Source organism: Phyllobates terribilis, unplaced genomic scaffold (genome assembly GCF_046119375.1).
Source record: "Phyllobates terribilis strain yellow unplaced genomic scaffold, ASM4611937v1 Scaffold_5__5_contigs__length_657084704, whole genome shotgun sequence".
Classification (NCBI taxonomy): Eukaryota; Metazoa; Chordata; class Amphibia; order Anura; family Dendrobatidae; genus Phyllobates; species Phyllobates terribilis.
The window spans coordinates 212,217,831-212,288,568 of NW_027362765.1; the positions used below are offsets into that span (position 1 = coordinate 212,217,831).

The 70,738-nt window shown below is 46.4% G+C and overlaps 2 protein-coding genes and 1 non-coding gene across 4 annotated transcripts; 2 read left to right on the forward strand and 1 right to left on the reverse strand.

Moving 5' to 3' along the window:
- The first annotated feature begins 9,119 nt into the window (after nt 1–9,119).
- DYNLRB1 (dynein light chain roadblock-type 1) lies at nt 9,120–16,648 on the forward strand. Of its 2 annotated transcripts, none has more exons than XM_073683770.1 (4): nt 9,120–9,245; nt 11,640–11,715; nt 12,212–12,379; nt 16,166–16,648. In XM_073683770.1, the coding sequence occupies exons 1-4, from the start codon at nt 9,243–9,245 to the stop codon at nt 16,207–16,209; spliced, it is 291 nt and encodes a 96-aa protein (XP_073539871.1). In that variant the 5' UTR covers nt 9,120–9,242; the 3' UTR covers nt 16,210–16,648. The 2 variants fall into 2 exon arrangements, with proteins under 2 accessions (XP_073539871.1, XP_073539870.1); XM_073683769.1 differs by lacking the exon at nt 9,120–9,245 and adding an exon at nt 9,261–9,398.
- A 22,041-nt stretch (nt 16,649–38,689) lies between these two features.
- Nucleotides 38,690–38,762, reverse strand: TRNAM-CAU (transfer RNA methionine (anticodon CAU)). The gene has a single exon. It is a non-coding gene; the product is annotated as a tRNA-Met (tRNA).
- Nucleotides 38,763–39,001: 239 nt separating this feature from the next.
- MAP1LC3A (microtubule associated protein 1 light chain 3 alpha) lies at nt 39,002–49,261 on the forward strand. Its single transcript, XM_073683771.1, has 4 exons — nt 39,002–39,248; nt 44,515–44,570; nt 46,919–47,025; nt 47,669–49,261. Exons 1-4 carry the CDS (start codon nt 39,209–39,211, stop codon nt 47,826–47,828), a joined length of 363 nt encoding a protein of 120 aa, XP_073539872.1. The 5' UTR covers nt 39,002–39,208; the 3' UTR covers nt 47,829–49,261.
- The last annotated feature ends 21,477 nt before the right edge of the window (nt 49,262–70,738 follow it).

Below are 70,738 nucleotides of genomic sequence, written 5' to 3' on the forward strand. Positions count from 1 at the left end.
CTGTGGGACCCTTCAGGCCCAGCAGCAGATACCGCAGCGCAGGAGATTGCAGGTCCCCTGGCCCCCATCAGACGCCCGGAGGGTCAGCAGCACAGACGGACCAGCACCGCCACGAGGGAGCGAAGCATCCACAAGGCCCGAGCTGCCAGCCATACGGGTGAGCACAGCACGTTACACTCAGGGACGTGGGCTACAACGCAGCTACAAGCAGGGAAGCCAAAGAGTATAGTAAGAACGACAGGCCTACAACTCCACCTGGCAGGGAGGACTCTATGTTTGCTTCCAGGCTGACCGGACTCTTACTTCTAGCCAGTACTCCAGTCCAGGCCTGTCTAAAGTGTCATCAGTAAAGACCCTGGGACTGCATCACACTGACTCCATGTTTATTATTGACTTCCTGCACAATAACCACCATCATCCACACACACTGCCCTGAAGCTACACTCTTCCTGTGGGGAGTTATACCACCCTTGCTGCCAAACCATCAGCTTCAGAGGACTGTTCCGCAGCGGCGGCCTAATTAGCCGCACTCCACAGGTGGCGTAGTCGGACATTATATCACCTATATATATATATTACCCCTGGATTGACCGCCCTGGGTCACGGACCGGGTCACCGCCACAGTGACTACAACCCCCAGTATCTACCGGCCCGGCACCGGGTACCCCACGGCCCAGGGGGCGCGTCAACTTTGGCGTAGTCGGCAGGATTTCATGCCCGTTACCACCGGGTACTGTGCGCCTTCATGAACTGTGTCACATACCGTGATGAAGTTTTCTCGCCAATTACCGCTGTTTCCCGCCATTGTCCGCCATTTCTGGGTCGCCGCGCGGGAAGAAGAGGGGAGTAACCGCTGGAAGCGCGCGAAGCCCAAGCCCCTCCTCACGCACTGACACAGCACCAGGTCCTGGAGGGAGCCCCAGCGAGCGCTGACGTCAGACGCGTGCGACGCCAGGTCCTGAAAGGAGACCATCGCCTGCGGAACTGCGGCCTACGGAAGCAAAGTGAAAGAAGGTAGGCCACGGTTCACTAGGGGGAGGAAGACGCCCAATACGGAGGGAACTTCAGCCGCAGGCGCGGCCGCTGCCGCGGTAATGCCATTCTCCATGCCATATATACCGGGGGCGGCGTGGTTGCCACAGTACTCAGGAGAGTCACACACCCTGAGTGACTTTAAAGAAAGACTGAGCAGCTTGTTTAAAGTATACCCCCTGTCCGAGGAGCAGAAAGTGAGCATCCTCATAGGCCAGTTAATTGGAGCAGCCCAGAGAGAAGTGAAGTCCTGGTCAGCCAGAGACAAAGGCACTGTGAAAGAGATACTGGCCCGCCTAAAGGACACCTTTGACACCCGTACCACAGCTGAGATAAAAATGAAGTTTTATGGGTGCAAACAACGGGCGCAGGACAGTGTACGGGACTATGCTTTAAACCTGCAGGAGGCGCTGAGGGCCATCAAACAGGTAGACCCCGACAGTGTGCGAGATGAGAACAGACTGTTAACTGAGCAGTTTATTGAGGGTCTACTGTCCAGCGCTCACCGGACACAGCTGCGCATAATGGCTCTGCAAAACCCTGATCTGGACTTTGCACAATTTAAAGACAGAGCCATCCGGGTGCTACGAGAAGCAACACCAGGTGGCGCCACATCCCACCGGCGCCCAGCTATCACCTACCACCAGGAGGTGGCATACTTTTCCCCAGAACCTGTAGGGGCTGATGCACAGACTCTGGACGATGCCCCGTCTACAGACCTGCACCTTCAGGTCCAAGAGCTGACTAAAAGTGTAGCTGCACTGGCCAAAACGGTGCAGTCCATGCAAGTGTCCCCCCAGGAAAAGATCGAGCTGGCTTCCAGTCCAGATGACATCCCGTGGCGACGACAGAAAAGAATTCCACCGATCAGAGGGAGGAACAGCGACCGCTACGACCTGGACGGCCAACCTATCTGCCGCCGCTGTCACAAGGCAGGGCACAATGCAACATACTGCAATAATTTAAACAAGCAAAACCTGGGGCAGAGGGCCAACCCCCAGGAGTAAGACCACCAGGCCCACAAAGCTGGCGAGATAAGTAAGTGGGAGGACGGCCGGTCCTACCTATCGTGGTTGACGGCTTTCCGATGAGCTCGTTGCTGGACACTGGATCCCAGGTGACCACTATGCCATATGTTCTTTATAAACGATACTGGACAGACTCAGACATTACGCGCCGTCCAGATGACCATCTTAGCATCTATGCCAGCAATGGTCAACCCTTACCTCAGGTGGGGTATAAAGAAGTGACCATAAAAATTGGCAGAGAAGAGTTGCCATCACAAGGAATGATAATTGTTGACATTGATCGCCAAGAAAGTCATCCCATGATAACCTTAGGCACTAATGTCATTGAAAATTGTCTTTCAGAAATTATTGTCTTGTTACAGCAGGTTGCGGAGACCGCCAGTTTCAGTCAGCAATGGGTTCTGCAGAGAGAGATCAGAGCCCTGATGAGAAGACAACAGGTAGAACTGTCTGGTGGTGAAATTGGCAGTGTCAGGATGAGTGACACGTTTCCCATTGCCATGCCCCCTAGAAGTGAAATGTTGATATGGTGTCGGGCAGCAATCGGTCTCAGGGGTCAAGATTACCAGGCCCTGGTAGAGCCCGTATACTCTGACAGTAGGCCCACCATCTTGACAGCCGTGGGGGGTAGATGATGTCCGCCATGGGAGAGTGCCAGTCCGCATCCTGAATTGTGGGGAGAAAGAGGTTCATTTGCCCCGATATGCTACCCTTGCCAAATTATTCACCGTCAGCAACAATTCTATAAAAACAGTGGAACCCTTACCTCCATCCAAACCGGCGGAGGATAATGGCTCCAAGGGACAGATGGAGGACTGGTGTCAGAAGCTACCCGTGGGCACTGACTTCACCCCTCAGCACCAAAAACATGGAGTATACCGGGTGGTCCAGGAGTATGAAATGGTCTTCAGCAAACACCCGCTCGACTTCAGGCAGGTGAAAGGGGTTCAACACCATATCCCCACAGGAGACCAAACACCCATTAAAGAAAGGCACCGGCCTGTACCACTAGCACACTACCAAAATGCCAAAGGGATGTTACGAGAGATGAAGGAGGCTGGGGTGATAAGAGATAGTTGTAGCCCCTGGGCAGCTCCATTAGTTCTCGTAAGGAAAAAAGATGGCACGATGAGAATGTGTGTAGACTACAGGCAAATTAACCGCATTACACATAAAGATGTATACCTATTACCCAGGATTGAGGAGTCACTAGCTGCATTAAGATCTGCTAATTATTTCTCTACTTTGGATCTCACTAGTGGGTATTGGCAGGTTCCTGTAGCAGAGGCGGATAAAGAAAAGACCGCATTCACAACGCCGATGGGCCTCAGCGAGTTCAACTGCATGCCATTCGGGCTCTGCAACGCCCCAGGAACCTTCCAGCGGTTGATGGAGTGCTGTCTCGGACATAAGAACTTCGAGACAGTCCTGCTATACCTGGATGACGTCATAGTATACTCCAAGTCCTATGAAGATCACCTGAAGCACCTGGCAGAGGTGTTTGAAGCCCTAGCTGGTTTTGGCCTGAAGGTGAAGCCGTCAAAATGCAACCTGTTGAAGCCCAAGGTACAGTACCTAGGTCATGTGGTAAGCGCTGAACGTGTAGCACCAGACCCTGACAAGGTCACAGTAATCAAGGACTGGCCAAGACCCTCCACTATCAAGGAAGTGCGGCAGTTCCTCGGGTTGGTGGGCTACTACCGAAGATTTATCCAAGGCTTCACCAAGATGGCGGCACCCATGCAGGACCTCCTAGTAGGCCAGTCCAGGAAGGCTAAAAACCCGAGGCCTCCATTCAAATGGGATAAGCCGGAAGACGAATCCTTCAGCAGGCTGAACATGGCTCTCACAGGAGACGAGATCCTGGCCTACCCTGACTATGGCCAACCCTTCATACTCCATACAGACGCAAGTAACGTGGGGCTAGGAGCGGTGCTGTCCCAGATACAGCAAGGCAGAGAAAGAGTGATTGCCTATGCCAGCAATAGCCAGAAGCGCCGACCCACAGAAAGGAACCCCGAAAATTACAGTTCCTTCAAGTTGGAGTTCCTCGCCGTAGTCTGGGCTGTGACAGAGCGCTTCAAGCATTATCTCGCCTCCTCCAAATTCACCGTCTTCACGGATAATAACCCGCTGACGCACCTGGACACTGTGAAACTTGGTGCCCTGGAACAAAGATGGATGGCCTGACTGTCTAATTATGAGTTCACCATCAAGTACTGGGCTGGGCGCAAGAATGCAAATGCCGATGTGCTGTCCAGGATGCCTAACTTGCCAGTTGGGGGAGAAGACCCGGAAGAGCTGGAGGAGATAGAGATCCCCGCTTTCCACCGCCATGGGGTAACCCAGTGCTCCCATTGTGTAAAGAACAGGTGTTCCGCCAACAGAGAGGCCACGTTCAATCCATTGCCCCACCATGGATGGGCAGAGACGCAAGATAGTGACCCGGCTGTCCGCCTAGTCAAGGAGTTGCTGACACGAGCTGACTCGCACCCTGATCCAGATGCTCCAGAGGAGACCAAACAGTTGTGGAAGGAGAAGGGCAAGCTGTTCATCTACGAAGGGAAGCTGTGTCGAAGAAGTATCAACTCCCGGACACATGAACTGGTCTGGCAGGTGGTAGTCCCGAGGCGAGATGCGTCAATGGTCTTAGAAGCGTACCACAATGGAGCGGGACACTTCGGATGGAAGAAGTTGGAAGTCCTGCTACGTGAGCGGTTCTAGTGGGCTGGCATGAGGAAAGCAATCGAGAGATGGTGTCGAGAGTGCGGACCATGCAACCTGAGACGAAAAGACCGCGACAGCCAGAGGGCTCCCCTGCAGCCCATCATCACCAAACAGCCACTCGAACTGGTAGCCTTGGACCACATGAAGCTAGCCCCAAGCAGGTCAGGCTATGGCTACGCCCTCACCATCGTAGACCACTACTCCCGGTTCCTGGTAGTAGTGCCAGTGAAAGACCAGATGGCTCAGACGGCAGCCAAAGCTTTCCAACAGCACTTCTGTCGCCCGAACGGTTACCCTGACCGTGTGCTTACTGACCAAGGTCCAGCCTTCGAGGCGGAGGTGTTCCAAGAATTCTGTAACCTGTACGGCTGCAAGAAAATCAGGACAACGCCGTATCACCCCCAAACCAACGGGTTGTGTGAGAAGATGAACCAGGTGGTGATAGACCTATTGAAGACGTTGCCCCTGGAAGAACGCAGCCTGTGGCCAGAAAAGTTGCCAGGTCTGGTGGACCACTACAACCGTATCCCAGTGAACTCTACCAACTGCACACCTGCTTACCTGATGAGAGCAAGACCTGGTAAGCTGCCCATCGACCTGGACATGGGAGTCCTAACACCAGAGACAACCTCACCAGATATGGATTGGGATACCGAGCGGCAGCAACAATACCGCAAAGTGCAAGAGAGTGTTGAAAGAAGTTTGTCCCAGGCAAGACAAAAGCAAGAGAAAAATATAATCAACACGCACCTGCTATTCCCTTATCACCTGGAGAACAAGTCCTTAAAAGAAAGAGACGACTCCACAAACTAGATGACCAGTGGGAGGTAGAGCCGTACACCATCCTACCCTTGAGTTATGATAACACCAAAGTGTGCCTCATCAGCAAAGATGGAGGAGAAACATCAGCGGCAGTTTCCAGAGATCACTTGAAGAAATGTCCCGAGCAATTGCAACACACTGAGGAAGGCCAAGATAGCCCTCAACCCACAGAGGAAGTGGAGGAAGTGGTCCAAACAGTACTCGGAGAATTTCCCCGGTCGTGGACACAAGTGAACAATGCAATTGTCGTGCCAGTCCTTACCTTTCTCCAACCAGCCCCTCAGGAAGCTATAGAAGTCCCAGAAGAGTTGGAAGAACAGTTGGCCCCAGAGGCAGAAGTTTCATCGACAGCAGACCAAGAGAATCAACCCTCTGCTAATAGTGAACCTGTCGTACCCACAGTGAGCCAAAGAGTTCGTAGGAAACTGCCCAACCTACCAGTACTACCTCATACTACCTGTAGTGCAGTTCACACTGAACCCACCACACCAGGGGTAGACACGAGGGACCAGGGTAGAGCAGTGACAGATAGTGTACTCCGTAGATCCACCAGAAGTACAAGAGGTCAGCCCCCTGCCCGTTGGAGAATTTAAAAATGTAGAGTTTAAAGTATAAGAGTATTAAAAAGTATGCTGTATATAGTTACCGGTAAGGGTATGCCAGAGATATTGCAAATTTGAAATGTTTAATATGTGTTTATCCAGTTACCCGAAAAGGGTGCAAAGACTTTTAGGTTATGGACGGTGAATAACCAAAGAACTTTCCCTTGTAAATAGTTGCACTTGTTAAAGTGCCACTTATTGAAAGACCACTGAACAAAAACTCGTTGGAGGTGGCCGAAGACGTGGTCCAACACCTGGATCATCTATGCCCTGCAGCCACCCCAGGGCCTCCGTGGAGGGTTTTTGACGGGTCCCTCAAATTACATTTTGCACAGTGGAATGGACACCTGGTTGCAGATTATACTGTAACCTATCAAGGACTGTAATGTTTGTAAATATTCTAATGTGCCTGTTATTGTTAATGCTATTGTTACTTTTGAAAAATATGTTCAGTCCCGGAGTACTGAAATTAACTAGGGGGGAATGTGGCACCCCAAGGGTCTGGTTGCCACAGTGGCATTGCTTCCCTCAAAAGAGGTAATGCCATACCTGGAAGCAAGCAGGAGTTCTTTTAGTCAGGTACACAATACATGCAACACTTCCTGGCTCTAGACCAGCAAGGGGAGGACCCTCCCCTTGGCAACTGGATCTGGAGGCGGGGTTAGTTTAGTTTAGTGCAAGGAGTTGAGTTTAGGACATTGAAGAGAGAGGAGCTAGGGACTGGAGCTGGAGATAGCTCGTCCTAGCTGGACTACACAAAGAACCGGAGTCCGAGGCTGTGGGACCCTTCAGGCCCAGCAGCAGATACCGCAGGGCAGGAGATTGCAGGTCTCCTGGCCCCCATCAGACGCCCAGAGGCTCAGCAGCACAGAGGGACCAGCACCGCCACGAGGGAGCGACGCATGCACAAAGCCCGAGCTGCCAGCCATACGGGTGAGCACAGCACGTTACACTCAGGGACGTGGGCTACAACGCAGCTACAAGCAGGGAAGCCAAAGAGTATAGTAAGAACGGCAGGCCTACAACTCCACCTGGCAGGGAGGACTCTATGTTTGCTTCCAGGCTGACCGGACTCTTACTTCTAGCTAGTACTCCAGTCCAGGCCTGTCTAAAGTGTCATCAGTAAAGACCCTGGGACTGCATCACACTGACTCCGTGTTTATTATTGACTTCCTGCACAATAACCACCATCATCCACACACACTGCCCTGAAGCTACACTCTTCCTGTGGGGAATTATACCACCCTTGCTGCCAAACCATCAGCTTCAGAGGACTGTTCCGCAGCGGCGGCCTCATTAGCCGCACTCCACATGTGGCGTAGTCGGACATTATATCACATATATATATATATATATATATATATTACCCCTGGATTGACCGCCCTGGGTCACGGACCGGGTCACCGCCACAGTGACTACAACCCCCAGCATCTACCGGCCCGGCACCGGGTACCCCACGGCCCAGGGGGCGGCTCACATGCGCACACACAGTACCCAGACATGCGCACACACAATATGCAGACATGAGCACACATTACGCAGACATGCACGCAGACACGCAGTGTGCAGACACGCACACACACACACACAGTACGCAAACATGCGCACACACACACACTGCTTCCCCAGCAGCTCCGCAGGGAGGACCTCCGGCGGTGTTTTATTGCCGGCACTTCATCAGGGCCCCCCTCCTGCTCTACCGGCGCTACCTAATTGAAGGCACTTCATCAGGGTCCTCCTCGGGGCCTCCCTTTGTCAGGACCCCCCTCGGGGCCTTCCTTCATCAGTGCCCCCCTCGGGGCCTTCCTTCATCAGGCCCCCTTCTTCATTGGGGCCCCCCTCCTGCACCCCCCTGCTTGATAGCCGCCACTGCCCCCCGGCAGTTGTCAGGCATGGCCGCGCGCAGTGCGGCTGTGTCTGCTAGTAATGACGGCAGGGGCGACACAAGGACAATTAAAGGCGCAGTGTCACCCCTGCCGAGTCATTACTACAATACACAGCTGCACAGTGCACTGCGCGCGGCCATGCCTGAAGAGAGTGCCGGTGGGCGGCGGAGGCAATCAAGCAGCTGAGCGGGGAGTGCAGGAGGGGGGTGACTGCTATGGGGCCCCCCAGCTCACGGGCCCTATAGCAGTTGCGTGGCCTGCCGCCATTGGCAGTACGCCACTGATACCAGGATTGATGATGAGGGGGCCATGCATACCAGGTTTGGGATGAGGGGTGCCATGCATACCAGGATTGGGGATGAAGGGGCCACGCATACCAGGATTGAGGATGAGGGCCATCTGCTGAATGCCCCTTATTACCAGCGCCCCTCTGACAACTCCTCCTGTCAGGGGAGAAAAATGGTAAATGGGCGTGGATTGGGGTGTGGCCAGGGCATGGCCAAAATGATCTGTCCCTCTTTTTCAAAACAGGTTTCCATGGCAGCGCTGTTGGGAATTGCTGGTCTAAGGTTCCCAGATTTGCATCATATAACATGTGATATGGAGTGACACCCCCTAAAATACACCCTATTTACTGGGTCAGGGTTTTGTGAGGTCTGTGCCCTACTGCATGTTCCCAATAGGAAGCATCAGGCCATTTCTGTAATGACCCCAACCAAAGGATGAACCGAGTCCAGAGGCTGACGCATGCAAATAGCTGCAGAGTAACAGTGGAGCAGTAGCCTGTGGCAGCCAACCAGCACCCAGCTCTCATGTTTCCGAGGTCAGCTTCGAACCGGGAGTCACAGGGTAATTGGTCCCCACAGAACTCGTGTTATAATGCCTGCTCTATACAACAGGCTACCGCCCAGTCTACAGAAATAGGAATAAATACTGAGGTCATTTTCTCAATGTCCACTGCGGCTGCGCCCTGGCTTCAACAACATGGTTCCAACTGTCGGAGACTTCACGTTCTATTATCGCGACGTTTCCAACAGCTCCAGAGTCAGGGAGGAACAACGGAGGGTTTGGTCGCCTGGTGACGCCAGTCTCTGCGCATGCGCACTGTATTGTAGTGACTGCGAAACTGAGGGAAGGCGGCTGCTATGGTGAGTGGTTCCCGCGACCGGGTATCTTCTGTGCAGCAGCACGGGGTCTGTCACCGAGCACCGGGAGAAAGGTTATTGGGGTGACATCATCGCCACCACATGAGATCATTGGCTGTCAGTGTCTCATCTGCGCCATGTATTCTGCATCTGCTGGTATGACGTGCACATACTTCCCCGGTACAAGCGTCTCTGCAAGGTAGTGACCAGCTAAGTGCCCATCTCTGTGGCTTCATAATCCATCACTCCTGCAGTACAGGCCTGTGAAGGGAGAGTGCAGCTGGCAGGATAGATAGTGGCGGCAGGGCTGGCAGGATGGGTAGTGGCGGCAGCGCTGGTCTGGCAGGATGGATAGTGGCAGCAGTGCTGGCAGGATGGGTAGTGGCAGCAGTGCTGGCAGGATGGGTAGTGGCAGCAGTGCTGGCAGGATGGATAGTGGCAGCAGTGCTGGTCTGGCAGGATGGGTAGTGGCAGCAGTGCTGGCAGGATGGATAGTGGCGGCAGCGCTGGTCTGGCAGGATGGGTAGTGGCAGCAGTGCTGGCAGGATGGATAGTGGCGGCAGTGCTGGTCTGGCAGGATGGGTAGTGGCGGCAGTGCTGGTCTGGCAGGATGGGTAGTGGCGGCAGTGCTGGTCTGGCAGGATGGGTAGTGGCGGCAGTGCTGGTCTGGCAGAATGGGTAGTGGCGGCAGTGCTGGTCTGGCAGGATGGGTAGTGGCGGCAGTGCTGGTCTGGCAGAATGGGTAGTGGCGGCAGTGCTGGTCTGGCAGGATGGGTAGTGGCGGCAGTGCTGGTCTGGCAGGATGGGTAGTGGCGGCAGTGCTGGTCTGGCAGGATGGGTAGTGGCGGCAGTGCTGGCAGGATGGGTAGTGGCAGCAGTGCTTGTCTGGTTGGATGGGTAGTGGCGGCAGTGCTGGTCTGGCAGGATGGGTAGTGGCGGCAGTGCTGGTCTGGCAGGATGGGTAGTGGCGGCAGTGTTGGTCTGGCAGGATGGGTAGTGGCAGCAGGGCTGGCAGGATGGGTAGTGGCGGCAGTGCTGGTCTGGCAGGATGGGTAGTGGCGGCAGTGCTGGTCTGGCAGGATGGGTAGTGGCGGCAGTGCTGGTCTGGCAGGATGGGTAGTGGCGGCAGTGCTGGTCTGGCAGGATGGGTAGTGGCAGCAGGGCTGGTCTGGCAGGATGGGTAGTGGCGGCAGCGCTGGTCTGGCAGGATGGGTAGTGGCGGCAGCGTTGGTCTGGCAGGATGGGTAGTGGCGGCAGTGCTGGTCTGGCAGGATGGGTAGTGGCGGCAGTGCTGGTCTGGCAGGATGGGTAGTGGCGGCAGTGCTGGTCTGGCAGGATGGGTAGTGGCGGCAGGGCTGGCAGGATGGGCAGTGGCGGCAGTGCTGGTCTGGCAGGATGGGTAGTGGCGGCAGTGCTGGTCTGGCAGGATGGGTAGTGGTGGCAGCGCTGGTCTGGCAGGATGGGTAGTGGCGGCAGCGCTGGTCTGGCAGGATGGGTAGTGGCGGCAGCGCTGGTCTGGCAGGATGGGTAGTGCTTGGACCCTCTCAGACTTGCACCATGCATTCCTTCTTTAGCTTTATTAGATGCATCTCTGGAGCGGCGCACAGACCCCTTTCATTGTATCTCTGGGTAATATGACAATTTTATAAATATGTGATGTTGGGAATTCTGGCCATTCGTGTGATTGTGCCCACTGGTTACACTGACTTTGCAGAGCTCCCTGGTAGAATATACATCTACAGATTGTGATTTCACAGTAAGATCCTTCATAAATGGCAAGTAGTAAAAAGGGGTGCAGGGTGTCTGTCACGGCACACATACAGCGCCACCACCGTGTGTTCACCTGAGTGGGAGGGGTTAGTGTCTCCATTCCAAATCCAATGCTCCAAAATCCACTGCAGCTTGTCCAGTCCTCCAAATGCCTCCAGTTACTCTGCGGGAGGGGGAGGGGCGCTCGTGTTTACGATGATGAATCTTAGATATGGTGGGGGCTAATAATTTCCCCCTGCTGGTTCCCAGTAAGTGTCACCTATGGAGTCCCAGTCGTATACTGGGAGAGGCGTGATCCAGTCCAGGTCTGATTATTGGACTTAGAAGCTCCATGCGGCTCGGGTTTTTTCTAGAAGACAGTAAGGCTGTTACATTTTTCTGTGTTCTGATGAAGAAGAGAGACACTCCTTATGAAACGTCTTCTTTGTATTGTCCCTCTCTACAAAATGCCCCAGGATTCCATGTGATCCGAGGAGTGTCGCTGGCGTGGTAGGGTCCCTGGGACGCTGGCCCGAGCTGTGAGCTCACTGTGTATTACGGCTCTCCAGCTCCCCTGATTTTGCAGGAGAAATGATGTTCAGTGCCTGTAAATCTAGAAGACTTATTTCCTTTCTTGTGTTTTTACAGGCAGACGTTGAGGAAACATTAAAGAGGATCCAGAGCCAGAAGGGCGTACAGGGAATTATAATTGTGAATTCAGAAGGTGAGTGCAGACCTGTCATTAAAGGGGTGGCCACTTTATCTGTATTATGACACGTGTTTGGGACATAATTTTGTGGCTCTTGTGAATATATTGGTATTGCAGGTTCTCCGACTTCCTCCCAGTTAGGGGTAACTTACGGTTTTGGGAGTAACCCATAGGATAAAAATCAGCAAAACGTTCCAATTTTCAACCAGCTGACCATCTAATCTACATTGGGGGTGTCCCCGCTCTTTCCAGGCATGAATTGTAGAGGGAGATTGGGCATGTTGGAATCGTTTGTTCCCACATGGTAAGGCCATGGGTGTCTGGCAGTGGCCTAGTTCTCTCCCCATTGACATAAGCACATGTGGCAGGGGCTGAGTAGTGTGCACAGGGGTTCAGGAAGAATAGCTGTAAGCTTGACTACCATTTGCCATACATCTATATAAGCTGTATGGCCATCTTAAATTGTTTTGACTTTCTTACAATATTTGTGTTCTTCCTTTTCTTTTTTCAGGAATTCCCATAAAGAGCACAATGGATAATGCCACCACTGCACAATATGCCGGGCTAATGCATCAGCTAGTGATGAAGGCCAGAAGTTCAGTGCGGGATATTGACCCCCAGAATGATCTGACTTTCCTCAGGGTCCGATCCAAGAAGAATGAGATTATGATTGCTCCAGGTATTATTACATTATTATCAGATTCACCCAGTGTAATTCACTGGAGCTTGCTGCAGAGCTGGCAGCCATTGTGTGCCAGTCTAAAGGGGAACCTGTCAGGTGATTCATGCCCCAAACCAGGGGCAGCATAAATCGGACCCTGGCTGCACGATTGCAACCAGGAATGTCTTTCTCAGAAATACTGCAGTGTTTCAGATAAAAAGTAGTTGGTTAAAATGTGGAGAGATGTGACTAGTCCGGAGAACTCCTGTCGGCTTCTCCCCGCTTTGCTCTAGAGACCTGTCAGTGACAATGGGAGAGACCTGTCAGTGACCTGGAGTTAGGTGAGGAGAGATTGGTGTGTACAATATATTGCACTTTCTCATGAAAATGGTATATAAAAATCAAAACAAATAGTATAAGGGATGTTCTGGCAAATCCCCATTAAAGTGAACTTGTCAGGAGACCGACGCACTTTCGACATGGACATTACAAGAAATCAATGAAGGGTTAATCTATTGCTGCCATGCTCATATATAACCCTCCCCAAGCTGCAAGCTTGGTTCTCTGTATTATGGGGATCTGATCTATGTTCTTCAGGAAGCAACATTGCTGAGAGCTTAGATCCACAGAAGTACAGGGCTTCACTTCCAACATGACTGCCGAATTTGAGTGTATAGGAGAAGTGTAAACCCCCTGAACTTCGGCTCTAGGAGATGTATAGTAAGTGGGCATAGCTCACACTAGTGTAAAGTTGGCCATACAGATCGCATAATCATGGCCAACACTATTGCCCTCAACCCCCGATCACTTGCATAAATAGTTTCAAATGGCGAGAAGAGGGTAATCCGATGTCACTGAACTTCCTGCAGTGGCTTATGTCCAGTGGGAGCAAAGTGGACATTTTTATATCCAAGAGCCTCATACTTCTATCTTTTGACATCTGAGCTCATGGTAGAGTTGGGAGGTCTCCATACACATACGTTATATGGTCAGCTGGTTCCAACAAAATTGTCAGGTTCGGCCAACATTAATGTGTATTGCCACTTTAAAGGGGTTTTACCACTAAATATATTTATCATGATTCATCCTGAATGTATGATGTCGGAGAGTCCCACCAACTCCAAAAAAATGGAATGGCTCTTTTCATCAGTCCCATACAACTAGATAGAATGGTGGTCATGCATGTGCACTACTGCAACTTTTACACGGGAGACTTTGGTATCCCTGTTCTTCAGGACGGTAGAGGTTCCAGCAGTAGCCCTAAGTCTAGGCACCATACAATGTGTTTAGTGGAAAAAAAAAAGCGTTAAAGGGAATCTTTGAGCAGGTTTTTGCTATGTAGGCTGAAGACAGCATGAGGTAGGGGTAAAAACACAGATTTCAGTGATGGCTCTCTTATCAAGCTCTGTGGTTTTGTTTATTTGCAATGACTGTTTTAGCACCAAGAGTTTATCATTGCTGGGACACAGCAGACGTGCCTCCTGGTCCGACAACACCCATTCTGTGATAAACAGCTCACTGTCTATAGCCATTGTATATACATAGCCTGGTGTGGGCGGGGTTAGCTTTCTCAGCTCTGCTGCATTGCTAAATCTAAAAGCTTTGATTGTGTCATGACCGCTGCACCCAGTAATCTAAGTGATATATTGCTGGATTCAAGGTCTCTTTGCCTACATCAGGCTGCTCTCAGATAAGGTAGAACAAACCTGCAGACAGATTCCCTTTAAAGTTTTCAGAGATCATATAGATCTTTCTGTGTAAAGTAGGCCTATGAGAAGTACACTAGGAATGGCTCTTAAAGTAAAGCAATTACGAAACCAGATATATGAATCTGTTCCGATGTGACATTGCTGAAAGGCTCTGATGATAAGTTATCTGATTAGTGATTTGCATTAAGACCTTGCGTGGTTTCCGCAATATCTAATAATATTTAATAATAAAGAATTTTTGTAAAGCACACTTACAGGGAATCTGTCACCAGGTTATCTCAATATAAAAAAAATCCGCTACCATTAACTGCTCTATTATCACAGTACATCAACCTGTATATAAGCCCTTAACCTTCCCTGTATAGCCCAAAAAAATACGCTTATAAGTCTCCAGTGTCATATGCTAATCAGCGCGGTTAGGTCCAAGGGGTGTCAGTGATCTGGGATGTGCACCTCCTCTATCATCAGATTCACCGTCCTCCTGCCTTGATTGATGTGTATGACACATCCTACATCATCCATAGAGTCCTGCACCATTACTAGGCAGGGGCACTTTGCTCTGCCCTACTTTGCTTTGTCCTACCACCCTCATAACGCCGGCACTTGTTACGCAGAAGTGAAGCTGGCACATGCGCATTTCAGAGTTTAGTATGACAGAGCAAAGTGCGCAGGCGCAAATTTGCAAGGGCCTGTGGATAACTTGGCACACGTCAATCAAGGTAGGAGGATGGCAATTTTTCCGATAGAAGATGCGCAGACCACAGACGCCCATCGGACCTGACTGTGCTGATTAGCATACGGCCCAGGAGACTTCTAAAAGGTATTTTTTGAGATATGCAGGGAGAGTTGGGGGTTTATATACAGGTTGATGGACTGTGGTAATAGTCCAGTGAAAGGTGGTTGCTTCAGATTTTACTAATATAACCCAGTGACAGGATCCCTTTAAGGTTTTCTCCTAGTGCATCTGTTTGGTTTTTTTTTTTCCTGTCAAAAGCAAGAAGAATTTTGAAGACATCTGACAGTCTCTTTTGAAGATGGCGTGCTAGATTTTACATCTCTGCATCGATCATCCTACGTACCCACCAGCTTACCTCTATTAGGTCAGACAGAGCGATAACTGAGCTTCGCAACACTTAGGGCAAAGATTCATTACCTGCCCTCTAAATACCCTAGCTAAGTGCCCTTTCAGTCTATAACATGTCATCAATAAAGGGTTTGTTTTCTTCATTCATCTGCCTTACTGAATGTAAATACACCTATAGGTATGTAATCCACAATAGGAAGGCCACACTCCACGTTTTTCATGATTTGTGCAAATTGCCTCTTCAAGGAGGAAGAGGACTAGAACTCTAATGCCACCTATAGGAAGTAGCAATCCTAAAAGTCACTATCCAAGCTTTTGCATATTTAATTTCCCAGAGGAGCATTGCAGGCCTTAAAGGGGTTTTCCCACAAACAAAAGTTCATTTTAATCAATAGATCTTGGAATAATAATAAGTTCCACAATTGGATATTTGTAAATAAAATGTTCCTGTGCTGAGATAATCTTATAAATGTTCCCCTGCTGTGTACTGAGTAATGTCTGTGTCTGACTGTGCAGGAACATGGTCTGATCATACCACATCTCCTGGGTAGGAGAAGAATCAAAGGAAAGTATACAGATATTCTGCGCAGCTGATTCTTTCTTTGAAGTAAAACATTGTTTAAAAACAGACAGGGAAATGTTTTACCTCTCTGAAAGAATCAGCTGTGATACCATACTGTAATGTCTGTATACTCTTTTGCTTCCTCCCCTGCCCAGGAGCTGTGGTATGATCAGACCATGTTCTGTACACGGTCAGACATTACACGGGGGAACATTTATAAGATTATCTCAGCACAGGAACATTTTATTTAAACACATCCAATTGTGGAACTTATTATCATTCCAAGATCTACTGGTTAAAATGAAGTTTCGTTCGTGGGAAAACCCCTTTAAGTCTCCTTACCTTGGCATGCCAGGCTTGACATGTCACTTTCCGCAAGGAGAAACTTTACCCCTTTCTCTACTTGTATTACTTTATAATAATGCTTTCTTCATCTCTTTTATTTTCAGATAAAGACTACATATTAGTTGTCATCCAGCATCCTTCCGAGTGATTTCCCCCCCCCCCCCCTCCCACTACCAGATACCGACCTTCCTAAATATTCCTCCATGTTATTTTGGACTTGGTGTCATGCTGGAGTTGCAGAACGAAGATTTAGAAGTCCAGATCTTAGCCATTCTCTGCGTATCTATTGCCTGCCCTCCTGGATAACGCTGCAAAGAGAACCCTGATGCACTAAGCCCTGGGGTAACATTTTAGCCGGACCCTTATAGAAAGCTGCCCCCTAAGGATTATATTGTTTACTGACTTAAACCCTAATATAATTTAATAATTTCATATATTCTTCTGTCTCCTTCCATGTTTTTTCATTGCTATTATTGCATTGTAAATTGTTTTATTTGTACACCTTTTTGCTAAGTGATTACATTGATTTTTCACCCGTAACTGCAACCAGTGTAATATTTAATCTGCATAAAACTTTAATAACTGCACTTATTTGGTCCTTCGTGTTGCTTTATTGTCACAGTATTCATGTCATGTACACACTTACTACTAGGGCAAAAACATTTATACACAGGGAGATTGCTTATATGATCATTGACAGCTGTCAGACAGGTAACTATGGGTGCGGTTAAATCAGTACATACATGATTCACTTGTAATGTATGTAGAACTATAGGGATTAAGCCTGCATGTTCTTGCCTGCGTTCAGCAGCCGTGTCAGGGTTTACGTCACTTCAGACAGAATAATACATCATTGGGGTCCATAAGCTTGGTTCAGATATGTTGTATGACAGATTTTGCAGACAACTATGGCTTCTGGTATGAATTCACATCGGTGCCTAACTTCATTGCAGATACTGGAGTACAATATCCTTCCGAACACAAGGAGAAAATCCAGCAACAGTTGTTGTAAAATTTTGATAGGCTTTATTATGTAGCCATAAACGTACTTGGGACAAAGGTAAAAAAAAAAAAAGTACTAACGCAATTCGGATCGCAAATAATCCTTGATTCTAAGTATTTGCAACCTGAAATGCGTCAGAGGATGTATCTTTTTGTCTTTGCCATAAGTGCGTCTATGGCAGGGATGTCAAACTCAAACACAGAGGGCGAAAATTAAAAACTTGGACAAAGTTGCGTGCCAACCTTGATATTTATTAAAAAAAAAATTTAATATTCGGTGGTGTCACAGAGAATCATACCTCACAACATTGCGGTCCTTACAGAGTAATTTTCCTCCTATTGAGTTGCCTAGATTGCCCCTATGAAGTATGATGCCAACAAAACTCCCTCTAAACACAGTATGATACCCCCCACATTGAATTCCTTCACACGTATGGTATGATGTCCCTACTGTACCCTCCTTCCCTCCTCAACTCTCCTGGAAAAGTATGATGCCCCAACTGTGATTCCCCATGCAGCCCTCCACACAGTATAATGGGCCCCACATAGTCTTCCATTCAGAATAATGGCCCCACAAAGCCCTAATGGGCTCTTCATAGTCCTCCATATGGTGTCGCGGGCCAAATATAATCACCCTGAGGGCCAGATTTGACCCACGGGCCAGTATTTGACATGTGTGGTCTATGGCTATATAATGAAACCTATCAAGATTTTACAACTGTTCCTTTATCTTCTCCTGGATCCTTCTTTTCTTCCAATGCAGGATAAAATACTTAGGGATTTTCTTGTGTTGGGATAGGGACATAAAGGTCACCCTTTTTATGGTGGTTACCCCATTGATCGGTTTTAGCGATTCAAATACAAAATGAGAGGGCACACAAATTACATTTTTGGTATATTGCTCTACCAAGGAGTCCTGGTATATGGATACCTCTAAACCCCACTGGACAGGGACTAATGTAACACCAGGGATTCACGGCAGTGATCACACACGGGGCTTTCCCTGTATATTGCATTGAGAAGTCACAGGTAATATAAGTCTCAGATACAGTTATATGAAAAAGTTTGGGCACCCCTATTAATCTTAAGCTTAATGTTTTATAAAAATTGGTGTTTTTGCAACAGCTATTTCAGTTTGATATATGTAATAACTGTTGGACACAGTAATGTTTCTGCCTTGAAACCAGGGGAGGAGTCCTGAGGAGATAATTTGCATATTCCCACTGCATTTTGGGGTAAGTGAAGAGTCTCCGTGAGCTCAAAGAACACTGGATTTTGGCTGTTGGAGCTGAAAAGAGGACATCGGTAAGCATTTTGAAGCTTTTTTTTTAAGCTTTTTTCACTGTTTTCAGAACATTAACAGTAAGAACATGGAAGAGTCCAGGAGCCATTTGGTGAGCTGCATATCCTGCTACATGTTCACAGACTTGCCAGTGGAAAAGCCAAACTTCACATGCCAGAAATGCAAGCTTGTGTCCCTGTTGGAGGAAAAGTTGCAAAATCTAGAAGAGAGGTTAACTACCTTGAAAATCATTAAGGAAGGTGAAGAGTTCTTAGACAGAGCAGAATTATCTCTTCATGATTCAGAAAGAGAAGAAATTCGAACTGCACCTGAGGAAACAGAGGAATGGAAGCATGTGACCCAGAGAAGCAGGAGGATAGAGAGGCAGTCAGCACCCATACTGCTCAGGAACCAGTACCAGGCTCTCACGCAGGAGAACCATGAAGAAATACAGCAAAATAAGACTTTGCCAGCAATGAATAACCTTGTAAGCCCTTAGAATCCTCCTGGATGGAGAAAGAAGAATGTTGTGAAGAAAAAACGGAGAGTGGTGGTCATGGGGGATTCCCTGTTAAGAGGAACAGAGGCTGCTATCTGCAGACCAGACATAACCTCAAGAGAAATGTGCTGTCTTCCAGGAGCAAAAATTAAAGATGTGTCTGACAGGATATCAAGACTCTTCAGACCTACAGATCACTACCCATTCCTGCTAATACATGTGGGGACAAATGACACCGCAAGAAAGGACCTGGAAACCATCTGCAGTGACTTTGAAGACTTAGGCAAGAAAGTGAAAGAATTGGGAGCGCAGGTGGTCTTCTCATCCATCCTCCCAGTGGATGGCCATGGAACAATGAGGTGGAATAAGATTCTACAGGTGAACAACTGGCTACGTCGATGGTGCCGTCAACAAGGATTTGGATTTCTGGATCACGGGATGAATTACCTATATGATGGACTACTTGCTAGAGATGGGGTGCACCTTACGAAGACTGGAAAACATGTATTTGGAAATTGCCTTGCTGCACTCATCAGGAGAGCTTTAAACTAGAACAATGTGGGAAGGGAAGCAAAAGGCCAGAAAAAGCCATACAGCTGACAAATACTATTGAGATCTCTGCTACTGGAAGTGGAAAGGAAGAACAAAGACAAAACAATTTAAATAATAAAAATATGGGAGGAAGAGAAACCAATCACAAACTAAAATGTTTTTATACAAATGCACAAAGCATGGGCAACAAACAAGGAGAATTAGAACTACTAACGCAGGAAAAGAAATATGATGTCATTGGAATCACTGAAACTTGGTGGGACGATACACATGATTGGAATAAAAGGCTAAAAGGATACAACTTATTTGCAAGAAACAGACTTGATAAACGAGGAGGAGGTGTCGCATTGTATGTTAGAAAAGCGTATATCTGCACAGAGATTGAAGCTTCAGAGACTGGGAGTTCTGTGGAAACTGTTTGGGTAAGAATACAAGGAGAGAACAACGGAAAGGACACCATTGTAGGCATTTACTACAGGCCACCTGGGCAAGCTGAAGCTATGGATGAACTCTTTATGTATCAAATGACCAAGTTCTCAAAAAAATATGACGTAGTGGTCATGGGAGATTTCAACTATCCAGACATTTGTTGGGAATCTCTCTCAAGTAAAACTAACAGGTCAAGCAAATTCTTATCCTCTCTTGCTGACAACTTTATCTTCCAAAAGGTAGGGGAGAAAACAAGGGGATCTGCTACTTTGGATCTAATCCTTATAAACAAGGAGGAAATGGTTGAGGAGGTAAAAGTGGCTGGGACCCTAGGAGGCAGCGATCATGCTATTATAGAATTTTGGATAACTAGAGGAGGAAGACATGTGAAGACTCAAACTTCAAGGTTAGATTTTAGAAAGGCAGATTTTAAGAGACTCAGCAAGAGAATAGGAGGGATCCAATGGCTGGATGTCCTTAAGGACAAAAATGTCCAGGAAGGATGGGAAATTTTTAAAAATGAGATTTTCAAAGCACAATCGTTAACAATCCCGAAAAGTAGGAAGAATGGGAAGCATTTAAGGAAACCAGGATGGATGAACACAGAACTTAAACACATGCTAAAAAGAAAGAAAGAAATGTTTATTAAATGGAAAGAGGGAGGCATATCTAAAGAAGATTATAATGCAGTCTGCAGATCCTGCAGGGCATGTATCAGGTTAGCTAAAGCTGACAATGAATTAAGGCTTGCAAGAGATGTCAAAAGCAATAAAAAAGGATTTTGGGGGTATGTCAAAAGTAAAAGAAAAGTCAAAGATGCTATAGGATTTTTACAGGATGAAAATGGAGAAATGGTAAGAGAGGATGTTGAGAAGGCCAAACTTTTTAATTCCTATTTTGCATCTGTTTTCTCTCAGAAAGAAAATGTAGCATCAACTGATCTTCACTGTCCTTTTAAAGGAATAGAAGAATCCAAGTTATCTGTAAACAGAAAGATTGTGAGGGAATATTTAGCTAACATAAATGAGTTCAAGTCTCCAGGTCCAGATGAATTACACCCCAGAGTACTGAAGGAGATCGTAGAAGAAATTTTAGAACCACTCTCCATAATCTTTGAAAATTCTTGGAGAACAGGAGAAGTCCCAGAAGACTGGAGAAGAGCAAATGTTGTTCCTATCTTCAAAAAGGGGAAGAAGGTGGACCCAGGGAACTATAGGCCGGTGAGTCTGACTTCTATACCAGGAAAGATCTTTGAACAAATTATTAAACAACATGTATGTAAGTACCTGGATAAGAATGAAGTGATTAACCAGAGTCAGCATGGGTTTATAACTAACAAGTCATGTCAGACTAACTTAATTTCCTTCTATGACAGAATCACTGACTGGGTGGATCAGGGAAATGCTGTAGATATAGTATATCTTGACTTCAGCAAAGCATTTGACAAAGTATCTCACACCATCCTTATTGAAAAAATGACCAAGTATGCAATGGACCAGGCAACTGTTAGGTGGATTCATAACTGGCTTAGTGATCGGACTCAAAGGGTGATTGTAAATGGCTTCACATCCAGCTGGATGAATGTCTCAAGTGGGGTACCACAGGGCTCCGTCCTGGGACCTGTATTGTTCAACATCTTTATCAATGATTTAGATGAAGGAATTGAGGGTAAACTGATTAAATTTGCTGATGACACAAAGCTAGGAGGGATAGCTAATACTAGAGAAGAGAGAGAGAGGATTCAAAAAGACCTAAATAAACTGGAGCACTGGGCAGCAACCAACAGAATGGTTTTTAACAGGGAAAAATGCAAAGTACTACATCTGGGCAATAAAAATGAAAAAAGCATATACAGAATGGGAGGAATAGAGCTAAGCAACAGTACATGTGAAAAAGACTTAGGTATACTAATAGATCATAGACTGAACATGAGTCAACAGTGTGATGCAGCAGCAAAAAAGGCAAATACAATTCTGGGATGTATTAACAGAAGCATACAGTCTAGATCACGTGAAGTCATTATTGGTCTTTACTCCTCTTTGGTCAGACCTCATCTGGAATACTGTGTACAGTTTTGGGCACCACATTTTAAAAAAGACATAGACAAACTGGAGCAAGTTCAGAGAAGAGCGACCAGAATGGTGACTGGTCTGCAAACCATGTCCTATGAGGAACGGTTGCAGGATTTGGGAATGTTTAGCTTGCAAAAAAGAAGACTGAGAGGAGACTTAATAGCTGTCTACAAATATGTCAAGGGCTGTCACATTGTAGAAGGATCATCTTTATTCTCATTTGCACAAGGAAAGACTAGAAGCAATGGGATGAAACTAAATGGGAGGAGACACAGATTAGATATTAGAAAAAACTTTTTGACAGTTAGGGTGATTAATGAGTGGAACAGGCTGCCACGAGAGGTGGTGAGTTCCCCTTCAATGGACGTCTTCAAACAGAGGCTGGACAGACATCTGTCTGAGATGATCTAGTGAATCCTGCTTTGAGCAGGGGGTTGGACCAGATGACCCAGGAGGTCCCTTCCAACTCTACCATTCTATGATTCTATGAAATGAGGTTTATTGTACTAACAGAAAATGTGCAATCTGCATTCAAACAAAATTTGTCAGGTGCATAAGTATGGGCACCCTTATCATTTTCTTGTTTTAAATACTCCTACCTACTTTTTACTGACTTACTAAAGCACTTTTCTTGGTTTTGTAACCTCATTGAGCTTTGAACTTCATAGCCAGGTGTATGCAATCATGAGAAAAGATACTTAAAGTGGCCACTTGCAAGTTGTTCTCCTGTTTGAATCTCCTCTGAAGAGTGGCATCATGGGCTCCTCAAAACAACTGTCAAATGATCTGAAAACAAAGATTATTCAACATAGTTGTTCAGGGGAAGGATACAAAAAGCTGTCTCAGAGATTTAACCTGTCAGTTTCCACTGTGAGGAACATAGTAAGGAAATGGAAGAACACAGGGACAGTTCTTGTTAAGGCCAGAAGTGGCAGGCCAAGAAAAACATCAGAAAGGCAGAGAAGAAGAATGGTGAAATCAGTCAAGGACAATCCTCAGACCACCTCCAGAGAGCTGCAGCATCAACTTGCTGCAGATGGTGTCACTGTGCATCGGTCAACTATACAACGCACTTTGCACAAGGAGAAGCTGTATGGGAGAGTGATGCGAAAGAAGCCGTTTCTGCAAGCACGCCACAAACAGAGTCGGCTGAGGTATGCAAAAGCACATTTGGAGAAGCCAATTTCTTTTTGGAAGAATGTCCTGTGGACTGATGAAACCAAGATTGAGTTGTTTGGTCATACAAAAAGGCGTTATGCATGGCGGCAAAAAAACACAGCATTCCAAGAAAAACACTTGCTACCCACAGTAAAATTTGGTGGAGGTTCCATCATGCTTTGGGGCTGTGTGGCCAATGCCGGCATCGGGAATCTTGTTAAAGTTGAGGGACGCATGGATTCCATTCAGTATCAGCAGATTCATGACAATAATGTTCAAGAATCAGTGACAAAGTTGAAGTTACGCAGGGGATGGATCTTTCAGCAAGACAATGATCCAAAACACCGCTCCAAATCTACTCAGGCATTCATGCAGAGGAACAATTACAATGTTCTGGAATGGCCATCCCAGTCCCCAGACCTGAATATCATTGAACATCTGTGGGATCATTTGAAGAGGGCTGTCCATGCTCGGCGACCATCAAACTTAACTGAATTGGAATTGTTTTGTAAAGAGGAATGGTCAAAAATACCTTCATCCAGGATCCAGGAACTCATTAAAAGCTACAGGAAGCGACTAGAGGCTGTTATTTTTGCAAAAGGAAGATCTACTAAATATTAATGTCACTTTTCTGGTGAGGTGCCCATACTTATGCACATGTCAAATTTTGTTTGAATGCAGATTGCACATTTTCTGTTAGTACAATAAACCTCATTTCAAGGCAGAAACATTACTGTGTCCAACAGTTATTACATATATCAAACTGAAATAGCTGTTGCAAAAACACCAATTTTTATAAAACATTAAGCTTAAGATTAATAGGGGTGCCCAAACTTTTTCATATAACTGTACAGTGGAGCTAGTGATCTCTGCTAAGGATAGGGGTGAAAAGTATGGCTGCCAAAATATTTCCACACTGCCACTCCTATGGTTATATTTCTGTATTTTTACTGATGAAGCCACATGTCTGCACTGCTAAGAGGGCTCTATTTCTGGAAGTTATTATCTGTCTCTCCATGTACTTTGAGCGCGGCATCAATAATACTTCCTGCTACGTTTACTGGACACATAATGAGCCCGGCTTTATTCTATAAGGCTTTTCTTATAAGCAGAAAATATCTTCTTGCTTTGCCCAGTTTTACGTCTTTGGTCATTTGAGATAAAGAGGACATGTAACCTTCAAAGGTTTTTCCTATCATTATTACTGAGACTTTATAAAATAAGTATCTGCCTTTTTCACAAATATACAATGAGTTAACAATGGTAAAACTTTATAAACTTTGGACTGTCATGTCCAGATGCCTCTATAATGCACTCCCTGTTAGTACATCATCACTGCCCCAATCTAAATTGGAGTGTTGGAAGAAACAACCAGAGAACGAGGAGGAAACCTACGCAAACGAGAGAAGAACATACAAACTCCTTGAAGATGTCCTTGGTGGGATTTGAACCCAAGACGCCAGCGCTTGCAAGGCTGCAGTGCTATCCACCCGTGATGAAGCTGTGATTGGGGTGAAACATGTTGGGGAGGGGGGAACAATTCTCTTGCATTTATCAATAACAGGACGTTAATCCAGAGCCTCATCCAAAAAAGCAAGAACGGTGCTATATAATAACAATTATATTTCTATAGCGCCAACATATTCCACTGCACTTTACAATTAAGCAGGGACATGGACAGACAATAAAAACATTACCAAGTAACATATAATTCAACACACACCAAGAGGAGTGAGGGCCATGCTCGCTAGCTTACAATCTATAACGGGTGCGCAACCTTTTTTGGTCCAAGTTCAACATTGTCACACTGAACTTATCCAAAGGTCTCAATAAAAATGAAATGGGTATTACCTTCTATGTCATTTTTGGCATGACCATAAATATAATCCTCGTAAACTATGTAAATAGGTGCTAAAGAGGAAGAGGTCATGCTTGCGCATGGCTTTCTACAATACTTCATGGGTTTTTTTGCTTGCTACCTAATGATTCAGATCTCCCATAATTAGGGATGAGCGGACCTATGGAAATTTGGGCTCGTCGGGTTTGACCAAACTTTAGGCCAATGTTCGGTTCTGGCACCAGAACTGTAGGTGAACTTGAACCTGGACCCCATAGAAATCAATGGGGACCCGAACTTTGGAGCTGGATAATCTCTCTCTTTCCTTTCTCATCTCTCTCTCCTGCTCCAGTTCGGGTTCGCCCATCTCTACCCATAAACTAAAGTGAAGTGAGTCACAGACACGGAAGACCACCTGTCTAATTCACATACTCCTTTCTGGAGCCAAGCGGGGTAAGAGACCCCATTCTCCTGATGTATGAGGCATCCATAGAGGTCTACTGGTTATTTTCGTTTCTGACAGAGAGAAGTATCCAATATTTTTATTGGTTCACTGGATGCTGAAATGCCCAAACATTGTCAAAGGGGTTGTCCGGTCTTAAGCTACAAGTCTACAGTCCCTCTATGTGACTGCAGACTTGTAAATCTTCACATTGTGCACTGTGAGGATTTTCAGGTGGGAGGTCATGCGACTGCGAGTATGGGATTTGTATACTTCCGGCCACATTCCAACTAGACATGTCTGGCCTCGCTCAATACACTTGCATTGAGCGAGGCCGTGCCCATCTAGTTGGCATGTGACCGCATGTATGCAAATCCCATACTTGCAGTTATTGCGTTTACTACTGGCACCAGAGAATCCTCACAGTGTGCAGTGCACACAATGTGAGTATTCACAAATCACCAGTGACTTCAGACTTGTAGCTTAAAACTGGACAACCCCTTTAAGGCTGGGGCTACACAGCAACTTTGCAGCAAGTGAATGGGGTCATATTGCGATGCCAGGAGTACTGCGACAAGGAAGTCGCAAGAAGTCCAGTCATGTCAGCAGGAACCAGAAGATGTATGTCAGTAAGGGTAGGTTCACACAGGTGTATTTTCAGTCTGTGTGCCGTCCATTAAAAAACTAGCAGCACCCGGACAGCGCTGAGATGAATGTTATTCAATGGAGCAGGTCAGATGAGCGACCAAATCTGCATAAAAAAACTGCAAGCAAGCACTAGTTTGTGCCGTGTGCCGGATTAGACAATATGAGTCTATAGGTGCTAAAAAAAATCAGATGCCATACGGAGCCACAGTATAGCATCCCATTTTTATGGATATATTGCAATTCTGTAACAAAGGAAACTGAATTTAGTTCTGTAATTTTTAATAACTGCTGCTGTGTAAAAACGGATGCCACATGGATGACAAGTAAGTAAAAAATCGTCCGAGTATTCTGCATGTAATTTGGACGATTTGTAAAACTCTTGTGTGAACCAGGCCTGACAGTGAATCCCTTTAAAGAGGAAATAGATGTAGGAGGGCACACAGGTAGCATCCGCACCTAAGCCCTGGTGCCTGAGAGGACAGAGGAGCCGCTCTCTTACATATTTTGTATTGACACCAGGAGTTTCTTGCTTTGAATAATACTTCTTATATCAAAGGGGGTTCTCACGTGACCGCTGCAGCCAATCAGCTGCCTTCACATTCAGTTCAAGCACTGATGGACACAGACAGAAGAGGACTACTGGGACAACCCCGCCTCAGTCAGCATGTTTCCCCTAGTAAAATAACAACAGTTATACTCATCTTTGGTGCAGGCGCCGTTCCAGCGATGTCAGAATTCGCTTTCCCGGGGATCGCATGACATTGTAATGTCACGTGAGCCCCGCACCCAATCAGTGCGGCAGAGGAGGTGAGTGAGCAGCCGCAGCTCTGACTTCTTCTTGATGTCTGATTCATATGTGAAGTGACGTGAAGCCGCCACAGTGATCGCGTAACATAACCCAAAAAACAATATTTACCAACCAACCGAACTGACTCTATACATATATATATATATATATATATATATATACACCTTCAAAAGGAACCTGAAGACCCACCTCTTCCGACAAGCCTACAACCTGCAGTAAACACCACTGCATGACCAGCTCTACCCTCACCTAATGTATCGTCACTAGTGTTGAGCATTCCGATACTGAAATATCGGGTATCGGCCGATATTCGCGGTATCGGAATTCCGATACTTAATTCCGATACTATTGCAATATCGTATACCGGAATCGGAAGTTCCCATAATGCAATGAGACATTTTCATTTTATTCAGCCAATGAGGATCCTAAGAAGTGTGGGCACATCCTGTTAGGCATGTAGGCATCTTAACTAATGGCATGGCTGTGATTGGCTGCTGAAATGATGTCATGATGCACTATAAAAGCCACCGCCGCCATTTTGAGCTCACTCTGCTGTGAATTCAGTTAGGGATAGGACGCTGTTGTTCTGAGGGACAGTTTTAGCTACCTATTTGCTCTATACTGCTTTACCCAAGCTACTTTCTAAATCACTGTGCCTTGCAGTGCTAGTGCACAGTTCCCTGTGCTGTTCACCGCTATCTGCAAGGTCTGTGTGTGTGAGTGCAGCTCACCCTGTAGTGTGTGCTTCAGCCAAGTCTGGTTGTAGTGCACTCAGTGTGTGTCACTGCCTCATACATTGTCCTTTTTTGCCAATTCATAATTTTTCCTGATATCTCCTATTAGTGTGGTGGTTCCATCTGTATTCAGCTAAATTGGTTCCAAACACACTATATAGGAGTAGATAGAGAAATTTTTTTCCGTCTTGCAGCACTAGTGCACAGTGCTCTGCATCTGTACTGTTCACCGCTGTCTGCAAGGTCTGGTGTGTGAGTGCAGCTCACCCTGTAGTGTGTGCTTCAACCCCGTCTGGTTGTAGTGCACTCAGTGTGTGTCACTGCCTCATACATTGTCCTTTATTGCCAATTCATAATTTTTCCTGATATCTCCTATTAGTGTGGTGGTTCCATCTGTATTCAGCTAAATTGGTTCCAAACACACTATATAGGAGTAGATAGAGAAATTTTTTTCCGTCTTGCAGCACTAGTGCACAGTGCTCTGCATCTGTACTGTTCACCGCTGTCTGCAAGGTCTGGTGTGTGAGTGCAGCTCACCCTGTAGTGTGTGCTTCAACCCCGTCTGGTTGTAGTGCACTCAGTGTGTGTCACTGCCTCATACATTGTCCTTTATTGCCAATTCATAATTTTTCCTGATATCTCCTATTAGTGTGGTGGTTCCATCTGTATTCAGCTAAATTGGTTCCAAACACACTATATAGGAGTAGATAGAGAATTTTTTTTCCGTCTTGCAGCACTAGTGCACAGTGCTCTGCATCTGTACTGTTCACCGCTGTCTGCAAGGTCTGGTGTGTGAGTGCAGCTCACCCTGTAGTGTGTGCTTCAACCCCGTCTGGTTGTAGTGCACTCAGTGTGTGTCACTGCCTCATACATTGTCCTTTATTGCCAATTCATAATTTTTCCTGATATCTCCTATTAGTGTGGTGGTTCCATCCATATTCAGCTAAATTGATTCCAAACACACTATATAGGAGTAGATAGAGGAGCCTTTCTGCAGCATTGGGCCCTGCAGCCCCAGCCAGATTAGTATTAGCCTATTTTTTGCAGCCTCATCTATTGCATTGTAGGTTACCTTCCTACATTGTAATAGCTACAAAAAGTTTGTGATACTATCGTTATTACATCTTTAGGCACATCCAGTGTCTTTTTGTGACAAAAAAAACCTAAATAAAGTTCACCAAACACTCCACTTTACAGTTGTGTAGGCCACATTAGCTCATATTAAAGTCTAGTCCACACTTTATAAAATTAGTGTTTCTTATACCTGTTAGCAGCTGTTCAGGAATAAGCACACTAAGCCCTTAGTACTTTTCTGCCTATCTTTATCAGTCTACCAAGATGAAGAAGGCAGGGAGTAAGGCATGTGGTCGTGGGCGTGGAGTTTCTGCAGGGAGAGGACGTGAGGATTCTGTGCCTGCAGGGAGAGGACGTGGGGATTCTGTGCCTGCTGCGGGCACCAGTGACTCAGCATCCCCCAGTTTTACCAGGGAACAGTCCTTTATGCGCAGCTTTGTAGGAGCTAGCCGTACCCCACTGCTGCGCGAGGACCAAATTGAAGCCGTTGTCGGATGGATGGCAGCTAACGCATCGACTTCAATTAGTTCCAGATCCTCTCAGGTCCTGAGCACTGAAGAGCACCCATCTGTCTCTTCACCACCTGCCAAATTGCCCAGGCAGTCAGAGAGCCCTGGACAGGAGCCATCTCTACTTCTGTTCTCTGAATCTCTTGGCTTGGAAAGAGGGGGCCAGCCAAGCAGAATTCGAGAATTTGAAGAAGAGGTAGTATGCAGTGATGCGCAACCGTTTTGTCTCTCTGAATCTGAAGAGGCGGGTGGGCCAGTGCCTATGGTCAGCAGCACACCTCAGTACGCATCTGATGATGAGACTCAGGTGCCACTTTCTGGTGCGTACTGTGCTGTCGAGACTACCCAGGAGAAGCAGTTGTTTGAAGAGGGTGGTGTAGATGATGAGGTCCTTGACCCATCATGGCGTGAGGGACAGGAAGGTGGTGGGAGCAGCTCTGAGGAAGAGATTCCCCGAACGGCCCAAAAAGGAGGGAGAGGGAGGGGGCAGACTTGGTTGCCTGTAGCCTCCACTTCGGCACCCATTAGGAGCATGGCTCTTCCAAAATCCAAAGCGGGCGCTCCCAAGACTTGCAGTGCCTGGTCCTTTTTTGACACAGTTGCAGATGACATTTGCTTTGTCAAATGCAAGCTGTGTAATCAGAAGGTGAAAAGAGGGAAAAGTGTCAGCAACCTCAATACCACAAATATGTGGAAACATGTGCGGACCAAGCACGTGGTGGAGTTACACAAACACACTGAAGACCTAGGCCAACCTACAGCGCCACCTACCACCTCTTCAGCTCGTGTTGTAGCCTCTTCCTCCAGCTCACACACAGCTGGTTCGGCTTCCTCACAGGATCGCCATGGAAGAATCTCTGGCACTGTTGTACAGAGACACAGTGTAATTCCACCCACAGCACCACTTTCCCAGTCATCCTCACACTCCCAGGCCAGTCTACAGCCATCGTTAGCACAGGCATGGGAGAAAAGGCGCCCATACTCGGCAAACCACCCCCGAGCACAGGCTCTGAATGCTGGCATTGCTAAACTACTGGCCCTTGAAATGCTATCATTCAGGCTGGTGGAGACTGACACATTCCGTAACTTTATGGCATTGGCAGTCCCACAATACAACGTGCCCAGCCGCTTTTATTTCAGCAGGCAAGCCGTCCCTGCCCTGCAACATCATGTGGAGGGAAAAATTAAACATGCGCTACAAAACGCCGTCAGTAGCAAGGTCCACCTGACCACTGATGCGTGGACCAGTAAGCATGGACAGGGACGATACCTTTCCCTCACTGCCCATTGGGTAAATGTTGTGGAGCCGGGTACAGATCTTGAGAGTGGCGCTGTACGTGTTCTGCCAACTCCAAGGATTGCAGGAATCCAGTCTGTACACATTGACTCCTCCTCATACTCCAGTTCCTCTGAATCAGCGCTGCAGGAGCCGTCACGGTCTACCTCCACATCGACCCGTGAACGGTTACCTGTTATGATGACCGATATGAGCACAGCCGTGGCCAAACGTCAACAGGCCGTATTAAAATTAATTTCTTTGGGGAATCGAAGCCACACAGCGCAGGAGCTCTGGAATGCCATCAAGCAGCAGAGTGACGTGTGGTTTGTGCCAGCGAATCTCCAGCCAGGCATGGTAGTGTGTGACAATGGCCGAAATCTGGTGGCAGCTCTGGGCCTAGGCAACCTCACTCACATCCCATGTCTGGCACATGTGCTCAACTTGGTCGTGCAGAGTTTTTTGAGGGACTATCCGGATCTTGATGCACTGCTTCACAAGGTCCGCATAGAGTGCGCTCACTTGCGGCGTTCCAGCAATGCAAGATCACGCATTGCAGCTCTGCAGCGCCGATTATGTCTTCCGGAACATCGCATCATATGTGACCTACCCACCAGGTGGAATTCAACGTTACATATGTTGGAGAGGTTGTGTGAGCAGCAGGCAGCAGTAATGGAGTACCAGCTGCAGCAGGCGCAAACAAGTCGCAGTGCGCGCCGTTCACACTTCACCACCACTGAGTGGGCCTCTATGAAGGACATTTGCCACGTTTTGCGTGCCTTCGATTATTCCACGCGGATGGCGAGTGCAGATGATGCACTAGTCAGCATGACTATCCCCCTTATCTGCCTGCTTGAAAAAACACTGCAAGCACTAAGGGACGAGGTTTTGGAAGAGGTGGAGGATGAGGAGTCACAAATGCCATCTGCTTCTCTACAGTCTGCGCAACGTGGTTCCTCACAAAGGCCTAGGCAGGGGACACTTTGTGAGGAGGATGAGGAGGAGTCAATGGATGAGGAAGACATCTGTCCAGAGGAGGGAGGTACACAATGCTCTAGTAGTCAGTATCTAGAGCGAGGGTGGGGTGATGCAGAGCAGGCAGAGATCACGCCTCAAGCAGGGGACAGCGTTTCTTGGCCAGTTGGCAGTCTGCAGCACATGGTTGATTTCATGCTGCAGTGCCTCAGAAACGACCGCCGCATCGCCCACATTCTCAACACGGCTGATTATTGGGTGTCCACCCTCCTAGATCCTCGCTACCGGGACAACTTACAAAGCCTCATAACACCATTGAACCGGGAGCGTAAAATGCGGGAGTACCAAGACGCACTGGTGCATTCCATCATGTTCTCCATTCCAACCGAGAGCAGTGCTGCTAGTGCTTTACAAAGCAGCTCAGTGCGTCGAGGCAGTGGAGGAAGCTCTGCACAAAGAGGGAGCAGAAGCAGCGCCTCAGCACAAGGCAAGACCAGTATGGCCGAAATGTGGCAAAGTTTTGTGTCCCCGCCGCCACAAATGTCTACACCATCACAGACAGCTCCAGTCAGCAGGAGGCAACGTTTCCGTCAGATGGTGACAGACTACATGTCTTGCCCTCTTAGTGTACTCCCAGACGGCTCTTCTCCCTTCAAGTTTTGGGTCTGTAAGCTGGATACATGGCCAGAGCTTAGTCAGTATGCACTGGAGGTGCTAGCTTGCCCTGCTGCTAGTGTATTATCGGAACGCGTCTTTAGTGCCGCAGGTGGTGTACTAACAGACCGTCGCATGCGACTATCCTCCGATAACGTTGACCGGCTTACTTTTCTCAAAATGAACAAGGCCTGGATCTCTCATGAATTTGCCAGTCCTCTTCCAGAATAAATAATTGGTTGGCAACAGTATCCAGGTCTCCTGTTCTGTTCATGTTTCTACCACCTGAACTGTAATCCCTGAGCTCCAACACCGCCAGTTGGCGCTCGGAAGTGCCGTCTGCACAGTCAACACTTGCTGCCGTGTTATTGGGGTTCAGTAACGTCAGCTGTTCTCCTGCTGTGCGGACGGCAATTTCTCCTGATTTGTCCACATCCACTGTACTACACATTTTAAAGTTGCTCCAATTACTCCTCTGGCTCCTCTGTTTTCATTCTTATCCCTGGGCTCCAGCACCGCCAGTTGGCGCTCGGAAGTGCTGTCTGCACAGTCAACACTTGCTACCATGTTATTGGGGTTCAGTAACGTCAGCTGTTCCCCTGCTGTGCGGACGGCAATTTCTCCTGCTCTGTCCACATTCTCACTACTACAGATTTTAAAGTTGCTCCAATTACACCTCTGGCTCCTCTGTTTTCATTCTTATCCCTGGGCTCCAGCACCGCCAGTTGGCGCTCGGAAGTGCTGTCTGCACAGTCAACACTTGCTACCATGTTATTGGGGTTCAGTAACGTCAGCTGTTCCCCTGCTGTGCGGACGGCAATTTCTCCTGCTCTGTCCACATTCTCACTACTACAGATTTTAAAGTTGCTCCAATTACACCTCTGGCTCCTCTGTTTTCATTCTTATCCCTGGGCTCCAGCACCGCCAGTTGGCGCTCGGAAGTGCCGTCTGCACAGTCAACACTTGCTGCCGTGTTATTAGGGTTCAGTAACGTCAGCTGTTCTCCTGCTGTGCGGACGGCAATTTCTCCTGATTTGTCCACATCCACTGTACTACACATTTTAAAGTTGCTCCAATTACTCCTCTGGCTCCTCTGTTTTCATTCTTATCCCTGGGCTCCAGCACCGCCAGTTGGCGCTCGGAAGTGCTGTCTGCACAGTCAACACTTGCTACCATGTTATTGGGGTTCAGTAACGTCAGCTGTTCCCCTGCTGTGCGGACGGCAATTTCTCCTGCTCTGTCCACATTCTCACTACTACAGATTTTAAAGTTGCTCCAATTACACCTCTGGCTCCTCTGTTTTCAGTATTATCCCTGAGCTCCAACACCACCAGTTGGCGCACGGAAGTGCCGTCTGCACAGTCAACACTTGCTGCCGTGTTATTGGGGTTCAGTAACGTCAGCTGTTCTCCTGCTGTGCGGACGGCAATTTCTCCTGCTTTGTCCAAATCCACTGTACTACACATTTTAAAGTTGCTCGAATTACACCTCTGGCTCCTCTGTTTTCATTCTTATCCCTGGGCTCCAGCACCGCCAGTTGGCGCTCGGAAGTGCCATCTGCACAGTCAACACTTGCTGCGGTGTTATTGGGGTTCGGTAACGTCAGCTGTTCCCCTGCTGTGTTCACGGCAATTTCTCCTGCTCTGTCCATATTCACTGTGCTACTTATTTAAAACTTGCTCCAATTACACCTCTGGCTCCTCCGTTTTTAGTATTTACCCTGGGCTCCAATACCGCTAGTTGCTGCTCAGAAGTGCCGTCTGCACAGTCAACGCTTGCTCCAGTGTTATTGGGATTCAGTAACGTCAGCTGATCCCCAGCTGTGTGTCCGGCAAATTCTCCTGCTTTGTCCACATCCACTGTAGTACGGATTTAAAACCTCCTCCAAATACACCTCTGGCTCTTCTGTTTTTAGTATTTACCCTGGGCTCCAGCACCGCCAGCTGGTTCTCGGCAGTTCCATTGGCTCTTGTACCTTCTGCTACCCATCCGGGTTCCAGTACCGTCAGCTGGTTCTCGGCAGTGTCTTTGGCACGGGTACTCCCTCCTGCCCAGCCTGGTTCCAGCACGCCAGCTGTTTCCGGGTAGTGTCAACGTCACTTTGCCTCCAATGCGTTGTCCTGTCGTGTTGCGGTCGGGTTAGCCGACTCTATGGTGCCTGCAGTTTAGGTGACTCCTATGTGGGCTGCGGGATCTGGCAATGAAGGCTGGTTCCATAGTGCCAATAGGACAAGCACCCTCTGTAGGACTGTGGGTTTTGGTAACTGCGGCCGGCTCGCGGCCTTGAACTTTTTTTTTACATGGGTACCTTCTTCTACCCATCCGGGTTCCAGTACCGTCAGCTGGTTCTCGGCAGTGCCTTTGGATTAGGTGCCTCCTTCTCGGTATCCAAGTTCCACCAACGTCTGCTGGTCCTTGGTAGTGCTTTCTGGCACAGGTACCTCCTGCTTAGTAACCGAGTTCCAGTAACATCAGCTGGTCCTCGGTAGTTCCATTGGCTCTTGTACCTTCTGCTACCCATCCGGGTTCCAGTACCGTCAGCTGGTCCTCGGTAGTTCCATTTGCTCTTGTATCTTCTGCTACCCATCCGGGTTCCAGTACCGTCAGCTGGTCCTCGGTAGTTCCATTTGCTCTTGTATCTTCTGCTACCCATCCGGGTTCCAGTACCGTCAGCTGGTTCTCGGCAGTGCCTTTGGATTAGGTGCCTCCTTCTCGGTATCCAAGTTCCACCAACGTCTGCTGGTCCTTGGTAGTGCTTTCTGGCACAGGTACCTCCTGCTTAGTAACCGAGTTCCAGTAACATCAGCTGGTCCTCGGTAGTTCCATTGGCTCTTGTACCTTCTGCTACCCATCCGGGTTCCAGTACCGTCAGCTGGTCCTCGGTAGTTCCATTTGCTCTTGTATCTTCTGCTACCCATCCGGGTTCCAGTACCGTCAGCTGGTTCTCGGCAGTGTCTTTGGCACGGGTACTCCCTCCTGCCCAGCCTGGTTCCAGCACGCCAGCTGTTTCCGGGTAGTGTCAACGTCACTTTGCCTCCAATGCGTTGTCCTGTCGTGTTGCGGTCGGGTTAGCCGACTCTATGGTGCCTGCAGTTTAGGTGACTCCTATGTGGGCTGCGGGATCTGGCAATGAAGGCTGGTTCCATAGTGCCAATAGGACAAGCACCCTCTGTAGGACTGTGGGTTTTGGTAACTGCGGCCGGCTCGCGGCCTTGAACTTTTTTTTTACATGGGTACCTTCTGCTACCCATCCGGGTTCCAGTACCGTCAGCTGGTTCTCGGCAGTGCCTTTGGATTAGGTGCCTCCTTCTCGGTATCCAAGTTCCACCAACGTCTGCTGGTCCTTGGTAGTGCTTTCTGGCACAGGTACCTCCTGCTTAGTAACCGAGTTCCAGTAACATCAGCTGGTCCTCGGTAGTTCCATTGGCTCTTGTACCTTCTGCTACCCATCCGGGTTCCAGTAACATCAGCTGGTCCTCGGTAGTTCCATTGGCTCTTGTACCTTCTGCTACCCATCCGGGTTCCAGTACCGTCAGCTGGTTCTCGGCAGTGCCTTTGGATTAGGTGCCTCCTTCTCGGTATCCAAGTTCCACCAACGTCTGCTGGTCCTTGGTAGTGCTTTCTGGCACAGGTACCTCCTGCTTAGTAACCGAGTTCCAGTAACATCAGCTGGTCCTCGGTAGTTCCATTGGCTCTTGTACCTTCTGCTACCCATCCGGGTTCCAGTACCGTCAGCTGGTCCTCGGTAGTTCCATTTGCTCTTGTATCTTCTGCTACCCATCCGGGTTCCAGTACCGTCAGCTGGTCCTCGGTAGTTCCATTTGCTCTTGTATCTTCTGCTACCCATCCGGGTTCCAGTACCGTCAGCTGGTTCTCGGCAGTGCCTTTGGATTAGGTGCCTCCTTCTCGGTATCCAAGTTCCACCAACGTCTGCTGGTCCTTGGTAGTGCTTTCTGGCACAGGTACCTCCTGCTTAGTAACCGAGTTCCAGTAACATCAGCTGGTCCTCGGTAGTTCCATTGGCTCTTGTACCTTCTGCTACCCATCCGGGTTCCAGTACCGTCAGCTGGTCCTCGGTAGTTCCATTTGCTCTTGTATCTTCTGCTACCCATCCGGGTTCCAGTACCGTCAGCTGGTTCTCGGCAGTGTCTTTGGCACGGGTACTCCCTCCTGCCCAGCCTGGTTCCAGCACGCCAGCTGTTTCCGGGTAGTGTCAACGTCACTTTGCCTCCAATGCGTTGTCCTGTCGTGTTGCGGTCGGGTTAGCCGACTCTATGGTGCCTGCAGTTTAGGTGACTCCTATGTGGGCTGCGGGATCTGGCAATGAAGGCTGGTTCCATAGTGCCAATAGGACAAGCACCCTCTGTAGGACTGTGGGTTTTGGTAACTGCGGCCGGCTCGCGGCCTTGAACTTTTTTTTTACATGGGTACCTTCTGCTACCCATCCGGGTTCCAGTACCGTCAGCTGGTTCTCGGCAGTGCCTTTGGATTAGGTGCCTCCTTCTCGGTATCCAAGTTCCACCAACGTCTGCTGGTCCTTGGTAGTGCTTTCTGGCACAGGTACCTCCTGCTTAGTAACCGAGTTCCAGTAACATCAGCTGGTCCTCGGTAGTTCCATTGGCTCTTGTACCTTCTGCTACCCATCCGGGTTCCAGTAACATCAGCTGGTCCTCGGTAGTTCCATTGGCTCTTGTACCTTCTGCTACCCATCCGGGTTCCAGTACCGTCAGCTGGTTCTCGGCAGTGCCTTTGGATTAGGTGCCTCCTTCTCGGTATCCAAGTTCCACCAACGTCTGCTGGTCCTTGGTAGTGCTTTCTGGCACAGGTACCTCCTGCTTAGTAACCGAGTTCCAGTAACATCAGCTGGTCCTCGGTAGTTCCATTGGCTCTTGTACCTTCTGCTATCCATCCGGGTTCCAGTACCGTCAGCTGGTCCTCGGTAGTTCCTCAGCTTTCTTGTACCTTCTGCTACATTTCCAAGTTCAAGCTTTTTGAAATGGTTCTTGGTAATCACTCTGGATCTCCCTGACGAGGACCCTGAAGACGAGGACCCTGAAGACCAACCCTAAGAAGACGAGGACCCCGAAGACAATGACCCTGAAGACGAGGACCCTGAAGACCACCCCGAAGAAGACGAGGACCCTGAAGACCACCCCGAAGAAGACGAGGACCCTGAAGACCACCCCGAAGAAGACGAGGACCCCGAAGACGAGGACCCAGAAGACCAACCCGAAGAAGACGAGGACCCCGAAGACGAGGACCCCCGAAGACGACGACCCTGAAGACCACCCCGAAGAAGACCAAGAAGATGACCCTGAAGAAGTTGACCAAGAAGACAAAGAAGAGAAGACAAGCACCAAGATACAGAAAAACAAGAGACAGAAAACCAAGAAGCAGAAATACAAGAAGCTGCAGAACAAAAAGCGGAAGAACATTAAGCATAAGACTAAAAATCAGAGCAAAAGATAATATCTAAATTATAAGCAGAAGATGACTAAGCAGTGTATGGGGGTGAGTCCGTTCCTCCTCGTGGTGCCCCTGGAAAAGACCTGCTGCTGCAGGCCAAACTGAACGCGGACAAATCCTGTTGTAAATCTTTTGTGACGGGCAGAACGAAAGGTGTAATGTCCAACCTTTTATAGATAACAACTACAGGAATGCCTGTCACAAATAAGAATATGATGAAGAAGAAGAATATGAAAAAGATGAAGAAGTAGAATATGAAGAATGTAAAAAAAAGAATAATACGAAGAAGGTGAAGAAGAAGAAGGTGAAGAAGAAGTGGATGAAAAAGATGCTGAGGATGATGAAGGAGAAAGTGTGGGAGAAGTAAAAAAGAAGGTGAAGAGCATGGAAGTAGTGAAACATAAATATCTGACAAAATATAAAAATACTTAACATAGTTAATATTTCCGTAACTCAGAACATAATAAAAAAATATTAATTCCTGCTATTCCATTTGACTGGGCTAAACCTCTATGCCTTTATTGTCTCCCCCACCTCCCCCAATACATTCTACATTATTCTTAGTTGTTTTCCTTCATGTAGAAATAACCTACAAGGAAAGAAAGGGTTTATTTTAATTCCGATATTTATGTCCCATTGACTTGCATTGGTTTCCGGTATCGGAATCGGCGATATCCGATACTTTTTCGGTATCGGTCCGATCCAATCCGATCCGATATTTCCCGATATCGGAAGGTATCGCTCAACACTAATCGTCACCCATCCCTTGTAGACTGTGAGCCCTCGCGGGCAGGGTCCTCGCTCCTCCTGTACCAGTCGCTGACTCGTTTTGTTAAGATTATGTAAATGCTTTTGTTATGTATACCCCCTTTTTCACATGTAAAGCGCCATGGAATAAATGGCGCTATAACAATAATAATATATATATATTATATATATACATATATATATATATATATATATATATATAAAACTACTATATATGGTATATGTATGTGTAATTTTTTTCTAATATATATATACACTATATATTAATATATATATATATATATACATATATATAATATTTGCATAATAGTGGCTGATACATTCCCCTTTTATTTGTGGCCATAATATTTTATTTTAAGGGCATAATATTTTATGTTATGACGAGCAGTACTTGTGGGACAAAAAAATCAGAAAAATAACAATACATTGTATTAAAAATGTTGTGCCCCGTGTGAGGATCGAACTCACGACCTTCAGATTATGAGACTGACGCGCTACCTACTGCGCTAACGAGGCTCTGAGAAAGTCTTCTGATCTATGGTACTAGAGGGTACACAGGACGGTCCGTATGTATAACACATTTTATCGTTTAGCCGTCATTCACACGTTCCTGTGACCCCTGACCCAATGCTCGGCCGCCCGGTATAAATAATATCTAAGTAACGACTCGCATGATGTGTTTAGGAGCACGAGCGCGAGCAACAACAGCAATGTACCTGTCTTACCACTAGATGGCGAACGTAAAGTTCAGAAGCTCTCAGCCTCCCCTTTGATGACGTCATAGCATTTGTTCCAGTGTCTCCGCCTGGAGTGCGCTCAGAGTCTCGGGGACTGGGCACTAGCAGGCAGCTGGGGTGCACTAGGGAGGGCAGTATTGGGGCAGAGACCGGAGCAGACACTGGGTAACCACATCTGAGCAGCCTGTCCGTACTTGATCGGAGTCGGGACGAGCAGAGCCCAGGATGCCGTCAGAGCGGCCTTTTAAACACAGGAGGAGCTTTGGTGAGTGCGTTATTTCCGTTGTGATGTGTTTACTTTCTGCAGATCTCATCTGGTTACTGATCTGCCCATAGATCAATCGGTTTATTACTGCAGTCATTCTGAATATCTGACCATCCTGATCGGAGGCGATCACTTGAAGTTTTTGGTGATCGCAGAGTCCCATCCGAATAGTTAACGCCGATGGCGAATCGTTGCTGTGTCGTGTACAAAATAAGTCCATGTCTTAGAAACCCCCCAAAATAATTCTGCCTGCTGACATCCTCAGTGGCCTCTGATTTTGGTCACCTTGAAAAGATAATTAAAGAGAAACTCAGGCAAAAACAGGCCCCTCTCTTTGTTACCATTGTTCAGAGAGTTTGTCACATGCACTAATAATTGGGGTTGCGAATAAGTAGACAGAACAGTTGCTTGGCCACGGACGCTATTGCTAGTGGTTGGCACAACCTGACCTCCAAGTTTGTGTGCAAGTCTCTATCGATCAGCCGCAGGGCTTCCATTGCCCAATGGCAAAAAGGGCAAGATGGCTGCCAGACTCCAGAACTGGAGCTGCCTCCACAAGTCTTGCTGGTTTCAAATTACTTTCACTTGATGCCCGCTGTGGTGACATTTTGTCCACAGTTATGTCATTTTATTCACGTTATATGATGTCATTAAGGATGACGCATCATTATGTAGGGTTTCCGAGAGAGTGGTGGCTGATGGATGGCGATTGGCTGAAATCGGTAAGGTCAGCAAATAGGGGGTTCGGCATGTACAACCCTCTTACTACTGGAGGGGATTTGTATCCGTTCACGTTGTTGATTTTTGAAATATCTTTTGTCTCTCTGTTAATGGCCCAGGAGATGACATGACACCATTACATGATTACAAATGTAGGCATCCAATAGTCCAGAAATTCTGGTTAATCTGGAATCTCACAACTGAACAGAAAATTCCAAGAGTATATATTGAGATTTTATTTTGCATTTTCCTGTGATCTTCCTACAATTCAGCACCTATTGGTCTTTGCTGCACACATAGAACAATAGATCTACTGGCACAGGATGAGTTAATCTGTATGGTCATCAGAGGTGTAAATCATCTACTTAGGGTCAGAAAGTTTGCACCTGGCAGGTGAGGGTTAATAGCAGGTCCTGCGCTCTTGTCACGTGCTGTTTATGCCTTTGTTGTTCACATTTCTTTCTGGTTGTGTTTCCTGTGATTAATGGAGAATGGAATCTGGAGTGATCACTCTGCATCACAATGTATGTTTTATATCTACCATAGTATGATCTCCATCATCATAAGCCATAATAATGGGCACCAGCTTCAACAATGGTGAACCTCCTTGATGAGGTTTTCTTAAAAACATCAGACAAAGCTTTATTTTAAAATAATCTGCGTTTCCGGAGGCATTTCAGACTTTGCCCTGGTTAATTATCTACAGAATATGTACATTTGCATCTGATGGAAACATCACATGGTATTTGTGGGAAAGAAGAGACCCCACCGGAGAGGCCTCGCCATGTAAGAGCGTTCACCAAAGAACATCCTATAACCAAGGCCCACCAGAGACCCTCTACAGTGTAAACTATGCACTCCCCCCCCCCCCCTATAAATCTACAGTGTAAACTATGCACTCACCCCCCCCCCCCTTAAACAGGGTCTGCCAGAGAGCGCTGGCCCCCTGTAAATGGGTTCTGCCAGGGAGCGTTGGCTGGCCCCCTGTAAATGGGTTCTGCCAGGGAGCGTTGGCTGGCCCCCTGTAAATGGGTTCTGCCAGGGAGCGTTGGCTGGCCCCCTGTAAATGGGTTCTGCCAGGGAGCGTTGGCTGGCCCCCTGTAAATGGGGTCTGCCAGGGAGCGTTGGCTGGCCCCCTGTAAATGGGGTCTACCAGGGAGCGTTGGCTGGCCCCCTGTAAATGGGGTCTACCAGGGAGCTTTGGCTGGCCCCCTGTAAATGGGGTCTACCAGGGAGCTTTGGCTGGCCCCCTGTAAATGGGGTCTACCAGGGAGCTTTGGCTGGCCCCCTGTAAATGGGGTCTACCAGGGAGCTTTGGCTGGCCCCCTGTAAATGGGGTCTACCAGGGAGCTTTGGCTGGCCCCCTGTAAATGGGGTCTACCAGGGAGCTTTGGCTGGCCCCCTGTAAATGGGGTCTACCAGGGAGCTTTGGCTGGCCCCCTGTAAATGGGGTCTACCAGGGAGCTTTGGCTGGCCCCCTGTAAATGGGGTCTACCAGGGAGCTTTGGCTGGCCCCCTGTAAATGGGGTCTACCAGGGAGCTTTGGCTGGCCCCCTGTAAATGGGGTCTACCAGGGAGCTTTGGCTGGCCCCCTGTAAATGGGGTCTGCCAGGGAGCGCTGGCCCCTTGTAAATGGGGTCTGCCAGGGAGCGCTGGCCCCTTGTAAGTGGGGTCTGCCAGGGAGCGCTGGCCCCTAGTAAATGGGGTCTGCCAGGGAGCGCTGGCCCCCTGTAAATGGGGTCTGTCAGAGACCCTCTACAGTGTAAACAACGGACTCCCCCCTGTAAACAGGGTCGGCCAGAAATCCCCCCCCTTGTAAGTAAGGTCTACCAGATGCCCTCTACAGTGTAAACATTGCCCCCCACCCCTGTAAACAGGGCCTGCCAGTGAGCACTCCCCATGTAAACATGATCTGCCAGGGAATCCCCCCTGTAAACCAGACCCATCAGAGACCCTCGACAGTGTAAACAAGGCCTTATCACTGTAAACAGGGTCCGCCAGAGAGCACTCCCCTCTGTGAACAGGGTCCCTCAGAGATCCCCCCCCCCCCCCCATCCATAATCAGGGCCTGTCAGATAACCACACTAAACCTCACCTGCCAGAGAAGGTGACTCCCCATTCCTCCTTATATAGGGCCTGCTACGGACCCCCATAATCGGGTGTTTGCCAGAGAGGATGTTTCTGAGCTGTTGTGTTGCTTTACCCCTGTAACACTTTCCTACACTTGTGTCTGTACATGGCGCTGTGTGTCCATCTTACTGCAGTGTACTGTTTACACCTGATTTAGACACAGAAGAGCGTGGCAGCCATCCAGAGCATATCCTTCCTCAGGCATAACATGACGCCCTGCTCCCTTCCTCCACACGCGGCTGTTTTCATCTATTTTCTGTCTTGTGTTGAAACATGAACTGTTCATCTCTTTTAGCTTCTATAAAACTCCCATGACTAATATTTAGTGTCGTGCTGGAGAGTAATGTTTTTCCCTGAAGAGAAATTCTAGTTCACGTCATTGTTTACTGCTGTCAAGTCAGTGGAAATGTTATTCAGCCCGGGCCTGAGTGACATCCAATATGGCCGCCATTATAGTTCTCACAGAGAATGTCACTCAACTTTTCCAGCCCTGAACAGCATATGGTAAAGAGCTATGTAACGATATGAGAAAAATATCACCACAGAACTCCACAAATAACCCTTTTGGGAGTGAAGGAAAGCTGGGGGACATTCCCTTCAAGAACTATAATAAAAGCCATGTTGGTTTTTGCCTCTTCACCTGACACCATAGCGGTAAACCAATGGCTGTTACACACCCCCAGGATTCCAGATTAGGGCGCAATAAAAGAGCAAGCGCTGTCAGTCAAATGGCGTGTTCCTTTTATATAGCTGGGGCAGAAAGCCTATGTATCAGGTTACATACATAGGCTGAAAAAGACCTACATCCATCAAGTTCAACCTTTCTCCACCAATTGTACATTTTATCACTAAATTAATTCTAACCCCCAATGTTATTGGTATCGAGGAAATCATCCAGCCCTTTTTTAAAAGCTATTATTAGTGTCTGCCATGACTACCTCTTGTGGTATTCCACAGTCTGTCTGCTCTGACTGTAGAGAACCTTTTCCTGTTTAGGTGCTGAAATCGCCTTTCTTCCACCCGTAATGAGTGCCCCCTGGTCCTTAGTATGGTCTTTGGAAGGAATAAGTCATGTGTCCTTTGTACTGACCACACATTTATTTATACATATAAATGAGATCTCCTCTGAGACGGATTTTTTCTAAGGGTAATTCACATAGCATTCTGTGTCCCCGTCGGGGCATACGTCCTAAAATTCCCCCCGCAAAACGGGGTCTGGACATATGCTCTGACAGGACCATAGACTGCAATGGTGACGAGCAGCAGCCTACGTCTGAGTGTCCGCCTCCTGTGGGCGTATACTCCTGAAAAAAGTGCACAGCAGAGCGCACGTTCGCTCTGCCCATCACCATTGCGGTCTATGGCCCTGTCAGAGCATACATCCAGACCCCGTTTTGCGGGGAATTTTAGGACGTATGAACCAATGGGGACACAGAACACTATGAAAGCACCCTAAGCTAAACAAGCCCAACTTTTCCAATCTCTCATCATATGAGAAGCCTTCCATCCCTTGTAATAATCTAGTTGCCCGCCTTTGAACTGACTAACTTCTGAATATCCTTTTTAAAATGTGGAGTCCAAAACTGGATCCCATATTCTAGATGTGGCATCACCAGTGATTTACATTGGGATTGCATGATTTTATCTCTTTTTATACATCCTAAAATCGTGTTTGCTTTTGCGGCTGCTGCTTGACATTGAGTACTGCTGCTCAGCTTACTTGTAACCAGAATACCCAAGTCCTTCTCCTGTTCTGTAGTCCCAAGTATACTCCCATTTAATGCATATGCAGCAATAGGATTACTCCATCCTAGGTCGTTACTCCACTGAAGTCCACTTTAGTTTAAGCCCTGTTGGCTATCATAGAGTAACCTGATACACTATGGGTTGAGCTGGAGATTTTACAAGGGAATCTGATCTGCTTTAGGCTGACCATATGGTCACTTGTTCATCTGGACAACCAAACACAAAGTTTCTTTTTCTGAAAACTTGATGTTATATAATATGTAATGCTTAGGCATTATCCTACACAGCTTCACTGTAGTTTTCTCTCTACTTACAGTAAAGGGAGTATATCAGCAGTTTTTATCCTGCAGTATCATATTACAACACCTTTGAAAAACATGGCTGCTTTATTCCTAGATTAGTAGCACCACACCTGTCTACAGTTTGTATCTGGTGTTGCAGCTCTGCACCATTACCATTGTTTTTATTTTAGCTGAGCTGAAATACCAGATACAAGCTATAGTTGGCCTCATCAATATGATGGTGCCGTATGTTGCTCCAACAAGTAGTTATAAGCATTGAAAGCAAGACCTCATTTTACACCTATGGTCTGACTATTACTTTCTAATTGGTTTGTAATGATTTTTTCGGTCTACAGTACAATAATTTTCTTTGTGTTTTTCGTTTATAGCTGAAAGATGTGCTGAGGTTCGTCAGATCCGCGAGCAGCATCCTAATAAAATCCCAGTGAGTATCCTACATTAGTAACCCTATTAACAAAGCATTGAGAATTCAAGAGCTATCAAATGTTGGTTTCATGGGATTGATAGGGTCTTCAAGGGGCTGTCCAGCCCAGTGTAAATTTTTGGCAACCACTTCAGCTTGTCGGATCCTAACAGTTTGATCTTTACATGCTGTTAAGATTCAGTTCTGCATGCCAGTTCAAGCGGTCATCATGTGAGTATGCTATTTGCATATTTGCAGTCATGTGCCGACTAGCTTCTCATCTGTGTCTGTCAGCAGATAAGAAGCTAGTCGGCACCTGACTCCGAGTATTCAAATTGCCCATGCCAATCATCAAGATACGCTGCTGGCTGCTCACTTTGTAGATGCTGATCAATAATGTCCCAAATGTGGTCGATGGGAGACGAGTCCAGATATATATTTTTTACTTTCATATATATCTCATATTGGTACATATACAGTGCCTTGAAAAAGTATTCATACCCCGTAGCTGTGTTCCTTATATGGCATGTGGAATAAGCTTTGGACAAATGAGACCAATGTTGAACTTTTTGGACTAAATGCAAAACTCTATGTGTGGTGGAACACTAACACTGCACATCACCATGATAACACAATCCCCACCGTAAAACATGGTGGTGGCAGGATTATGCTGTGGGGATGCTTCCCTTCAGTAGGGACATGAAAGCTGCTCAGAGTTGATGGGAAGATGGATGGAGCTAAATCTAGGGCAATCCTGGAGGAAAACCTGTTAGAGGCTGCAAAAGACTTGAGACTGGGGAGAAGGTTCACTTTGCAGCAGAACAGCAACCCTAACTATACTACCAGACCTAGAATGGATGGTTTGGATCAAAGCATATTTATGTGTGAGAATGACCCAGACAGAGTCCAGACCTAAATCCGATTGAAAATTTGTGGCAAGATTTGAAAATTCTTGTTCAGACGCCTCCATCCATTCTCACTGATCTAAAGCTGCTGTAGTTTGCAAAGGAAAACGGGCAAACATTTCAGCCTCTAGATGTGCAAAGCTGGTAGAGACATACCCCAAAAGACTTGTAGCAGTAATTGCAGCGAAAGGTGGTCCTACGCAGTATTGAGTAAGGGTATGTGCACATGATCAGTGTTCACTGCGGATTGGACACAGCGCAAGTGCGCTGCATGCAATCCGCAGCGGCCAGATGTTACAGCATAGTGGATGGGATTTATACAAATCCCATGTCCACTATGCGTCTGCGGCTCACAAATCAAACTGATTTTCCAGACCGCAGCATGTCAATTTCTCCTGCGGGTCCACATGCGGGCTTTCCCCATAGACTAAACCTCTATGAGGAAAGTCTGCAAATGAGAAAAAAAAGAGGCCGGCTCCGAATAGTCTGAACATACCTTTAGGAGGGCTGAATACAAATGCTCGTCACAATTTTCAGATTTATATTTTTAAAATATTTAGGAAACCATGTATCATTTCCTATTTACTTCACAAATACTTTCTACTTTGTTTTGGTATATTACATAAAATCCAAATAAAATACATTGAAGTTTGTGGGTGCAACATTCAAAAATGTGGAAAAGTACATAGGCTATGAATACTTTTTCAAGGCACAGTATATACATGGCACTAAGGCCTTTGTGCATCAGTTAAGTCATGGGTCCTTTAGGCAACATGACTTTAATAATAATAATGGCTGCCTGCACTGTGTCATCCTTGTATACTTTATGAAATCATCTGATTAGTTTTGTCCATGGTACTTTGTTTCTGACAGACTATGTTAACTCTTCAACAATTTTTTTGCCCTGTCTGTAAAATTTTTAAAGGCGTCCGTGATTTTTTTTTCAAGCTGAAGAAACTTATATAGATAATTGTAACTGCAATTATCATCATTTTACAGTTAACAGTGAATGCAGCTGATGTCTACATATCGAATTATGGGCTGTAGACCTGTATCATTGATAATCCATAATGATATACTCTGGTTTTCCAATGTGTCCGTAAAAAATATTGTCTGTCCATAAAAAATAAAAAGTCAAGTTGGCAACCCTGATCACTATTAATTTGTCTCCAATCCCAGTTATTACAGCTGGCACCTGTAAGTGGTGGCACAGGCACTTCTCCTTTGTACGCACCATCGCTGCGCAGTGATAGTATTCTAGTTTAGGGTAAAATCCACTCACAGCATTTACTTTTGTGGTGCTGGATGGTAAAGAGTTAAGGGGTCCTTCTAGGGTAATTTCAGCCATAAACGCATGTCCTGTCCTCTTACAGAGCTTTTACCTCTGTAGTTCTGTATTAACTTTGTTAGTTTATCAATAATTATATACATCAAAGATCTGACCTGTGCTTCTTCTGTATTTAGGTCATTATCGAGAGATACAAGGGAGAAAAACAGCTTCCAGTGTTGGATAAAACCAAATTCTTGGTCCCGGATCATGTGAACATGAGCGAGCTAGTGAAGATCATCAGGTAATAGAAATAGTAATGTCGCCTTTTAACTTTAAAATGTGTCATTTTGGTGCAGGTTTTAAAGCCAATGCCATAAATGGATCGTAAATGAAGATTACCAGCTGACTGCACATCTACCTTTTATGTGTGCAGCCAGTTTTGACCTTGAAGGGTGTTTTATAATGGATTCGAAGAAGCAAGAATAAATGGATAAATGGCTGAAATGATAACAAATACACACAAGACAATACAAAAAAAACATACAAACTATGAAAAGATATATAATATATTAAAAGATATTACCAACATCTAAATACGAGATAATAGCTATAAACCTATATTATACTCAGCCCCCATGCTTTCCATTGGAGAAGTCCCCTGCTATGCACAGCAGGCCCATGGAAGAGAGCAGCCTTCCAATTGCATCTTGCCGTCTTATTTGGACTTTTTTCTTTGTCTAATCCTAACTACTATAATCCCCTGCCTGATTTATATGGGCAGAAAACGAAGATTGGTACACACTGTTATAGGCCTCCCTGTCCGATGCACTACAAGGAGCAGCGAGCTTTAAAATCTACTGGCGATATACGCTGTAAAGTGATTTCTAACACTCTTGCTCTCATTTAGTTTATAGCTAACATAATATTTTGTTTTTCTTCTGTAGGCGCCGACTCCAGCTGAACCCGACACAAGCCTTCTTTCTGCTGGTAAACCAGAGGAGCATGGTCAGTGTATCCGCTGCCATCTTGGATATATATGAACAGGAGAAAGATGAAGACGGCTTCCTGTATATGGTGTACGCCTCACAGGAGACCTTTGGTTAATGAATAAAGCTGATGGTGTGCACTCGGCCGTGTTGGGAACCACATGTAATAACATGGTGCACACTGACTGTAACGTTTGAACACCGTTTCTTCACGCTGATGCAATCACATCCACATATTCTCTCTCCAGTATTGTTACACGGACATTCCACATCTACATGTGTGCAGATCTTCACCCACCCGTATACACTCATTCTCCCATTCCTCCCAGGACACTATACACTGCATGCGCTAAAGCTTCCATACCATTGATTCCCTATACTTCTCCATCATCACTAGGCTGGGGGACACATAGAACAAGATTTTAAGTGACACATATATGGTCAACATGTTTTGTGCAACAAGGAAACCCCAGCATGTGTCTGTGTACACACGTGTGTCTTGTGGATTTGACAAGTGGCCACCATTTGTTCTTCCTGCCATTTTTAACATACATGTTTCAAATAGTCAGTAAGTTGGCTCTTTATTCTTTTTTAAATTGGAACTCATCTTGGTTCAGCATAATCCAAAAGAAGTTGTAGACCAATTTCTCATGGGTTATTCCTAGGTATGAGCATATTACTGCCAGAAGGAGGCCTGGCTGTGGAAACGTAGGCCAACGTAGGTTTGGTATAAAAGGCCTTCTGCAATTAACTCCGTACTCATGGAGGATAATGTAGAAGCTTTAGGAACGTAATATCGTTTCTGATATTTGGACAGTCCTGTTCACACTTTCCATAAAGTATTCATATGGTAAACATAACTAAAACACAATGGGGGGGGGGGGATTTATCAAAGTTATCTGAAAGAACCGGCCTTTGTTGCCCATAGCAGCTAATCATTACCGCTTTCATCTTCACACTGGTGTAAAAAATAAATTAATCTGAGTTTTGGTTGGTTATTGTGGGCAACAGACAGTTTTTTTCTTTAACAATTTTGATAAATGTGGCCCAGTTTTTGTCATGTCAGTCACTTGTGTGAACTTGGCCCTACGACAGAACCCATAACAGAGTCACAAAATGTGTACGACTTACATCAAGCTTGACTGAGGCCTAGTTCTGCAGTACATAGTGAGAGGCACGTCTGAAGCCAACGCATTTGTATCTTATTTTAGGTTGATTTTTTTTTTTTTTTTTGTGCTAAAACTAACAAGACTAACCTTTCTAGGGGCAGATGCTTATAGTTTTGTTTAGGTACTAACCTCCTGACTTGTCTGTCCTGTTATAAGTGATATGTTTTTTTTTTTTTATCTTTAGCACTTTTAACTTGTTTTGCTATCATTTTCTGTTCTTTTGTTATGTATGAAAAATATTCTGTGTGACAATATAACCAAACATCCTTCTAAAGTCCTGAAAAATGTAAAAATAAAACAAAAAAAATCTATGTATAAATGCTGATGTGTGTATATAAAGAGATGTTCCATATGTATAAAGATGAATAAAAGTATAAATGTACTAGCTGTGGTCTTCCCGTTTGCTTGATCCAAATTCTATTGGCAGAGGTCATTAAAAGAATACTCCATGTAAAACTTATACAAGGAATATTTACTAGAGTGAACTTTTAGACAGCATAAACTTAGTTTAGGTTCTAGACCAGGGATGTCAAGCTCAAATACACAGAGGGCCAAAATTAATAGCTTGGACAAAGTCACTGGCCAACCTGGATATTTATTACAAAAATGTCCACGGTTGAGGAAGTTTTTTCATATCATCAAATATAACGAACGTTTTCATGGAAACAAACTTAAAGGGGTTGTCCCACGAACAAAGTACATTTTAATTAATAGATCTTAGAATAAAATATTGGAATAATATGTTCTGTAAGAACAGTAAAACGCATATGGCCTAATTATATATAATAACAGCTAATAAAGTATGATGCCAATAAGTGCCCCCCAAACACAGCATGATTCCTCCACAGTGCCATCCATAAGCACGGTATGATCACCCTACTGTACCCGCCTCCCTCAGTCTCCCCATCCCCATCACTGTGATTCTCCAACTGTGGGCTCCCCACAGCCCTCCATACTGTATAATGGACCCCCCACAGCGCTCCACATGGTACAATGGGCACCCCACAGCCCTCCATACGGTATAATGGACCCCCCACAGCGCTCCATACGGTATAATGGACCCCCCACAGCGCTCCATACGGTATAATGGACCCCCCACAGCGCTCCATACGGTATAATGGACCCCCCACAGCGCTCCATACGGTATAATGGACCCCCCACAGCGCTCCACACGGTACAATGGGCCCCCACAGCACTGCATACGGTACAATGGGCCCCCACAGCACTGCATACGGTACAATGGGCCCCCACAGCACTGCATACGGTACAATGGTCCCCCACAGCGCTGCATACGGTACAATGGTCCCCCACAGCGCTGCATACGGTACAATGGGCCCCCACAGCACTGCATACGGTACAATGGGCCCCCACAGCACTGCATACGGTACAATGGGCCCCCACAGCACTGCATACGGTACAATGGGCCCCCACAGCACTGCATACGGTACAATGGGCCCCCACAGCACTGCATACGGTACAATGGACCCCACACAGCGCTCCATACGGTATAATGGCCACATATTGAAAAAATAAATATTCAACTCTCCCCATTCCCCTCTGCTCCATTTTCTTCATGGTGTCTTCAGATCCACTGAACATCTCGGTACAGCGGGCACATTGTAATGACGTCATCGCGCCCCCTATGGTGAGACGTCAGCCGCAGAGGGGGAATGATGGGAGAGGGAGCGTCACCTGATGCTCCCTCCTACATCATTGCTTTCAACTGTATCGGCATCCAGGATTGCGTCGCGGGCCAAATATACTCACACTGCGGGCCAGATTTGGCCCGCGGGCCAGAGTTTGACATATGTGTTCTAGACAGTCTTATTCGTTCCAATTGTATGTCAGTGGCTCATGCAGAATTATAAATTTGGCACATCTGTAGACACCTATTGGTTTTCATTCCTGGTATCAATATTTTGCAACAAAATGTTGGCACAAAGTCAGATTTTAAACCACATCCTTGAAGTGAAGGCCAAACAAAATGTAGTGGAAGGCATATAGGCCAACTTTTTGTATGAATTTAGGTTAAGGAATCTCCACTACTGTGTTTTGCTTAGTGTCAAGACTGAAAGGGGGCAAAAGGGAAAATGCTACATAAAATTGTCATCTGACTTGCTATTCTTTTAAGTCCGAGCTCCACCAAACTCCTGAAGGGTCATCCAGAGGATAGCATGCTGGCCAGACTGGTTATCACGCATAACTATATCTACAGAATATCCGCTTGTGCAGCCATGTAAAGTGGTCCACTATGCTTTTAACGAAAGAAAAAATAATATAAAAACCGAAGGAGATGCCCGTGAAGTACCGTAACTAACTTTACATACTACAGGGTGAATATGCCAGTCAGGAGCCTAAAGTAGTTCTCCCTCCTTGAGCCTTCACAGCTATTCAGATAAATCAAGTAGGGTGAGAATACTTACCTGCAACTCTGACTAGTACTAGTTAGGAAGACACGGGGGGATGTTTCAAGCACCCCAATTGAGGAACGGAACCATTGTACCCACTGATTCAACATTGACATGACAGTGTATACATGTAATATAAAAAGAAGTCAGTCCTGCTAACGAGCTCTGTTTTCCTGCTCAAAAAATTTAAGCACCTTGTAAAAATCCCTAAACTCCACTGATTCTGCTGTTTCTTTCTGTTTTGTGCCACGTCGCTCTATTGCAGAGATTTCACATTTGATGCTTTTGGAGTGCAGTATGTGAAATCTCTACTTTGCACACAATTTGGGTGTTTTTTTCAGAATTTTCTGTGGGTGAGTGAGCTTTCATTCCTCTCTCCATGATGCTGCCAATCACAGCTTATCAGCTGATCTAACAGTTTGAGATGCTGCCGAGCTGTGATTGGCAGAGTCTGGGAGTGAGGGGTGAAAGCATACACCCCCAGAAAAAATTGCTGAAGGAACGTCCAAGTTGCACAACTGAAATGGAATGAAAGGGTTAATTTTGTGCCACCAGTAGATTAAGGATGGAAGATAAAAGCAATATACAGAAATTTGGTTTATTGGTCAACACGTTTCGAAGTTACAAACTTCTTCATCAGGACAAATCACAGTGTGCAATACAAAGAAACAATGCAGGTATAAATAGACATAATGTTCAAAAAAAGCGCATAGCTCAACGTACCTCAGATGTCATATGATCAGAAACTACGTGATTTACAAGAAAAAAACAAGAAAGTGGAAAACGTTTTCAGAATGCATTGTCATTAAAATGTATAATTAAAAGGCTTTTATTTTTGTTGAAATAAAAAATTGCAATATGTGTACCTCTTTTATCTTCCATCCTTGATCTATTGGCGGAGCAGAATTAACCTTTTCATACCATATCAGTTGCTTTCAGTTGTGGGTATGCAGCAGCCTTGAGCCTTTTTAGTGTTTGTAGCCATACAACTACACCAGATGAGTGATGGAGTGCAAAAATAAAAAAGCAAAATCAGGGAAGTGGAGGGGTTTTTTACTAAACTTAACCAATTTTTTTTTTTTTTTGAGCAAGTGACAGGTCCTCTTTAAAGAGGCCTATCCCTTTTTCTCTAGGTCAGGATCTTGACTTGGCAGCTGCTATTTGGAAGCTTTCTATGCCTTTCTTTGGACTGACAGATTCATAGTTTTGAAACAGGTTGAACTTGACGAGGTTATTTTTTTCTTGCTATATTTTTATTTTTTAAAATTTCACTGGCATTTTCCCCTTTTCCCCAAGAACAACATGAAAACTCTTAACTTCAACTTTACACAAAGAAACCTTTAAAGAAGTTGTTCACTACTTGTCATACCTCACGCTTGGCCCCGATAAAATAAGAGCCTACACTCACCTCCCGCGCTTGTGCCTTCCCGCATTGTCGGCACTAGTGGTCCCATGGCCCCTGTGCTGTTATGACACGTGAGGCAGGTGGCCAATCAGCGCTGGCGTCACTGTCTCTGCCTTCGTACGAATTGAACATGAAGAGGAAGTCAGAGATCAGCTGTTGCCCTGGCTTCCTCTTCATGTTCAATTCGACTGAAGGTGGAGACAGTGACGCCTGTGCCGATTGGGCGCTGGGCTCTCATGTCACAACAAACCACACTAGAGCCACAGGACCGCGAGTGCTGACACCGCGGGAACGGTGCCAGCACGGGAGGGGAGTATAGGCTTTTTTATATTATCGGGGTCAAACATTTAGATCAAAAAGGGGTTGTCCTAATAATGGTCAACCCCTTTTAAACAGTCATTCTTACAACGATAAAAAATATTTGTGTACATAGGTCACATCAAAGGGGTAGTCCAGGTCTAAAATATTGATCAACAATCCGTGGCATACTCATTAATATCATATTGGTGACTACTTGGCACGTCCACCAATTATCTATCCAGCGGAGCCGTAGGTAAGTGATGTACGGAGTGGAGCTGTGTGGCTCCTTTTTAGTAGCCTTTCCCAGGTAGTTTACATTAGTGTTCCCCAACTCCAGTCCTCAAGGCCCACCAAAAGATCATGGTTTCAGGACCTCCTTAGTATTGCTCAGGTGATAATTCCATCACCTGAGAGATACTAAGGAAATCCTGAAATCATGACCTGTTGGTAGGCCTTGAGGACTGGAGTAGGGCAACACTGGTTTACATGATCTCTTATATTGCCTGGGAGATAAGTTGCAGTACCCAGAAGCAGCCACTAAACAATGTATAGAACTGAGGTGGTAAACTCTGAACATTGTTTGCATTGAGCCCCCGCTGGAGCAGATATCAGTGGAATAGTGGGGATGTGCCGATTTTGGACCTCCACCAATTTGATATTGATGACCTATCCCATGGCTAAGTCATAAATATTTTAGTGTCGGACAACCCTGTTCACTTGTCAAGGTTATTATTTTTGTTAACACCTTAAAGCATATTCATATGACTATCAATTTTTGCAATCTGTTAAAACCTGATTGATTCCGTGTCCCTCATGTTTTTAATGGAGCCATTCAAGCCACACAATTGAACAGCTAAGTCTGGACATTCATTGAATTTACAAAAAATAAATAAATGAATAGTTACATTAAGATCTATTGGATCTATTTTCTGTCCCATAAAAAAAAAAACAACACAAAATGGTTAGCGTGTCTTGGTTTCATCTGTCCTTTAAATCCTAAAATTTCTTCTGAATATATTGCAATCACAGATATTGCAACGTTTCACTGTCGCTGCCATATTGTTTGCCACTTCTTCACTAGCTATGGAGTTCATTGCCCATGTCCCATATTTATTACCCAAAACTGAGATCTGTTTAAAGTAGAAGCTCCTGCTCTAGAGGACATATTAAATATTGTCACCATGTAATACTGCATTTCTCCTGCAGTGGTCACTGCAGGAGGAAATGTTCAGCCAACTGCAGTTTTGCTTGGGGATAGCAACTGATCAAAAGGCGTTTTAGCCACCAAACCCATTCTTTACATTTAGGGAATTTGGTGTCCATTTGAGATTTAGGCCTTCAGACGTCCGTTTTTCACATACTTGTTCTCTCTGTGGTTTTCATGTATAGAACACTCACCTATTATAGTCTTTGGGGCTATGCACATATCCATGTCATTTTGCAGACCAAGTATCCGAAAAAAAAAATCACAGTAAAATATCTGGTTTTGATCTGGATCATTGATCAAAATTACCCATACAGATCTGTGGGTCTGTGAAAATCACAGACAGCACACTGCAATGAATTAGAGAAACGCTGCAATTTATTTTTATCATGTGAAAATTACTGATAATAGCTGACACACTGCCAAACAATGATGAAACTAGGGCTGTTGTTTGCGTACTTCAAAAAAACACTGATGTCTGAATGAGGCCTAAACACTACAAGGTAAATCAACAAATGAGCATAATTTAAGCTGGAGGCTTGGGCTGAGAAATGGTAATTGAAGTTTAATGTAGATAAATGTAAAGTCATGCACTTGGGCAGAGGAAACAATGTATAATTATGTACTAAATGGTAAAATATGGTCATAGCTGTCTCTGAAAAAGATTTGGGTGTATGGGTTGATGGCAAACTCAACAGTAGCGACCATTGCCAGGCAGCTGCTGCATACAAGTCACTAGTGCGGCCACACTTGGAATACTGTGTATAATTTTGTTCTCCAGTGTATAAAAAGGACATAGCTGAACTAGAGCAGGTGCAGAGAAGAGCGACCAAGGTTATTAACCCCTTTACCCCCCTGAAGGTGGTTTGCATGTTAATGACCAGGCCAATTTTTACAATTCTGACCACTGTCACTTTATGAGGTAATAACTCTGGAACAGCGATTTCTCATTTTTCCAACAAAATTTACAAAACCATTTTTTTAGGGACCACAACATATTTGAAGTGACTTTGAGGGGATATATGACAGAAAATACCCAAAAGTGACACCATTCTAAAAACTGCACCCCTCAAGGTGCTCAAAACCACATTCGAAAAGTTTAACTCTTTAGGTGCTTCACAAGAATTTTTGGAATGTGGAAGGAAAAAATGAACATTTGTTTTTTTTCATAAAAATGTTACTTTAGACCCAATTTTTTTTTATTTTTGCAATGGTAACAGGAAAAAATGGACCCCAAAATTTGTTGTGCAATTTCTCATGAGAACGCAGATACCCCATATGTGGGGAAAAAACACTGTTTGGGCTTGGAAGGGAAGGAGAGCCATTTGACTTTTTGAATGTAGAATTTGTTTGAATAATTAGCGTATTCTATGTCTCGTTTGGGGAGCCCCTGATGTGCCTAAACAGTGGAAACCAACGACAAGTGACACCATTTTGGAAACTAAACCCCCTCAGGGAACTTATCTAGATGTGTGGGGAACACCTTGAACCCATAGGTGCGTCACAGAAGTTTATAACATTGAGTCGTAAAAATAAAATTTTCACATTTTTCCCACAAAAATGTTTTTCAGCCCCCAATTTTGCATTTTCATAAGGGTAACAGGAGAAATTGCACCATGCAATTTGTTGTGCAATCTGAGTAAGCCGATACCCCATATGTGGGGGAACACCAATGTTTGGGCGCACAGCAGGGCTTGGAAGGGAAGGAGCGCCATTTGACTTTTTGAATGTAAAATTTGCTTGAATAAATAGTGGACACCATGTCACGTTTGGGGAGCCCCTGATGTGCCTAAACAGTGGAAACCCCCCCACAAGTGATACCATTTTGGAAACTAAACCCCTCAGAGAGCTTATCTAGATGTGTGGTTAGTACCCTAAACCCACAGGTGCTTGACAGAAGTTTATAACGTAGAGCCGTGGAAAAAAAAAAAATCAAAATCAAACTTTTTCCACAAAAATGATCTTTTAGCCCCACATTTTTTATTTTCACAGGGGTAAGAGGAGAAAACTGTTGTGCAATTTCTCCTGAGTAAGCAGATACCCCATATGTGGGAGAAAACCACTGTTTGGGTGCACGGCAGGGTTCGAAAGGGAAGAAGCACTGTGACTTTTTGAATGTAAATTTGCTTGAATAAATAGCGGATGCTTTTCGCATTTGGAGAGTCCCTGATATGCCTAAACAGTGGAAACCCCCCCACAAGTGACCCCATTTTGGAAACTACACCCCTCAAGGATTTTATCCAGGGGTATAGTGAACATTTTGAACCCAGAGGTACGACACAAAATTTGATAACATTAGGTTATCATATTGAATAAGTTGTGATTAGTCTTGAGTGCAAGTGCTCACTACTTGAGTTTGCATCGGGTACTCGGGTATGCACCATGTATCGCAGTTGATCGAGTCTCCATCCCTCATGTTTCACAGTTACTAGACACCCCAAAAACAGCACATGCTGGAATCGGTCGTACATGACAGGCAATCACCGCGAGGTTCTTTTGGCTGTATAACAGCTGCAAAACATATGGGGTGGAGACTCGAGCATGTCACTCGAGCACCCGCGATACTTTGTGCATACCCGAGCACCCAATGCAAACTCAAGTAGCGAGCACTTGCACTCAACACCAGTCGCCATATTGTCATCATTTGTTTTTCTTTACTTTTGAAAAAATCCCAATCCTAACCCTAGCCCAACCCTAACCCTAGCCCAACCCTAACCCCAGCCCCTACCCCAGCCCCAGCTCCAACCCCAACTCAATTTTTTATTTACATTTGTCTTTTTGATCGCGTTTTATTCCATCTTTTGTTTGGCGGTATGATGATAAAGCATAGTTTTTTGCTTCGCTTTTTATTTTTTTTTACCGTGTTCACTAAAGGGGTTAACTAGTGGGACATTTTTATAGGTCAGGTCATTCCGGACGTGGCGATACCAAATATATGCACTTTTATTGTTTTTTTTCATAATATGTATTGATGAGTACAGTATATTTTTATTTTTTGGGGGGATTATTTTTTTAATTTTTACAATTTTTTTTTCACTTTCTAGCACTTTATTTACTTGTACACTATGTCCCACTATGGGACTTTCACTTTTTGCAGCCTGATAGCTTATATAGCAGAGATGCAGCAGCATCATCTCTATGCTATATACAGCCTGTCAGCGCTGCATGCAGAAGTTACTTTGGTCGCCATGGCGCATGACCAAAGTAACTTCCTGCCTCCTGGTGACCCGGATGTCGTCATGACGACATCGGGTCACCATGACAATCACTGGGACCCGGCAGAGACAGCGCGGTACCCCGGAGAGGAGGTAAGTAAGCAGCGCTTACCTCCCCTTGCTCCTGGAATGCTGCGATTGAATTCGATCACAGCATTTCGGGGGTTAATGTGCTGGGAGCGGTGCGGCACCGCTCCTTGCACATAGTACCAGGTGTCAGCTGTGACAATCAGCTGACACCCAGAGGTGATCGCGCCCGCACAGCCTCTGTGCGGGCGAAGTCGCCAGGGTGTACTAATACGTATCTGGCCCATAAGGCCCAGGGCACAGAAACATATTAGTACGCCTTGGGTCAGAAAGGGGTTAAGGGAATGGGTGAACTACATTACCAAGACAGGTTATCAAACTTGAGGTTATTCAGTTTGGAAAAACAAAGGCTCAAGGGCGAAGTTAATACAACGTACAAATACAGTGGTGATAAAAAGTGTTTGCCCCTTCCTGATTCCGTATTCTTTTGCATGTTTGTCACAGTTTCAGATCACAAAACAAATTTAAATATTAGACAAAGATAACACAAGTAAACACAAAATGCAGTTTTAAAATAAAGATCTTTATTATTAACCCTTTCACAACCCTGGGATTTTCCGTTTTTGCATTTTCGTTTTTTTGCTCCCCTTGTTCCCAGAGCCATAGCGTTTTTATTTTTTGGTCAATATGGCAGTGTGAGGGCTTATTTTTTGCGGGACGAGTTGTACTTTTGAACGACATCACTGGTTTTACCATATCGTGTACGGGAAAACAGGAAAAAAATTCCAAGTGCGGTGAAATTGCAAAAAAAGTGCAATACCACAGATGTTTTTTTTTTTTTACCACATTCACTGAATGCTAAAACTGACCTGCCATTATTATTCTCCAGGTCATTACGAGTTCGTAGACACCAAACATGTATAGGTTATTTTTTATTTAAGTGGTGAAAAAAAATTCCAAAGTTTGCAAAAAAAAAAAAAATAATGGCGCCATTTTCCAAGACCCGTAGCGTCTCCATTTTTCAGGATCTGGGGCCGGGTGTGGGCTTATATTTTGTGCGCCGAGCTGAAGTTTTTATTGATACCATTTTGGGGTAGATTCGATCTCCCGCTATTGCATTTTATTGCAATTTTGCGGCGACCAAAAAACTTAATTCTGGCGTTTAGAATTTTTTTCTCGTTATGCCGTTTACCGATCGGATGAATTCTTTTTTTATATTGATAGACTGGGCGATTCTGAATGCTGCGATACCAAATATGTGTATGTGTTTGTTTTTTTTAATTATTTTATTTTGAATGGGGCGAAAGGGGGGTGATTTAAACTTTTATATTTTTTTAAATATTTTTAAAACCATTTTTTTTCACTTTTTGCTTGCTTCTATAGTCTCCCTTGGAGACTAGAAGCAGCACTTGTCTGATCGCCTCTGCTACATAGAGGTGATCAGAAGATCACCACTATGTAGCAGAAATGCTCCTGTGCTATGAGCGCCGACCACTAGGTGGCCCTCATAACGATCAGCTCATGACAACCACTGGAGTCAGCTGTAGACCCAGGGTTGTCATGACCACCCTTCGGTGACCCGCGATCACGTGACGGGGTCACCGATGGGCGGGGTAAGTGACTCGCTTCTGGCGAGGCGCTGTTAAATGCCGCTGTCAGAGATTGACAGCGGCATTTAACATGTTAACAGCCGCAGGTGGATCGCGATTCCACCAGCGATTGTTGCAGGCACATGTCAGCTGTAATAATCAGCTGACATGTGCCCGGTTCAGTGCGGGCTCAGCGCCGGAGCCCTCACTGAACCGGGGGTTAAGGGAAAAACAAATCCAAACCTTCAGGGCCCTGTGTGAAAAAGTGATTGCCCCCTAAACTTAATAACTAGTTGGGCCACTCTTAGCAGCAACAACTGCAATCAAACATTATCAATAACTGTCAATGAGTCTTTTACAACGCTCTGGAGGAAGTTTGGCCCACTCATCTTTACTAAATTGTTGTAATTCAGCCACATTGGACCTGTTTAAGGTCATGCCACAACATTTGAATCGGATTAAGGTCAGGATTTTGACTAGGCCATTCCAAAGTCTTAATTTTGTTTTTCTTAAGCAATTCCGAGGTGGACTTGCTGGTGTGTTCTGGATCATTGTCCTGCAGCATAACCCAAGTGCGCGTCAGCTTGAGGTCACGAACAGATGGCTAGACATTCTTCTTCAGGATTTTTTGATAGACAGCAGAATTCATGGTTCAATTTACCACAGCAAGTCTTCCGCTGAAACATCAACACAGCCCCAGACCATCACACTACCAACACATTTTACTGTTGGTATGTTGTTCCATTTCTGAAATGCTGTTACTTCTACGCCAGATGTAATGGGACATACACCTTCCAAAAAGTTCAACTTTTGTCTAGTCAGCCAACAGAGTATTCTCCCAAAACTCTTGGCGATCATAAAGTTTTTTTCTGGCAAAACTGAGACAAGCCTTTATGTTCTTTTTGCTCAGCAGTGGTTTTCGTCTTGGAACTCTGCCATGCATGTCAGTTTTGCCCAGTCTTGTAGTCCCAACGCTTTAGAAATGGCTTTATAACCTTTTCCAGACTGATAGATCTCAATTACTTTGTTTCTCATTTGTTCCTGAATTACTTTAGCTCACAGCATGATGTCTAGCTTTTGATGATCCTTTGGTCTACCTCACTGTCAGGCAGGTCCTATTTAAGTGATTTCTTGAACAGGTGTGGCAGTAATCAGGCCTGTGTGTCGCTAGGGAAATTGAACTCCGCTTCCCAAAGATGTGACAAAACCACAGTTAATTTATGTTTTAAGGGGGTAAACAATCACTTTTTCACACAGGACCCTGTAGGTTTGGATTTCTTTTTCCCTTAACTCCAAAGTGGTGACAGATTCCCTTTATCAGACCTCTACTATGGGCATACAGGGTATAGAAAAGTAAATGTATACATACCTGTATGACCCATGGTAGAGGTCTGAATGCAGAGAAATGTAGTTTTATCTCCTTGGGTTTTCACAGGCTTGGCGTCCCCCGGACGCCAAGCTATCCCCGCCCATTTGCTTATTAATCCACCAATTCCCTGCCTATGTCTACGTTTACCATATTTCCCCCCTCCCGTCACAAGGACCTGGCTTTTTTCCCCTCACCTCCAGGCGCATGCGCTAAGCGCAGCTCACAGGGAGGGTGCTTTGTTTTCTCCTGGGCCCGTTTGGCTGAGCACAGTGCAGCAGTGCTCTATAGCGCAGGCGCTGGGGAGTCCACAGTGAATCCCTGGCGCCTGCGCAATAGAGCACTGTGCTCAGCCAAACAGGCCCGGGCAGAAATAAAGTGCGCTACCTGTGAGCCGCGCTTTGCGCATGCGCCAGGAGGTGAGGGGGAAAAAGCGCACATCACAGGGACCTGTGACGTGCGGGGAGGGGGGGGGATATGGTAAACATGGACATAGGAGGGGAATTGGTGGAATAATAAGCAGATGAGCGGGGATAGACTGTGAAAAACCAAGGAGATAAAACTAAATTTCTCTGCATTCAGACCTCGACTATGGGCTATACAGGTATGTATAGATTTACTTTTCTATAACCTGTATGCCCATAGTAGAGGTCTGATAACTCCAAAGTGGTGACAGATTCCCTTTAATAATAAAGACCTTCATTTAAAAACTGCATTTTCTGTTTTCTTGTGTTATCTTTGTCTAACATTTAAATTTGTTTTGTGATCTGAAACATTCAAGTGTAACAAACGTGCAAAATAACAAAAAATCAGGGAGGGGCAATCACTTTTTCACACCACTGTATATGAGGGGACAATACAGAGATCTTTCTAATGATCTTTTTACATTTAGGCCTGCAACAGTGACGAGGGGGCATCCTCTACATCAGGGGTCTCAAACTCAGCTGGGCATATGGGCCGCACACGGAAAAACATTTAATTTGGGGGGCCGCATTATTTGCATGACAAAGTGACATTTTTAGTGATACCATTTGATTTTCTATACACCTTTTGAACTGGTCCTCATCTTGCAGACATGGTCTCCCATCCAGGTTCCCCATATTGCAGACATGGTCTCCCATCCAGGTCCTTCATATTGCAGACATGGTCCCCCATCCAGGTCCCCATATTGCAGACATGGTCTCCCATCCAGGTCCCCCATATTGCAGACATGGTCTCCCATCCAGGTCCCCCATATTGCAGACATGGTCTCCCATCCAGGTCCCCCATATTGCAGACACGGTCCCCATATTGTAGACATGGTCCCCCATCCCGGTCCTTATTTTGCTGACATATCCCCCCCATACTGCGCACAGGGTCCCCATCCCTCCATACTGCGCACAGGGTCCCCGTCCCCCCACACTGCGCTCATGGTCCCCGTCCCCCCCACACTGCGCTCAGGGTCTCCGTCCCCCCATACAGCGCTCAGGGTCCCAGTCCCCAAATACTGCGCACAGTGCCCCCCCGCCATACTGAGCACAGATCCTCTGTGCTGTATTTCACATGACAGAGAAAAAAAAAATTCTCACATGTCCTCCGTTCCCTCGGCGTCCTTTCTGCACCTGTGTCCCAGCGCAGCGGCGTATGACGTCAGTGCCATGCGCAGATGTCAGCTGCTGGCCTCTGATAGACCGGCGGCTGACACTGGTATTGCTGTGCAGAGAGCCGGTCTCTGCGCGGCAATACACTGCACTATAGCACTGATGTCGGCGGCTGCTGGAGAGAGCCGCGATCGTTATGGGGTGTATGTGCCTGCGGGCCGCAATAAGCAGCTGGAGGAGCCGCATGCGGCCCGCTTGCTGCGTGTTTGAGACCCTTGATCTACATCTAAAGGAAAGGTTTAATCATCACAGATACAGATATTCTTTACAGTAAGAGCAGTGAGACTATTAAACTCTCTGCCACATGATGTTGTAATGGTTAATTCACTACAAAAGTTCAAGTATGGCCTGGACGCCTTTATTGAAAAATATATTACAGGCGACTAGATTCTGTGATGGGAGGTCGATTCAGGAATCTAGTCTGATGCCCATATGTGAAGCAAGGAAGAAATGTTTACCCTAATATGGGGCAAGTAGCATCTGCCTCATGGTGTTTTTGGTCTTCCTCTTGATCACCGTATTACATTATAAGTTGAACTCTATGAACTTTTTCAACTTTAAAACTATTGATCAACTCTATAATATTCAGTGCTGTTAATATCAAAGTGATACTTAAAATCAATAAGTTAAAAAGGCCAAATTTTAACTTTTGTATGGAAATCCTCTTGAAAGTCAGCTGCACCACAGTAGTAACACGATTTCGGTGAAGTGCAGATGTCAAATACTCTACAGGACATTCTCGACAAACTGTTCAGTGTGTGCTTACAAACATTGCTCAATGTTTTATATGAACACTCCCTCTCGTGACCCCCAAGAGCAGGGATCATTTTCAGTGTGGAGTGTCAGGCATTCTTACTGCAGGTCAAGTGACTGACTGGACCCATCCCTGTAATAAAATATGCAGTTACCGAGATCACTACCTTAGAGGCAAAGGTAATTTGTCACTAACGAAGCCCAATGGTTTTCCATAAATATATACATATAACATTTGCTGCGCAGTAAATTTCTCATTAAAACTCTTTTCCAGAATAGGGACCCTGGGCATGGCTAAGGTGAGAATTTACATTTACTGCACTATATCATTTTTCTTTTTTGTGGTGGCCCTTTCTACAGAAGTGTTCGACATCTTAAAAGTAATATGTCATGGTATTTGTGCTTCCTTCTCTGACAGATATGCCAGTTTCAGCAGCATGTTATTGTGTCTGTATTCTGTAGTTTTGAAGAAACACTTTCTCAGATTCCAGGCTTGTCTGGAAAGAGTCCCTGTCAGCAGGATTTAGCCCTATAAACTAAAGGCATGGCCATAATGGCGCTGTGATGCTGATTAATCCGATACCTGATAGGAAGGGATCTGATCAGTGGCTCTTGAATACACACCATGTGAAGTTTTCATAAAATGACGCCTTGCGTGGTTCGGGGTAATGGGGGGGACGGGGATGTGGGGGCAGGTTCTTCATCTGGTTCTCCCCCTACCTTCTTCTGATTATTCAGTAACCTGACTCCTTTTTAAAATTCTGCGCTGCCGCCATCATTGTGTGGGCGACATGTGCGCAGTGTGAGTCGTACATGCAGATCGAGATTTCAGCTCAGCAAATTTTTCACTGAGCTGAAATCTCGATCTGAAGACCTCGAAGACCCTGCCCCCACGACGTCATTTTATGAAAATTTCATAAGGTGAGTATTAATCAGCCACTGAGCGGATCCCTTCACATCAGGTATCAGATTTATAAGCATCACAGCGCTATTATGGTCATGCCTTCAGTTTATAGGGCTAAATCCTGTTGACTCTGATTCTCTTTACAGGGAATCTGTCAGCAGGTTTTTGCTACCTCATCTGAGAGCAGCATGATGTAGGCAGAGAGACCCTGAATCCAATGATGTATCACTTAGATTACTGGATGCAGTGGTTCTGACACAATCAGTTTTTAGATTTAGCAATGCAGCAGAGCTGAGAAGCTAACCCCGTCCACACCAGGCTCTGTATATACACTGCTCAAAAAAATAAAGAGAACACTCAAATAACACATCCTAGATCAGAATGAATTAAATATTCTCATAGAATACTTTGTTCTGTACAAAGTTGAATGTGCTGACAACAAAATCACACAATAATCAATGGAAATCAAATTTATTAACCAATGAAGGCCTGGATTTGGAGTCACCCCCAAAATTAAAGTGGAAAAACACACTGCAGGCTGATCCAACTTTGTATTGTAATGTCCTTAAAAAAAGTCAAAATGAGGCTCAGTATTGTGGGTGGCCTCCACGTGCCTGTATGACCTCCCTACAATGCCTGGGCATGCTCCTGATGAGGTTGCGGATAGTCTCCTGTGGGATCTCCTCCCAGACCGGGACTAAGGCATCCGCCAACTTGTGGACAGTCTGTGGTGCAACGTGACATTGGTGGTTTGGGCGAGACATCATGTCCCAGATGTGCTCAATCGGATTCAGGTCTGGGGAACAGGCGGGCCAATCCATAGCCTCAATATCTTCATCTTGCAGGAACTGCTGACACACTCCAGCCACATGAGGTCTGACATTGTCCTGCATTAGGAGGAACCCAGGGCCAGCCGCACCAGCATATGGTCTCACAAGGGGTCTGAGGATCTCCATCTCGGTACCTAATGGCAGTCAGGCTACCTCTTGTGAGCACATGGAGGGCTGTGCGGCCCTCCAAAGAAATGCCACCCCACACCATTACTGACCCACTGCCAAACTGGTCATGCTGAAGGATGTTGCAGGCAGATCTCTCTCCAAGGCGTCTCCAGACTCTGTCACATGTGCTCAGTGTGAACCTGCTTTCATCTGTGAAGAGCACAGAGCGCCAGTGGCGGCTTTGCCAATCCTGGTGTTCTGTGGCAAATGCCAAGCGTCCTGTGAGCACAACACCCATCTGTGGATGTCAGGCCCTCATACCACCCTCATGGGGTCGGTTTCTAACCGTTTGTGCAGACACATGCACATTTGTGGCCTGCTGGAGGTCATTTTGCAGGTCTCTGGCAGTGCTCCTCCTGTTCCTCCTTGCACAAAGGTGGAGGTAGCGGTCCTGCTGCTGAGTTGTTGCCCTCCTCCAGCCCCCTCCACGTCTCCTGGTAGTGATTCCAGCCTCTGGCCACTACGCTGACAGACACAGCTCGCATTGATGTGCCATCCTGGATGAGCAGTACTACCTGAGCAACTTCTGTGGGTTGTAGAGTCCGTCTCATGCTACCACGAGTGCGAAAGCACAACCAACATTCAACAGTGACCTAAACATTAGCCAGAAAGCATTGGTAGTGAGATGTGGTCTGTGGTCCCCACCTGCAGAACCACTCCTTTATTGAGGGTGTCTTGATAATTGCCAATAATTTCCATCTATTGTCTATTCCATTTGCACAACAGCATGTGAAATCGATTGTCAATCAGTGTTGCTTCCTAAGTGGACAGTTTGATTTCACAGAAGTTTGATTTACCTTGAGTTATATTCTGTTGTTTAAGTGTTCCCTTTATTTTTTTGAGCAGTGTACAATGGCTATAGACTTTGAGCTACTTCTCACAGGAGGTGGCAGAGTTGGACTAGCATGCATGTGCTGCAATGATAAACTCCTAGAGATAAAACAATCATTTCACAATACCTTAGAGAAAAGCATGGAGGTGGTGACAGATTCATAGATAAGACAGTTTAAGGGCTTTTTCACACATCCTGATATTTACAGTACTAGAAAAACTAGTACCGGAAAGGATTTTTGGTACTCACTGTAAAATCTCGTTCTTGGAGCCTTCATTGGGGAACACAGGTAACCATGGATGTATGCTGCTGTCGCTAGGAGGAGCAAAGCTCATCAGTTAGTGAAAAAAAGCAGTAGGAGGAACAACAACAACAAAATACAACTATGTACAGGCCCAACAGAGGCACAAAACCAGGGAGGGTTCTGTCCCCCCCCCCCCCCAATGAAGGCTCCAAGAAAGATTTTATGGCGAGTACCAAAAATCCTTCTTTCTTTATCGCTTCATTGGGGGACACAGGTAACCATGGGACGTCTCAAAGCAGTCCCAAGGGAGAGAATAGAATAGCCAGAACAGACTAAATTGAACGAGGGACGCTTGCAGAACCTTTCTTCCTAGGCTGGCATCAGCCGAAGAGTAGGTATGTACGCTGTAGAACCTTGCTAAAGTGTGAAACGAAGACCAGGTCGCAGCCCTGCAGATCTGAGATGCAGAGGCCTGGTGGCAAACGTCCCAGGAGGCCCCCACCGCCCAGGAGGGTTGAGCCCCTACTCCTGGAGGAGGAGGCCTATCCTTAATGCGATATACCCCCGGTATGGCCGAGCAGATCCAGCAGGCGATGGTAAATTTAGAAGCAGGTAGACCCTTGCGATGACCCTCAAGAATTATGAACAAAGTGTCTGAACGCCGAAAGGAAGCTGTTCTTGCAAGGTAGATGCGTAGATCTCTGACAGGATCCAGCTTGTGCAGAGACTTTTTAAGAGGATGAACCGGAGCTGGGCAGAAAGAAGGCAAAACAATGTCCTCATTGATGTGGGAGGACACCACCTCAGGAAGGAAGGGACTGGTCTGAGGACCACCTAGTCCTGATGTAGGATGGAAGAACGGAGAACGATGAGAGCGCCGCCAGCTCAGAATCTTTTCTGATGGACGTAACGGCTACCAGAAAGGCAACCTTCCAGGAAAGAAGAGATTACGTGATGTCCTGAATGGGTTCGAATGAAGACTGCTGAAGAGCGCCTAAAGACCAGATTAAGGTCCCACGGGTCTACAAGAGGACAATTCGGCAGTGCCAAATGAGCAACTCCTTCGAGGAAGGTCTTGACCTGGGGGCGAGCAGCCAAATTTCGCTGGAAAAAAACTGAAAGCGCGGAGATCTAGCCCTTGAGAGTACTAAGAGAAAGGCCAAAATCGAGGCCTGACTGTAAGAAGGCGAGAATAAAAGGACACTGGAGCCAACTGGTTGTCATTACACCAGCAAAAAAAAGGCCCTCCAGGTCCTATGGTAAATGCGAGAAGTCGCGTGTTTTCTTGGACTGATTGTGGTCTAAATGACCTGGGGAGAGAAACTTGCTGAGGAAATGGCTTGAAGGAAGTCTGGGAAGAAAATTCAATCTTGTAGTCGAAGCCACAATCTCTCTGACCCTGGCGTCATCGACTACTGATGGCCACGCATCCCGGAAGAGAAGAAGACGACCGCCCACCCTGGGAGGAGTCCCAGGTGAGGGTGGCCCATCATGCTGAAGAGAATATATTGGAATGGGACCTGGCCGACTTGGAAGAGCGACCCCTTGTGCGCCAGTTAGGGGTGGGCTTGAACAACGGTTTTCGCCTCTCCCACCGTGCAGGAGGGCGGTCCTGCTGGGTAGAGGTGCCTGTCGAAGCGAATTGACGAAAGGGGCGAAATTGAAGCGAGCGTCTCCTTGTGAAGGGACACTTCGGGTTGGTCAGGGGGAGGTGCTCCCTATTGCATCTGAAATGATTTGGTCTAACTTAGACCAGAAGAGTCTTAAACCCTGGAAGGGCAGGTTGGTAAGGGACTTTTTGGAAGCTGGATCTGCATTCCAGGCTTTAAGCGTATAGCAATAATATTGTTAGTGACGTGGGCTGAGCAGCCAGTGGCGTCTAGGGACGCGGTGAGCAAGTATTTTCCTGCATGGACGATCAGGTCCGCCAGGTCAGCTAGTTCGTCCGGAGGAGCAGAAGATAAGATGCCCTGCTGGAGGAACTTTGCCAAGTGGAAACAGACTTTGCCACCCACAGGGAAGCAAAGGCCAGACAGAAGGATGCGCCGGCAGCCTCAAAGGCTGATTTGGCTAGAACCTCAACCTGCCTACCTATCTGTAGTATCCTTGAGGGAGTAGCCGTCGGGTAGAGACAAGACAGTTTTGGAGGACAGACAAGAGACAGGCGGATCAACGGCTGGCGACTCTGACACTTACTAACCAGGTCCCGGTTAAAGGAATATAGAATATCCAACTGCTTTCTGCCAGAAAAGCGTTTTTTTCTGGATGCTCCCAATACTTCAAAAAAAATACCTTCAAGCTCCTTATGATTTGAAAACGTCCGGGCGGAACATTTTATCCTCTTAAAAGAGACAGAGTGGTCCTGAACAGGGCCCTCATCCTCCATAATGTTAAGGATTTGGTTGACGACCGAACTGAGGCGGTCAATCATGTCCTGGATTTTTGAAGTCAGATCCGTATCCGGGTCTGACTCGGACTCAAGGGCCACCTCGGGAGAGGAGGCGTGGGATACTGAGCGCATCCTGAAGGATGTGGACGGGACTGGAGAACTGGACGAGGAGGTTGCACTAGTCCTTTTCTTGAAACAAACTCTTGATCTGCCCTTCCAATGGAGGCAGTGAGGTGCCTGCGAATCATGAGGAACGTTTGGATCACTGGTGGCGGAAGACAGGTTAGGCAAGCGTTCTAGGACCTGGACCAGGGAGACTGAGATACCTTGGTGAGGTTAGATACTGAGAAATGGCAACAGCCCACTCTGGGGGAGTGCTCTCATCCTGGGCGGCGGGTCCTGTGATGTCCGCATAGTGGAAGGGCTGCAAGTCAAGCAGAAGGCAGAGATCTGACCTTAGGGCCACTTCTTTTTACAAAGGGCACAGTTGTAGAAGATAATAGTGAGGGGTTGGAGGAGGGAGGGGGACAGTGTGCTCCCGGAGTCTGGTCATGTTAGTGGCCTGGACACTGCTGAGGAGGGTGCCTGTGGAAAGACCGTCTGGCCAGAGCCTACCCGATCCCAAAGTTGGCATAGTTTCTGAGGAAAAATAATGGCATGCTGTGAAGCGCTGCGGCCAGACCGCTGGAGCTGCTGCGAGCTGACAGGAAGAAGAAAGAGGGCAGCGTTGAGCGGGGCGCGCGGCGTTATTTGAAAAAGGGGGGCTCCGATAGACTGAAGACAGAAGGGGCGTGTGCAAAGGACGCACACTGATTGGGTGAAACATGGTTAGCGTAGCAGAGATACGTGCGCGCTGATAGGTTTGTGAGCGCTGGCATGGGTGTGACCAGCTGCCGTGTGGGAGAAACAGTGCCTCATAAGTTGGAAAGTGAGCGGCTGTTTGCCACCCGCTGAGCAGAAGGGGGTGTCGTTAGCAGAGGAAAAGCGCTGATGAGGTTCCCATTGAATAAGATGGCTCCCTTGTCACCAGCATCTGTAACGCCGCTGCACCCCCGCCGACTTGGAAGCTGTGGAGAAGATGAGGGACAGTACATTTTGATGCAAGTCCCAGCTCCTCTTCTCTGCTTCTGAGGCTGGCAACAGGAGGTCCTCCATTGGCAAAGGGGGGATCCTGGCAACTCCTCCTTCCTGCACCGTCTGGTCCTGGACGGTGCAGAAGGTGTCAACCCCTAAAAGAAGGGGAAAGGTCACCTAGAAAGGACCACCGTCTTCCTCCCAGCCCGCTCCGTGGAGAGGGCTGGTGTGGGGAACAGGCAAGGACCGGCCACCGGAGATCACCCTGAATCACCGCGAGGTGACAGAGAATAAGGTCCTGCCCAGTGGTCCGAGAGTGGGCGATGTGGGTGACACCACACTGCTCTCTCGGTCACTCCTGAGTGGGAAAACAGGGTGAGAATTACAGCCCGTTACGCTGAAGAGAGGAATCTGAAAGAAAAAGGTGAAAAGATTAAATAAAAAAAACAGGTGACCTGAAAAGGAAGAGACAGATCTGGTATCAGATCCAGGTCTGCCTCCTACTGACACTAAGCTTAAATTGACGAGCTTTGTGCCAGCCCGTGGGTGTATACTGAGGAGCAAATCATTTTTTTGCCTAGTGTCAGCCTCCTAGCGACAGCAGCATACATCCATTGCTATCGGTGTCCCCCAATGAAGCGATAAAGAAATATCCGTATCCGTGTGTTTCATACGTGTGGCAACCGTGTGCTACATCAATATGACACATACCGGTGTCTAAGAAAAGCCGGCACAGTTCACCTTGTTCCCAGGCTCTGGGTGCTGAAGGCAGCTCATATCAGTCACTTGCTCTCCCTGCTATCAGCGAGAGCAGGCGACAATGATTGGAGTTGTATTCAGCACCCGCAGTGTACATTGTGTGTAAAATAAAGAATAAAAAAAACTGCGTGGACTTTATTTTTCACAGTGGGAAAGATGTTCTCTGGGGGCTGATATTAATAGCCAGGGAAAGGGGCCATTAGCCCTAAATGTTCCTTGGCTATTAATAACAGCTCACAGCTGTTTGATTAACTTTTATTGGCTAGTTTACAGGGGGACCCCGGAAAAAAAATTGACGTAAGGTCCCTCCTTTAAATTCTAACCAGCAAAAGCTAAGTACACATCTGTGGCCTGATATTAATAGCCAGAGAAGGGGCCATGGATATTGCCTCCCCTCTACCTAAGAACATCAGCTGTCAGCCGCCCCAGAAAAGGAGCATCCATAAGATGCGCCAATTCTGAAACTTAGCCTCCGCTCTTCCCACTTGCCCTGGTGTGGAGGAAAATAGGGTAATAGGGTTGGGATTGATGTCAGCTTTGTAGCGCCAGCTGACATAAAGACCAGGGGTTAGTAATGGGGAGGAGTTTATAAGAAGCCCCCATTACTAACCCCATAGCCATATTGTCAATAAAAAACACCCAGAATAAAGTCCTTTATTTGAAAGAATGACAGACTACTTTATTGAAATAAACACCTCCCCCCTCTATTTCCCCATTTATTAGGGTAAAATTTAAAAAAACAACCATATTCC

Coding starts and splice junctions, on each gene's coding strand:
- DYNLRB1 (XM_073683769.1), top strand. CDS start 9,345: ATGAGATCATTGGCTGTCAGTGTCTCATCTGCGCCATGTATTCTGCAT. Junction 9,399..11,639: donor CATGTATTCTGCATCTGCTG/GTATGACGTGCA, acceptor GTGTTTTTACAG/GCAGACGTTGAGGAAACATT. Junction 12,380..16,165: donor TGAGATTATGATTGCTCCAG/GTATTATTACAT, acceptor TTTTATTTTCAG/ATAAAGACTACATATTAGTT.
- MAP1LC3A (XM_073683771.1), top strand. CDS start 39,209: ATGCCGTCAGAGCGGCCTTTTAAACACAGGAGGAGCTTTG. Junction 39,249..44,514: donor TAAACACAGGAGGAGCTTTG/GTGAGTGCGTTA, acceptor TTTCGTTTATAG/CTGAAAGATGTGCTGAGGTT. Junction 44,571..46,918: donor AGCATCCTAATAAAATCCCA/GTGAGTATCCTA, acceptor TTCTGTATTTAG/GTCATTATCGAGAGATACAA.